This window comes from Hylobates moloch, unplaced genomic scaffold, assembly GCF_009828535.3.
Source record: "Hylobates moloch isolate HMO894 unplaced genomic scaffold, HMol_V3 SCAFFOLD_5, whole genome shotgun sequence".
In the NCBI taxonomy this organism is placed as follows: Eukaryota; Metazoa; Chordata; class Mammalia; order Primates; family Hylobatidae; genus Hylobates; species Hylobates moloch.
Window position 1 is genome coordinate 111,832,501 of NW_026652280.1, and position 64,669 is coordinate 111,897,169.

The 64,669-nt window shown below is 39.9% G+C and overlaps 1 pseudogene; it reads left to right on the forward strand.

The window, feature by feature from the left end:
- Positions 1–15,644: 15,644 nt before the first annotated feature.
- On the forward strand, positions 15,645–49,899 carry LOC116467943 (heterogeneous nuclear ribonucleoprotein A1-like; annotated as a pseudogene).
- Positions 49,900–64,669: the final 14,770 nt, after the last annotated feature.

Here is a 64,669-nt window from a genome sequence, read left to right on the forward strand (position 1 = left end):
CACATAACACAAAATTAGAATACGACGTTGTAATGTGCTGGAGACATGCAGAGAGTGCTGGGGGAGAGTATGCAAGTGGCACAAACAGCTGGGTGGCCAACAAGACCAATCTATCTGACAGTTGTACCTCCTGTCCCTTCTGGCATCCCTTGTCAACTCGATCTGTGAATATCTCATTTTCTGGTGGTTGACTGAGGCCTTAACACCAAGAAACAATTCTGGGTCTGCTCTGACTTTTGGCTACTTAAATTTAGGACAGTTCATTTTGGTAAAGGGAGAACCCTTTATTATGGAGAAGGGGAAAGGGGGCACAGTTTAGAACCTTCCCAGTGGCTGTTGAATACTTGTCTATCCTGACAACTTTCCTGGTACTCACCCAACAATTCATCAGTGTTCTGAATATGCCAGGCTTATGAATGAATTTCTCCAGCACCAAATCCTCTCATTGTCTTTTTAAAAAATGTTGTCCAATTTAACATCGAGACACCGTCCATGCAATCTGTTGAAAAATCTGGCTATTTGCAAACAAAGAAAAAATGTATAGCTTCACACACTATATATCAAAATAAACCCAAGTGTATAAAAGAGAAAATTTTAAGTGAAACCAAAACTTGAAAATACTGAGATGAATATTTGTTAGAGCTTTGAGTAGGAAAGGGTTTTTTGAACAGATAACCAACAGAGGAAGTCAGAAAAGAGTAATCATTTCCTTAATGAAAATACTAAACTTAAGTACTTCAAAAAAGTCATTACAATACTTAAAAACCTTACAACAATCATGTGGAAAGCATTTATTACAAATAATTCAGAAAAAGGATGTATATCCCTAATAACTAAAGAAGTGAGGAAGAATGCTAAGATTACATTTTTTAAAAAGCAGCTGAAGGATAATATAAATGACTAACAGACCAAAGGAAAAAAGCTAACCTCACAAGTATTCAACCAAATAAAATAACCTCAAGATACCATTTAAAAACCTATCGAAATAACAAAGTGTTTGGAAAATGACATGACTCAAAATCTGGTAAGAGCAGCATTTTTCCCCATTGTGGACGGAGTGTGTAAATTTGTGTGGTCTTTCTGAAAAGCAGTTAGACAACCTTGTATCAAAAATCTTCAAAGTGTTCTTACTCTTTGATGAAGAATTCCACACGTGTGAATCCTAAAACAATTAGAAGTATGAACAGATTTTTATGCACAAAGATGTTTAACCAAAAGGAAAACGACCTAAATGACTAATGATGTGCAACTGCATGGATAAATTGTTGTATATCAAAATGATGAAATATTTTGCAGCTTTTATTTTTTTTATTTATTTTTATCATACTTTAGGTTTTAGGGTACATGTGCACAATGTGCAGGTTTGTTACATATGTATCCATGTGCCATGTTGATTTCCTGCACCCATTAACTCGTCATTTAGCATTAGGTATATCTCCTAATGCTGTCCCTCCCCCCTCCCCCCAACCCACAACAGTCCCCGGAGTGTGATGTTCCCCTTCCTGTGTCCATGAGTTCTCATTGTTCAATTCCCACCTATGAGTGAGAACATGCGGTGTTTGGTTTTTTGTCCTTGCGATAGTTTACTGAGAATGATGTTTTCCAGTTTCATCCATGTCCCTACAAAGGACACGAACTCATCATTTTTTATGGCTGCATAGTATTCCATGGTGTATATGTGCCACATTTTCTTAATCCAGTCTATTGTTGTTGGACATTTGGGTTGGTTCCAACTCTTTGCTATTGTGAATAGTGCCGCAATAAACATACGTGTGCATGTGTCTTTATAGCAGCATGATTTATAGTCCTTTGGGTAGATACCCAGTAATGGGATGGCTGGGTCAAATGGTATTTCTAGTTCTAGATCCCTGAGGAATCGCCACACTGACTTCCACAACGGTTGAACTAGTTTACAGTCCCACCAACAGTGTAAAAGTGTTCCTATTTCTCCACATCCTCTCCAGCACCTGTTGTTTCCTGATTTTTTAATGATGGCCATTCTAACTGGTGTGAGATGGTATCTCACTGTGGTTTTGATTTGCATTTCTCTGATGGCCAGTGATGATGAGCATTTCTTCATGTGTTTTTTGGCTGCATAAATGTCTTCTTTTGAGAAGTGTCTGTTCATGTCCTTTGCCCACTTTTTGATGGGGTTGTTTGTTTTTTTCTTGTAAATTTGTTTGAGTTCATTGTAGATACTGGATATTAGCCCTTTGTCAGATGAGTAGGTTGCAAAAATTTTCTCCCATTCTGTAGGTTGCCTGTTCACTCTGATGGTAGTTTCTTTTGCTGTGCAGAAGCTCTTTAGTTTAATTAGATCCCATTTGTCAATTTTGGCTTTTGTTGCTATTGCTTTCGGTGTTTTAGACATGAAGTCCTTGCCCACGCCTATGTCCTGAATGGTATTGCCTAGGTTTTCTTGTAGGATTTTAATGGTTTTAGGTCTAACATTTAAGTCTTTAATCCATCTTGAATTAATTTTTGTATAAGGTGTAAGGAAGGGATCCAGTTTCAGCTTTCTACATATGGCTAGCCAGTTTTCCCAGCACCATTTATTAAATAGGGAATCCTTTCCCCATTTCTTGTTGTTGTCAGGTTTGTCAAAGATCAGATAGTTGTAGATATGCGGCATCATTTCTGAGGGCTCTGTTCTGTTCCATTGATCTATGTCTCTGTTGTGGTACCAGTACCATGCTGTTTTGGTTACTGTAGCCTTGTAGTATAGTTTAAAGTTAGGTAGCGTGATGCCTCCAGCTTTGTTCTTTTGGCTTAGGGAGCCAAGATGGCCGAATAGGAACAGCTCCGGTCTCCAGCTCCCAGCCCCAGTGACACAGAAGACGGGTGATTTCTGCATTTCTGCGTCAGGTACCAGTTTCATCTCACTAGGGAGTGCCAAACAGTGGGTGCAGGACAGTCGGTGAAGTGCACTGTGTGCGAGCCGAAGCAGGGTGAGGCATTGCCTCACTCGGGAAGCACAAGGGGTCAGGGAGTTCCCTTTCCCAGTCAAAGAAAGGGGAAACAGACGGCACCTGGAATATCGGGTCAGTCCCATCCTAATACTGCGCTTTTCCAACGGGCCTGGAAAACGGCCCACTAGGAGATTGTGTCCCGCACCTGGCTCAGAGGGTCCTATGCCCACGGAGTCTCGCTGATTGCTAGCACAGCAGTCTGAGATCAAGCTGCAAGGTGGCAGCCAGGCTGGGGGAGGGGCGCCCGCCATTGCCCAGACTTGCTTAGGTAAACAAAGCAGCCAGGAAGCTCGAACTGGGTGGAGCCCACCACAGCTCAAGGAGGCCTGCCTGCCTCTGTAGGCTCCACCTCTGGGGGCAGGGCACAGACAAACAAAAACTCAGCAGGAACCTCCACAGACTTAAATGTCCCTGTCTGACTGACAGCTTTGAAGAGAGTAGTGGTTCTCCCAGCATGTAGCTGGAGATCTGAGAACGGACAGACTGCCTCCTAAAGTGGGTCCCTCACCCCTGAGCAGCCTAACTGGGAGGCATCCCCCCAGTAGGGACAGACTGACACCTCATTCAGCCGGGTACTCCTCTGAGACAAGACTTTCAGAGGAACTATCAGACAGCTGAATTTGTGGTCTCAGGAAAATTCGCTGTTCTGCAGCCACCGCTGCTGACACCCAGCCAAACAGGGTCTGGAGTGGACCTCTAGTAAACTCCAACAGACCTGCAGCTGAGGGTCCTGTCTGGTAGAAGGAAAACTAACAAACAGAAAGGACATCCACACCAAAAACCCATCTGTACATCACCATCATCAAAGACAAAAAGTAGATAAAACCACAAAGATGGGGAAAAAACAGAGCAGAAAAACTGGAAACTCTAAAAAGCAGAGCACCTCTCCTCCTCCAAAGGAACGCAGTTCCTCACCAGCAATGGAACAAAGCTGGATGGAGGATGACTTTGACGAGTTGAGAGAAGAAGTCTTTAGACGATCAAACTACTCTGAGCTACGAGAGGAAATTCAAAACAATAGCAAAGAAGTTAAAAACTTTGAAAAAAAATTAGAAGAATGGATAACTAGAATAACCAATGGAGAGAAGGGCTTAAAGGAGCTGATGGAGCTGAAAGCCAAGTTTCGAGAACTACGCGAAGATTGCAGAAGCCTCAGTAGCAGATGCGATCAACTGGAAGAAAGGGTATCGCTGATGGAAGATGAAATGAATGAAATGAAGAGAGAAGGGAAGTTTAGAGAAAAAAAGAATAAAAAGAAATGAACAAAGCCTCCAAGAAATTTGGGACTATGTGAAAAGACCAAACCTACATCTGATTGGTGTACCTAAAAATGATGGGGAGAATGGAACCAAGTTGGAAAACACTCTGCAAGATATTATCCAGGAGAACTTCCCCAATCTAGAAAGGCAGGCCAACATTCAGATTCAGGAAATGCAGAGAACGCCACAAAGATACTCCTCGAGAAGAGCAACTCCAAGACACATAATTGTCAGATTCACCAAAGTTGAAATGAAGGAAAAAATGTTAAGGGCAGCCAGAGAGAAAGGTCGGGTTACCCACAAAGGGAAGCCTATCAGACTAACAGCTGATCTCTCGGCAGAAACTCTACAAGCCAGAAGAGAGTGGGGGCCGATATTCAACATTCTTAAAGAAAAGAATTATTTTGCAGCTTTTAAAAGGCAGTTTTGAAAAAACTTTAAAGACCTCAAAAATGCCCAAAGTATATTAATTGAAAAGGATACAAAACTTTATTATTTCACTAGGTAATGAAACAGAATACAGTTGATCCTTGAACAATGCTGGTTTGAACTGCGCTGGTCCACTTACATTCAGATTTTTTTCTTTTTTCTTTTTTTTCTTTGAGACGAAGTCTCACTCTGTTGCCCAGGCTGGAGGGCAGTGGCACCATTCTGGCTCACTACAACCTGGTATACCAGGTTCAAGCAATTCTCCTGCCTCAGCCTCCCAAGTAGCTGGAATTACAGGCGCCTGTCACCACGTCCAGCTAATTTTTGTATTTTTAGTAGAGATGGAGTTTCACCATGTTGACCAGGCTGGTCTCGAACTCCTGGCCTCAAGTGATCCACCTGCCTTGGCCTCCCAAAGTGCTGGGATTACAGGCATCAGACGGATGCAGTGGCTTATGCCTGCAATCCCATCCCGGCTAACACGGTGAAACCCCGTCTCTACTAAAAATACAAAAAAGTAGCTGAGTGTGGTGGCACATGCCTATAGTTCCAGCTACTCGGGAGGCTGAGGCACGAGAATTGCTTGAACCTGGGAGGCAGATGTTGCAGTGACCCGAGATCACACCACTGTACTCCAGCCTAAGCAACAGAGCAAGATTCCATCTCAAAAAAAAAAAAAAAGTATGTTATGAATGCAGAAAATATATGTTGATACTAGTCTATTGTGTAATTTACCACCATAAAATATACACAGGTCTATTATAGAAGTTAAAATGTATCAAAATGTATATGCAAACACTTAGAGATAGTACATGGTATCATTCCCAGTTGAGAAAAATGTAAACAAACATGAAGATGCAGTATTAAATCATAACTGTATAAAATTAACTTAGTAATACTGTACTACCATAATAATTTAATAGCCACTTTCTGTTCCTATTGCTGTGAGCTCAAGGGTTGTATCCACTAAAAATGAAGTGTGACCCTAAAAATCTCCATGTGAGCAGTTGGTCTTTCTGGTAAATTGCATATTGCAGTAAAAAGTGATCTCTTGTGGTTTGGTTCTTACATATTTTTCATCATGTATAGTCAATATTATAAACCTTGAATAACACCATGGGACCCATAAGAAGTGCCACTAGTGATGCTGGAAGTGCTCCCAAGAAGCAGAGAAAAGTCATAACATTACAAGAGAAAGTTGAATTGCTTGATAATATACTGTAGATTGAGGTATGCAGCTGCGATTGCCACCCTTTCAGAGAGATGATTCAGCTTGTAAACAGATGACTTAAACTTAATGATATCGACAAATAAGTACTGTAAATGTATTTTCCTTATGAGTTTCCTAATAACATTTTCTTTTCTTTAGCTTGCTTTATTATAACAATACAGTAGATAATATGCATAACATGCAAAATGTGTATTAATCACTGTTCTTGTGTTTGGTAAGGCTTCTGGTAAACAGTAGGCTATAGTAGTTATGTTTTTGGAGAATCAAAAGTTATAGCAGGCCGGGTATGGTGGCTCACGCCTGTAATCCCAGCACTTTGGAAGGCCAAGGCAGGACGATCACCTGAGGTCAGGAGTTCAAGACCAGTCTGGCCAACATGGTGAAACCCCATCTCTACTAAAAATACAAATATTAGCCAGGCATGTGGCATGCACCTGTAGTCCCAGCTACCAGGGAGGCTGAGGCAGGAGGATGGCTTGAAGGCTTGAAGCCGGGAGGTGGAGGTTGTAGGGAGCAGAGATCATACCACTGCACTCCAGCCTGGGTGATAGAGTGAGACTCTGCCTACAAAAAAAAAAAAAAAAAAGTAATAGCATATTTTTGACTGTGTGGGAGGTTGGCACCCCTAACTCCCTCATTGTCCAGGAGTCAAATGCACATATATACACACATAGAAAAATACTGAAATAAAATATACATGTTTACTGAATCCTGCCTCAAGAGAGAGCTAGAAGTCCTGGATTAGGACACTATCCCATCTGGGAAGCTGATTCCACACGGCCGTGGGTTGACATAGAAGGGAAGGCTGTTTATCACTATAGGGTGCAGAAGGTCTTGTGATGGAGCAAGGGGGAGCATCTCACTCACAAATCCAGAAGGCACTTAGGACCACTCAGGGACAAGTGCACTGCCAGGTTTTTTCCCAGGGCCAGAGGATGCTAAAGGTATTCCTATGTGACACTCTTCTTCCAAAGTACAGTGGAAAGAACCCTGGTCTTAGAGAAGACCAGGTGGAATTCTGCCACTTTAGAGCTGTTGGATTCAAATAATGCTTGTAAAGTAGAAATCTGAATTTAAACTGAGCAAGAAAATGTTACAGCCAATGGTTATCAGGATTCTGATGGTGGGGGCTATCTCACCTGTTCAGTTGCTTCTCTGCTTTAATAGGAAATTAACCCTCTTTTGGAGCAGCAAATCTGAGGAGTCAGGGAACGCCTTTCCCTGGGTGCCTTGGAATGTCAAAGCTTCAGGGTAGGAAACAAGAAGAGGTGAAGGCAGCTCTGGACTGAAAATCCGTCTCCATGGACCTAGTTGTAGCTCTTATTTGTCAGCTGCACTGTGACCTTGGACAAGTCACTTTCTCTGCATTTCATCTTCATTTATAAAATGGGCATAGTGGGCCGGGCGCGGTGGCTCACGCTTGTAATCCCAGCACTTTGGGAGGCCGAGGCGGGCAGATCACGAGGTCAGGAGATCGAGACCACGGTGAAACCCTGTCTCTACTAAAAATACAAAAAATTAGCCGGGCGTGGTGGCGGGCACCTGTAGTCCCAGCTACTCGGAGAGGCTGAGGCAGGAGAATGGCGGGAACCCGGGAGGCGGAGCTTGCAGTGAGCCGAGATTGCGCCACTGCACTCCAGCCTGGGTGACAGAGCAAGACTCTGTCTCAAAAAATAAAAAAATAAAAATAAAAATAAAAATAAAATGGGCATAGTAGCACCTACTCCGTTTGCTTCCCAAGGTTTAGGGAAGATTAAATTAGCTAGTTAGGCACTGCGAAATTGTTTTGCAATGCAAGTCTCAGGGATGATTATGTGTCTACTATTCTGGCTTGTTATTACGGGAGGCTTTAAATCTTGTGTGACCTTGTGTTTCCTCTGCTATGTAGTTTTGGGGTGGAGGGCATATCACACTCACAAATAAAAGCATTCCCTTGCTAATCACGAAGCTGGCTGAATTGTGTGTGCCACATTTAACATATGATCAGTAAAACCACATAAAAATAAACAAAGCAGAACAACTCTCTCTCAGAAGAAATCAGATTCTGGGAGTCACAGCCCTCTCCTTAACCCCTCTTAAATCATGGGATCTTGATTGTAACAGGGACAGACTGAAATATGTGGAGGCTGTAGCCAGTGAAGAATGCAAGGACTGATCTATTAAACAGACATTGGAGACTGTACTCTTAGAGAACCAGTTTTTCACACCTTGTATAGATGTTCAATGTAAACCACATTTGAGATATCATATGTATATGGAAGCTCTAATTGGGAGAATAGAAAATGCTGAGAAATGATGGAGTGGTCGATGTTTGTTTTGCTATTATTGTTTCTCCTGAAAGCTAAGGACACTGTCATAATCTACATAAATTAAGAGCGAACACTTTAAAGTCAGAATAGTTTAAGATTGAATCCTAGTTACTAAACAGTCTAATTGTATGATGTTAGATAAGCACTTCATTTCTCTGTACCTTGGTTTTCTAATCTGCTAGTTATTTTCAAACTCACAGGCCTGTGTTAAGAATAAAGGAGGCAAATGTACATAAGCACTTAGCATCATGGCCAACAGAGAATGTGTACTCAGTAAATGATAGCTGAAATACTGAATAGATAGTTGCTATCATGATCATTATTTTCACCAGAATTGTTTTAATACAAAGTCAACTGCATTCTTATACAGTAGCAAGTAATACCTAGAAAATGTAATCCAAAAGAGGGTTTAAAAAGTTATGTGGAAGAATAAAGGGATCAAAATTAGCCAAGAAATTTAAAGGAGTAAGAATGAGAAAGATGGACTTATACTACCAGATATCAAGACTTATAAGCAGCTATATTAAGATAGGGTGTTACTAGTGTAGAGACAAACTGGTCAACGGAATAGAATAGAGATCCCACAAAGAGACCCTTGAATATATAGAACTTTGATATTTGAGAGAGCTGGTATGGAAGGTCAGTAGGGAAAAAAGACAATTTAATAAATTAACCTGGGGGAGGGGGGCAAAGAATAGCTACAGGAAAAAAGTGAAATTAGTTCTTATGTTCACACCACACACAAAAATAATTACAGATTACTCAGGGATAAATAACAAAAGCTAAGCTTCTATCTTTTTTTAAGGAGAGAAGATAAGTAAATATCCTTCTAATCTTGAGATAAGAAAAAATTTAGCAGCAAAAATGCTAACCGTAAAATTAACAATTGATAAATGTTATTCTATTAAAAACTTCTGTTCATCAACAGAAACCTTATGAATGTGAAAGACAACTTACAAATTGGATTAGAAAAAGATATTTTCAATACATGTAACTGATGATGAATTTATATCAGGATCATATTAAAAACTCCTTCAAAGCCGTCAGAAACAACGGACATTCCAAAAGAAAAATAGCAAAAACCATACATAGGCATTTTACAGAAGAGGAAATAAACATAAAAAGATGTTCAGTCAGAGGGAATTACCAGTCAAGTCCACAGTGAGATATATTTTATACCCATTTAATTAGCAAAAATAAAAAAGCACAACTATATTAAGCATTGGAAAGGATGTGGAACCACAAAATCTTCTGTACTTTGCTGGTAGAAATACAAACGTGTACAAGCTCTTTAAAAAGCAGTAGCTTCATGGCCGGGTGCAGTGGCTCACACCTGTAATCCCAGCACTTTGGGAGGCCAAGGTGGGCAGATCACAAGGTCAGGAGTTCGAAACCAGCCTGGCCACCATGGTGAAACCCCATCTCTACTAAAAAATACAAAAATTAGCTGGGTGTGGTGGTGCACACCTGTAATCCCAGCTACTTGGGAGGCTGAAGCAGGAGAATTGCTTGAACCCAGGAGGTGGAGATTACAGTGAGCTGAGATCATGCCATTGCACTCCAGCTTGGGCCCCAGAACAACAGCAACAAAAAAAGCAGTAGTTTCCAGATATATATATCTGGATATTTGTCTTACATATATATTTAGATATATGTAAGATATATAAATATATAGATATAATCTTAGATATATATCTGGATATATAAGCATATCATATATATAAGATATATACCTGGAAATATATTTATATTTTAAATGTATGTAATATTATGTATCATATATTTATCTAATATATAAAAGATATGTATCTGGAAATATGTACATATATTTAATAGATAATATATGCGTAAATTTCCAGATATATATCTAAGACAACTTGTTGAACATGTACAAGGATGTTAAAAGCAGCACTCTTCAAAATCGTAAAATCTGGAAACAAGCTAAATGTTCAATTACAGTCATGCATTTCTTCACGACAGGGATATTTTCTGAAAAATGCATAGTTAGGCAATTTGTTCATTGTGTGAACATCATAGAGTGTACTTACACAAAGCTAAATGCTATAGCCTGCTACACATCTAGCTACATGGAATAGCCTATTGCTCCTAGGTTACAAACTATATGCATGTTACTGTGTTGAATCCTGTAGACAACTGTAACACAATGGTAAGTATTAATATTTGTGTATCTAAACATAAAAAGCTACAGTGAAAATATGGTCTAATAAAAAATGGTACACCCACACAGGACACTTTCCGTGAATGGAGCTTGCAGGAAGGAATAGAAGTTGCCCTGGGTGAGTGAGTGAGTGAGTGAATGGTGAGTGAATGTGAAGGCCTAGGACATTACTGTACACTACTCTAGACTTTATAAACACTGTACTCTTAGGCTACACTAAATTGATAAAAAGTACATTTCTTTCTTCAACAATAAATTAACCTTAGCTTACAGTAATTTTTTTTTACTTTATAAACTTTTAAATTTTTAAAAAACTTTTGGACTCTTATAATAACACTTAGCTTGAAACACAAACACATTATACTGCTGTACAAAAAATATTTTCTTTCTTTATATCATTATACTATAATTTTTTCTATTTTTATTTTTATTTTTTACTTCTTAAATGTTTTGTTTTTTTTTAAAAATTGAAAGTTTTTTTTTAAACTAAAACAGAAACACACACATTAGTGTAGGACCATGCAGAGTCAGGATCATCAATATCACAGTCTTCCGCCTGCATATCTCATCTCACTGGCAGGTCTTCAGGGGCAATAACATGCATGGAGCTGTCATCTCTTATGGTAACAATCCCTTCTTTTGGAATACCTCCTGAAGGACTTGCCTGAGGCTATTTTACAGCTAACATTTGTTTTAATAAGTAGAAAGAGTATATTATAAAATACAGATTAAAAATATAGTAAATACATAAACCAGTTACAGTCATTTATTATTAAGTAATACATACCATACATAATTGTATGTGTTACACTTTTATATTTTTATTTTTATTAAAAAATTTTTTTGAGACAGGGTCTCACTCTGTCACCCAGGCTGGAGTGCAGTGGCATGATCTCAGCTCACTGTAGCCTCTACCTCCCAGGCTCAAGTGATCCTCCCACATCAGCCTCCTGAGCAACTGGGACTATAGGCACACATGACCATGCCCAGCTAATTTTTGCATTTTTGATAGAGATGAGGTTTCACTCTGTTGCCCAGGCTGATCTCAAGCTCCTGAGCTCAAGCTATCCGCCTGCCTTGACCACCCAAAGTGCTGGGATTCCAGGAATGAGCCAGGGTGCCCGGCCTGTGCAACACTTTTACATGACTGGCAGCACAGTAGGTTTGTTTACACCAGCATCACCAGAAACACAAGTAATGTGTTGTGCTATAGCGCTACCATGGCTACCACAAATCACTATGCAATAGGAATTTTTGAGCTCCATTATAACCTTATGGGACCACTGTTGTATATGAGGTTTATTGTTGACCAAAATGTCGTTATGCAGTACATGACTATATATAAGTATACCATGATGTATTTATCCATTTTCTTGGTATATTCACATAATTAAATATTATGCAGCAGTCAAAACAATGAATTTCAGTTATATGCAACATGTGAATGTTGCTTTTGTCCAGGTTTCTGAGAAGAAGATGACAAGGTGAGATTAAACATAGAAAAATTTTTAAGGGCAATGACTACGAGAGAAAATGGAGAAGGAGCCTGGGAAGGGTGGGGGAGCCATCAGACTACCATGCAAGTCTGACCTAGATTTAGGCAAGAGGAAAAGAAGGTGGGATGGAAGTGAACTACATTGCTGTTAGGTCTAAGAAAGACTTGGCCACGCCACCTAGGTGTCCTTAAGCCATCAGGTGTCAGGGAGCCCCATCTCTCCCAGGAATGGGGCTGCCCTACGCCTCTGCCACACTCAGTCATTGGCTGGGAGCAGGGCCCCAGGAGCAGTGGGGAATGCTGCCTTAGGACAACTCAGCAAGGGTTGTCCTATGCTGTGAGGGACACAGCATAGAAGTGGGGCTCTTGTCAATTACACTCCCAGTAGTTAGAGATCTGTGAGGAATTCCAGCGGCCACAACAGATGTCTTAGCAACAGAACATTGAGTGGGAAAAAATAAGAAGAATGCATTTGGGATAACATTTTTTGTATAAGTTTAAAAATAGCTAAGCACAAAAAGCCTAAAACATCTTTCAGGAATATAGATGGTGAAACTACATGTTGAAAAGTGAATAAATGATATACACTTGAATCAGGAGAGTGGGTGGGATTCACTAAAGGACAGGATGCAGAAGGCGCACATAAGCACATGTAAGCTACTGCCAATATTTTATATTATTTAAGAAAGTTAAGTCAATAAATTAAAAATGACAGTATTTTATGAGAAAAAAGGATTATGATTAATGAAATTCTGTGACTACAAGTCCAAAAATGCATTTATCTTCTCTCCTATGCTCCTGTATGTTTATCTCTAATTGTTAGTGACTGAGCTATTGATGGACAAGAAATTGCTTCCGTGTCACCGATTAAATAATAAGTTGGTTAGGGTTTGTCTCAATCTGGTAACCTGGAATTTGGATGTCCTGTTATAGAATCTTAGATGGAGTATTCAAACTCCAAGTGCTCAAATAGGAGAAAGAGAGGACAGTTGATGTACATGAACCTTCTCCAAGGAGTATTCGGTTATCTCCTTCTCAGACAAGCTAGGAGCCTAGAGTTCAGAGCTCTAGGAATGAAGATAGGTCATTTGCGGCATCAAGTCCAAGGGAGCAGGAAGACAGCAGAAGATAGTAGGCCAGAGGGTTATCAAGAGGAACGGGAGCATCATGGTCATGACTATAGGCTCTGAAGCCAAACTCTCTAGGTTTGAATCCTAGCTCTACTACATTTTAGATTTTTCATCTAATCTCTTTATGCCTCGGTTTGTTTTTTTGTTTGTTTGTTTGTTTTGTTTTTTGTGTTTTTGAGACAGGGTCTCACTCTGTCACCCAGGCTGAAGTGCAGTGGCACAATCATGGCTCACTGCAGCCTCAGCCTCCCGGGCCCAAGCTATCCTCCCACCTCAAGCTCCTGAATAGCTGGGACCACAGGCATGCACCATTATGCCAAGCTAATTTTTAATTTTTTGTACAGATGAGGTCTCACTGTGTTGCCCAGGCTGGTCTCAAACTCCTAAGCTCAAATAATCCTCCCGCCTTGGCCTCCCAATGTGCTGAAGTTATAGGTGTGAGCCACTTTTCCAAGCCTGTGCCTTGGTTTTCACATGCATAGAATGGAGATAATAGTACCTTCTCTGCAGTGTGTTTGTAAAAAGTAAATGACTCCATATACCTAAGATGCTTAAATCAGACCCTGAGACATAGTGTATCAATCAAGATGGGCTCGGATATGTTTCAAAAACAGGCAACGCCCAAATACTTGTGTCTCCTAAGGAAAAGTTTTATTCTCCATGCATACAAGGTCAAGTAGCACAAGGCTAATGATCATGAGCTCTTGCACTGAGATCCATAAAGCCAGGGGGAAGAAACTGATGATACTCGCTAACAGCTTTGTCCACCCAACACTAAGAACTCTGCCGTGTGTTTTTTTGCTGCTCAGCTATAAAGCATCAGCACAGGGCTCTGTCCCATATCTCCTCACTGCAGGATTTACGTGGATGGAACTTCTACTGTTTGGATAATTGTCTATTACAGTGGCAATGAAGGAGACAAGACAAAATGTACACTGGTCTTAAAGGTTTCTTCTCAGATGTTCTAGCATTTTGTTGGCTGAAGCAAGTCTCATGATTACACTTTACCTTAAGTGGGCAAGGAATTGCAAGTTTTCCCCTTCCTGGAGGTAGGAGAAGTGGAATATCTGTAAACAATCCAATTAACTTCTGGGAAATGTCCCTAAAGTGACTCTGCCTGGGCCACTTCCAAGATTACTAGTTGAGGCCCCCACATGGGTTTTCAGGGCATCGCTCAACTATGTACTTTCTGATGTCAGAGTCCCAAAAGGAAGAACCACCTCAGTCACCATTCCTGCTATGTGAATCAGTTGCCTTGGGCTCTTTGCTGCTGCTAACAATAACATAGCCAAATGAAATAGCCCCAGTGGTGTAACAGAAGTACCAACGAAGGAGATAAAAGAATAGACTCCAGGCCAGGCGCGGTGGCTCACGCTTGTAATCCCAGCACTTTGGGAGGCCGAGGCGGGCGGATCACGAGGTCAGGAGATCGAGACCATGGTGAAACCCCGTCTCTACTAAAAATACAAAAAATTAGCCGGGCATAGTGGAGGGCGCCTGTAATCCCAGCTACTCGGAGAGGCTGAGGCAGGAGAATGGTGTGAACCCGGGAGGCGGAGCTTGCAGTGAGCTGAGACTGCGCCACTGCACTCCAGCCTGGGTGACAGAGCAAGACTCCGTCTCAAAAAAAAAAGAATAGACTCCTTTGGATCAACAGCAAATCTACAAGATCAATGGCATAAGCACAACACATGGCTCCAGCCCATTATTCCATTGGCCTGTGGCTACTGAGCTGAGTTCCTGGACTGCTTCAAGCCTACAAGGTTCTTTCTATTGACTGTGAATTAATCATTCAGAAGCCAACAGACACCATTTGTTCACATTTAGCAAACATTGCTAATGGTGACAATGTATAATGGGGTGACTGACTAGTAACATGTTTCCTGCTCTCACGGAGCTTTCAAACGAGTGCAGGGGTGGGGAGAGGACTAATATTAAACAAACACATAAATAAGCCTATAATTAAAATCAAGATGTGTGCTTTGAAGGGAGGGGATGTACCAGGGATCCAGGGGAGGCTTTCTGGAATTAATATTGGAGCTGATACCTAGAGAATAACTAGGCATCGATCAAATCAAGTTTGAGGAAAGGAGGAGAGTATTTTCAGGCAAAAAGAAATATGGGGGTAAAGAATGGATCTGGAGCGAGAGGGTGTATAATGAATACAAAATTTTTTAAAAAAGAAAATTTTGACTGTAGTATAGAGATACAGCAGGGAGAGTGGTCAAGAGAAAGCTATGCTTCAGGTCATGTTAAGAATATTCGTTTTATGGCTGGGTGCAGTGGCTAACACCTGTAATCCCAGCACTTTGGGAGGCCGAGGCAGGTGGATCACCTGAGGTCAGGAGTTCGAGACCAGCCTGACCAACATGGAGAAACCCCACCTCTACTAAAAATACAAAATTAGCCAGGTGTGGTGGTGCATACCTGTAATTCCAGCTACTCAGGAGGCTGAGGCAGGAGAATCTCTTGAACCCAGGAATTGAAGGTTGTTGTGAGCCGAGATAGTGCCACTGCATTCCAGCCTGGGCAACAAGAGTGAAACTCTGTCTCAAAAAAAAAAAAAGAATATTAGTTTTATTTCAAGAGTAATAAGAAGCCATTGACGAAAGAAGCCTTTCCTAATATTGTGTGAATCACTGGATGGGGTCCAAGAAGGGAGAGCGTGTATATGAAAGGACAGCAATGACCTTCAGTAACTCAACTCTGGAGGACACAGTTCCTGATGTACTCTGCTAATGGGAAGGAGAAACAGTTGAGACCACGTTTCCTAAAGAGAGTTCCTCTAAACACAAGTCCCTCAAGACGTCCCTTTCAAAAAGCATTGTGTTCAAAAAAATTTATGCAGCAGTTGTACAATGTCTAGAACCCTTGGGGAGCCACAGTACATGGGCTATATTCAAGGTTAAGTTCTAAAGGAAAGAGGAAAATTGCTTAGCTTAATATTTCTAAAACTGTCTGTGATTGTGGAGGCATTTTATTTTCAAATAAACCCTATTTCCAACCTGTGGTGCTAATGTCCAGTGAAATACTTTCAGACTTGTGTAGACAAACTGGACTCATACATAGTCATACACAACAGTTTAAAAAATGAAAAGAAAACATTTTGTATACACAAGATTTTAAATCTGGATAGTAACTGGTAACCAGCCAGAAAAACCAAAATTGGCTCCAGAACACCAATGTGTCGAAATTCCACATTTGAGAACCACTGAATCTAAGGCCCATAAAAATGACAGTGCTGAAAGATTCTGGCTAGGGAACAGCTTAGAAATTCAGGGAACCTATGGGGATGTTCTCTGATGATTCCAGGCTGTTATCTGACAAGTGTGTCAGGAGAAATCGCCCAAAGTGGTAAAGTTCCACAAAGTGTAAAGCTTCAAGAGAATGGACTTTGACAGTCAACCTCATGATGGCCTGTATCCCTGAATTGTGGGTGTGACTGCACAGTTTGCTTAGACTAAACCTCCTTTGCCATTACTAAGTTCATGAAGAAAATGAAAGTCAAGATTCTTAACAGAAGAAGAGCTAAAGCTTGTAGTTCAAAGAAGAGAGATTCAAGAATTGCATAATGGACCCATGTTGATGGGTACAGAGAGCTGGAGCAGGGGGCAAATCTCGTAGATCTTGGGGCAAACAATATAGAAGAGGAAAGGAGCAGAGTGTGTCCCAGTCTGGAGAGAGGAGGTGATGGTAACATCAGGCTTACCAAGGGTTAGAGGGGTAGAATGGGAAGACTGCAGGAAAACTTAGGGAATATCTAGTCCTAGTCATTTTTGCTGTGGACAGAGCTCTGAGTTATTAAAGAATTTTTCCAAAGTCACACAGCCAGAGAGTTGCTGAGCCAGAACTATAATGCCATGCTCTTACCCTCATTCCAGGCTATCTGTGCCAAGTGGAAAGAGCAGTGGTAACTCTGGCAGTGCAATATTAGTCATTTAAATAAAATATAAAATTAATATCCCTGGAGCCTATATTATAAATAGATTTTTTATCTATAAGAGACAAGAAGAAAGGCTGAAGTTTTTAGATATACACAGGCCTGGGAATTAAAAATGGGCAGCTCTCCAAAAAACTAGATATTAGATATTAAGCATTTTCCTTTTGCCCATTTATTCTTTTTTTTTTTTTTTTTTTTGAGACAGAGTCTCACTCTGTCACCCAGGCTGGAGTGTAGTGGTATGATCTTGGCTCACTGCAACCTCTGCCTCCCAGGTTCAAGTGATTCTCCTGCCTCAGCCTCTCAAGTAGTTGGGATTACAGACATGCACCACCATGCCAGGCTCATTTTTTTGTATTTTTAGTAGAGACAGGGTTTCACCATGTTGGCCAGGCTGGTCTCGAACTCCTGACCTCAAGTGATCAGCTCGCCTCGGCTTCCCAAATTGCTGGGATTACAGGCATCGGCCACCATGCCTAGCCTCATTCATAGAAATTTATATGAACTTTTGGTTCGAGGCAAGAACAAGTAAGCACACTCAGCCATATCTCTCCTGGTAACTACAATTAAAAACTCTAGATCAACACACATAATCCAACTATCAAAAGGCTCTGAAAAGTGGATGAAAGCAGTCAGAGTGCGTAAGGATAACTGGACTCCAGGCATGATTTGGTGGTGATTTCTCTAAAGACATTTTTCTTGTGTCCCTGTGTCTTTTTTTTTTTTTGGCCTCTCATAGATTTTGTTCTGGGTACTGAAGCAGCCTGAAACCTGGACACAGACAGAAATAAGCCCTTAGGAAAGCCAGAGTCTCTGGAAAGGGAGGACCCTATCGGTCTAAATCCTTTTGACTTTATTGGCCCTATTCCAGGCAAACACCAGCAAAGAATTGGTCCCCCTGCTCCTCTCACTGGTAGCTGACGTGGTCCCTGCGGGGCAGAGTCCTGTTGAGTCTCTCTGCCCTACACCAGGCAAATGCCAGCAAGAGGCAGAGCTTCTTCCCTTCCTCACCAGTACAGCAGACCCTATAGGTAGGATAATGCCTCAGCTTTCTAGCCAGACATCAGGAAGGGGAAAACCTAAAGGCCAGAGACTGCAGGATAGAGTGGGGGATTATGAAGAAGGTGCTGGAGAAAAGGATCCTTTAAAGCTGTGTATAAGGAAGTGTTGAGCTTACTCCTGAACTGAGCATGTGTGAAGCTGAGCGGAATTAGCACAGTAAGGACTTCAAGCACTGAACTATGGAGTAGACCATTGCCCAGGTTTCAGACTGGCAGCTGGGTGATGTATAGGCAGAGTGGACCAGAACATCACTGTAAATGCTTTAGAAAGTTGGCCAGGTTGTGAGTCTAAACCTGAGTTGCCTGACTGATTTTAAAAACAAGTCAATGCTTTTCAGAAGATTTAAATAGGACTCAGGGTTTTATCACATTACATTCAAAATGTCCTAGATACAACCCCAAATTATTTGATATGCAAAGGACTATGAAAACTTAAACAAGTGTCAAGAGAAAGGGCAATCAACAGAAGCCAGCATGGAGCTACTTAAACATTGAAATAGTCAGATAAAGACTTTAAAGTAGCTATTATAATTATGCATTAATAAGCAAAGGTAAATATTTTTTAAATAAATGGAAAGACAGAAGTTCTCAGCAAAGAAATAAAAGCTATATAAAAAAACAAAATGGAAATTTCAGAATTGAAAAATTCACTGAAGAGACTCAATAGCAAATTAGAGATATCTTCAAATTATACCTCACACCATATACAAAACTTGACTCAAAATGGATCATAGAATTAAATGTAAAACTATAAAACTCATCAAAGGAAATATTTTAAAAATTTTGTGATTGGGTTAAGCAAAGAGTCTTTAGATATAAGAAAATAAAGACAATCTATAAAAGAAAATATGGCAAAATTTGACTTCATAGGAATGAAAAAGGCCTTATTACTCTACAAAATATACTTTTTTTTTTTTTGAGACAGAGTCTCGCTCTCGCGCAGGCTGGAGTGCAGTGGCACTATCTCCGCTCACTGCAAGCTCCACTTCCCGAGTTCATGCCATTCTCCTGCCTCAGCCTCCAGACTAGCTGGGACTACAGGCGCCCACCACCACTTTTTTGTATTTTAGTAGAGACAGGGTTTCACCGTGTTAGCAAGGATGGTCTCGATCTCCTGACCTCGTGATTCACCCGCCTCAGCCTCCCAAAGTGCTGGGATTACAGGCGTGAGCCACAGCGTCTCGCCTCAAAATATACTGTTAAAGCAATAAAAAGGTTATAAGCAAGGAGAAAATATTTATAATCACATATCAAATGAAGGACTTGTATCCAGAATATATAACGAACTCAAAATTCAGTGATTAGAAACAACCTATTTATTTTATTTTATTTTATTTTATTTTATTTTATTTTATTATTTTTTTTTGAGACGGAGTCTTGCTCTGTCACCCAGGCTGGAGTGCAGTGGCGTGATCTCGGCTCACTGCAAGCTCCGCCTCCCGGGTTCAAGCCATTCTCCTGCCTCAGCCTCTCAAAGTAGCTGGGACTACAGGCGCCCGCCACCACGCCCGGCTAATTTTTTTGTATTTTTAGTAGAGACGGGGTTTCACCGTGGTCTCGATCTCCTGACCTCGTGATCCGCCCTCCTCGGCCTCCCAAAGTGCTGGGATTACAAGCGTGAGCCACCGCGCCCGGCCAGAAACAACCTATTTTAAAATAGCCAAAAGATTTTGACACTTCACCAAAGAAGATATATGGATAGCAAATATAATGCTTAAGATTAATAAAATTAATAAGATGAATGAAAAGATGCTTAAATATAATCAATTAGTGAAATGCAAATTAAATGACAATTTTGAGTGCTGGTGAGAATGTAAATCAACAAGAACTCTTCTATATTGCTGACAGGAATGTGAAATGGTACAGCCACTCTGGAAAATTGCTTGGGAGTTTTTTATAAAGTTTGATGTACACTTACCAGATGACCCAGCAATCCCACTTTTAGGTATTTATCCTAGAGAAATAAAAACATGTTTACACAAAAATCTGTGCACAAATGTTTATAGCAGCATTATTCATAATCACCAAAACACAGGAAACAACCAAATTAGCATTAATGTCTGAATGGATAAACAAACCGTGTTGCATTTATGCAAGGGAATACAACTTAGCAATAAAAATGATTAATTATAAATACAGACAATAACATAGGTGAATCTCAAATGCATTATGCTGAGTGAAATCTCAGTATCTAAGGGTTACAGATTTATTCCATTTAGGAATCATTCTGAAAAAGGCAAAAGCAGACAGATCTGTGGTTTCCAGGAGTTAGGAATACAGAAAGGGTTTAACTAAAAAAAGGCAGCTGAAGGGAAATCTTTGGGATATTCAAATTGTTCTCTATCCTGACTGTGATGCTGGCTATAGGAATCTATGCATGTGTGAAAATTTATAGACGTGTACGTAAAAAAGTGAATCTCACTCTTTGTAATTTTTATAACTAAAGAAATGTTTAGGCCGGGCATACTGGCTCACACCTGTATTCCTAGCACTTTGGGAGGCCAAGGCGGCTGGATCATCTGAGATCAGGAGTTCGAGATCAGCCTGGCCAAAATGGTGAAACCCCGACTGTACTAAAAATACAAAAATTAGCTGTGTGTGGTGGTGGGTGCCTGTAATCCCAGCTACTCGAGAGGCTGAGGCAGAAGAATCCCTTGAACCTGGGAAGTGGAAGTTGCAGTGAACTGAAATCATGCCACTGCCCTCCAGCCTAGGAAATGGAGTGAGACTCTGTCTCAAGAGAAAAAATAAAAAATAAAAATGTTTACAGCGCTCCTATTATATGCCATAAACTCTAAAAATAAAAAGGTGATTTAATGCTTGAAAGAGGATTTAAACTGTGTAATGTAAAAATGTAACTTTGAAGATTTCCTTGAGTCTAGTTTTCATTTCCAAATGGCCTCTCTTTCTAACAGAATTATTCTAAGACTTTCTATATCTGTTGGCAAGGGAAAAGAAGGATGTTACTTGTGATGCTAATGGGAGTAAGAAGTAGGTGAGGACTCTAGAAAAGGTGTTTGATTAGAACATTTAAAAAGACCTCTTTCACCCAAGGTTGGTGCTGAGAACTAACTTGACACCACTGAGCAGATGCTGTGACTGAGAACAGCTGGGGTGCACACACCGTCCTGCCCCAGAGCAATAGGGGCAGAGTTTCCTAATCCTGCAGTTGCTGACCTCCCTGCATGTTAAGTAAAAATGAAAAAGATTTTCTTTTTTTTTTTTTGAGACAGAGTCTCACTCTGTCACCCAGGCTGGAGTGCAGTGGCACCATCTCAGCTCACTGCAGCCTCTGCCTCCCAGGTTCAAGCGATTCTCATGCCTCAGCCTCCATGGTAGCTGGTATTACAGGCACCCGCCACCACACCTGACTAATTTTTGTATTTTTAGTAGAGATGGGGTTTCACCATGTTGGCCAGGCTGGTCTTGAGCTCCTGACCTCAGGTGATCAGCTCGCCTCGGCCTCCCAAAGTGCTGGGATTACAGGCATGAGCCACTGCACCTGGCCAAGATTCTTTATGTCTAGAATGACCAAAAGGGGACAGATTGGTGGTACTGACCAGCTGTAAGAGAATAGATGGTTATAAAATAACTGAGTAATAACTAATTTATGGAACTTAATATCCTAGTATACATTCCTTTCTATCAAAGGTGCTCAGACTGCAGCGCAGAACTCCATGAAGAAAAGTTTCCTATGTGGAAACCCAGGTGGGGCCAGGTGGGCTGAAAACAGAAAGTCTTGCTTTCACTTAGAGTCAGACCAACTCATTCACCAAGAAAAATTCGCTTGGAAAGTACAGGTGTGCTGTCCAAACAATGCACAAACAGTCCCCTCCCTCCCACAACAAGGCGAAGCAAAGTCCCAAATGACCAAAGAGATTAACACTGCTGTGATTATTTTCATTTCAAAAAGGGCCCACTTAAAATATTTACTTTGGCAGTTCCTTCAAGTGTGGACCACCTCTGGGGCATTAAGATTTCCTTCATAAATCATTAATCACTGAGTCAGGGCGTGCAGGGAGGGAGAGTTTGGAGTTCTCGCCAATTGAAGATCAATAGAAGTAAAGGTAAATCATCTCGGAAATGATGATGTGAGCCAATGGGGGAGATGTGATTGCGATTTACGCCCAGTGCTCCAGGAGATGTGTCTTTAGAAAGAAGGGAGCCGTCCCTAGAGTGTGGAGGTGGGAGACTGCTCTTCCCAAAGCCAACTGCGGGTGCCGCAGAGAATTGGGAATGTGCCCATGTGTCCTCTCTCCACTGGAAAGGCCTGAGACTGGACAGGGCAGGTACCATGGAAGCTCAATCCGTCCTGCCTTCTGGGCCACGTTCGCTCATTACAGAAGGCTGCATTTTCATTTCAGATAGGCAGTGTAAAACCTGTTGTCATATTTTATGAGATGATGTTAACTCTGCTATGAAATTATACCCTGAGAATACCCCAGAGCCAGCTCAGTACATATAAATAGCCATTTATCAGATGCAACCCATAATCTTCCTGCTGCTGTGACCCATTCTGTAATTTTCCCTCGGCTGACAAGCTACAAATGAAGAGTGTACTTAGATTTCAGTTATGAGGTTTAAAATATGGATGTGGATATAAAAAGCTAAGTCCTTCAAGAAGAAACCAGGGAATTTTCCCATTAAATTCTAAGAACTTTCGTCCATCTGCTTTATAATCACGTAAGAATCCCTTGAACCCTGCACCGACCTCCCACACAATCTTTTACCCACTGATTCCCTGTCATGCCTCTGTCACGTGCTTTCCTAACTGGCCCGTTGCCCCTTTATGTGCCATCCCTCTCCCGTCACCAACACAGGCACTTCTTTTCTACATGCTTATAAAACGTGTGTAAGCTGAGAAACACATTATGTTTGTGGACATGATGATGTGAGCTTTAACCACTGAAACTTTTTTTTCACAAAAAACATGTCATGAACTATTACTATGTGCTGAACACTACATAGTAGACATCTTACACACATACTTTCATTTTATATACATTTGGCCCTCTGTATCTGCAGTATGCAAGTCCGAGGATTCAACCAACCTCAAAAAGAAAATATTCAGAAAAATATATAAAAAATACAATATCACAATAAAAAATAATACAAATTTTAAAATCTAGTATAACAACTATTTACATAGCATTCACATTCTATTAGATATTATAAGTAGTCTAGAGATGATTTAAAGCACACAGAAGGATTCATGTAGGTTACACGCAAATACTACCATCTTTGATATCAGGGACTTGAGCGTTCTCAGATTTTAGTATCCACAGGTGATCCTGGAACCTATCCCCCCCGCAAATACTGAGGGACAACTGTATGAAGAAACTGTGGTTCAGAACAAATTAAGATCATGAGCAGTTAAGAGTTGGAACCAGGATTTGAACCTAGACTATTAGTTTCCTGTGGCTGCTGTAACAAATAATCAAAAACTGGGTGGCTTATAAAAACAGAGATGTATTCTCTCACAGCTCTGGAGGCCAGAGGTGCAAAATCAAGGTGTTGGCAGGGCTGCACTCCTTTCAGAGTCTCCAGGGGAGAATCCATTCCTTGCCTCTCCCAGCTTCTGGTGATTGTTAACATCCTTCAGCCTGTGGCCACGTCTCTCTCTGCTCTGTCTTCTCTGTGTGTGTGTTTCTCTCTCAAAACTCCATTTACCTCAGTCCCATGAGGACACATGCTACACTGTATTTAGGGTCCATCTGGATAATCCAAGGTAAGTGCCTTCTCTCGAGATTTTTTACTTAATCACATTTATTTGCCATGTAAGGTAGCATTCACAAGTTCCAGGGATTTGAAGTGGATATCTTTTGGGGAGCTGTTTTTCAGCCTACTACAGACTCTAAAGCCATCAAAGTCCCAGTGGGTCCCCATCCCCAATCATGCATAAGAAATCTTTAGACTATGGGGAACTAGAGGTAGGGGCTGCCTAGTTCGTGAAATGCAAGTTGCACCTTTGCCAATCTCCACTTACATGAAGTTTCCAGGGACCAAAAATTCACAAATTCATTTTGTTTAAATCACAAAAAAACCAAGATACTTGAATATAATAATAATCACCTTAATACAGGTCAGTTTATCAGATTGACCCTAGTCACTCACAGCCCTGCAGAAGCAAGACAAAAACAAGTCAAGTCTGATGGACAAGATGAGCTATTCACACTTTTTTCAGGTACGTTATGCTGACATAAACAATGGCTTTGAAATGCCCCTTGAGCTATTTTTTTTTTTTTTTTTTTTTTTTTTTTGAGGCTTTATCTGCTAGGCACTGAAACATCTGGATGAAAAAATGCAGTACTTAGTTATATGTAAGTTTTACTGATGTAACAACTTTGATATGCTTGATTATTCACAGAAGTTATGTAGTGATCTCTTTATATGTTGAAATTGTTTGCCAAATTGGGACTTCTTGACCCATTTGTTTGTTGTCTCCATGACCCCATGGCTGGGAACTCTCCAAAATATTCTGTTTCTTCCTGGAAAGACCCTTTCATAACCTTTTAAAAATCTTTACTTATTTTATTTTTTTATTTTTTTAATTTTTTTGGAGACAGAGTCTCACTGTCTTCCAGGCTGGAGTGCAGTGGCGTGATCTCTGCTCACTGCAAGCTCCGCCTCTCCAGTTCACGCCATTCTCCTGCCTCAGCCTCCCGAGTAGCTGGGACTACAGGCGCCCGCCAACACGCCCGGCTAATTTTTTGTATTTTTAGTAGAGACGGGGTTTCACTGTGTTAGCCAGGATGGTCTCCATCTCCTGACCTCGTGATCCATCCGCCTCAGCCTCCCAAAGTGCTAGGATTACAGGCGTGAGCCACCGTGCCTGGCCAAAATCTTTATTTTAAAAGGAATTTTATGTCAAGATTAAAAAAAAAATTTGAAAGAATAACAAAAACCACTCATAATCCCACCTGCCTAGCAAACAAGAGTTTTCATGAGTAGCATGTTCTAACCTTAATGAACATCACAGTGCTACTCCATCAACACTTGAGACTGTATGCAAAAGAAAAACAGGAACTATTTGGTTTTCAGTTGTGAGGCATAGAACTATTACATGATTTGATTAAAGCATGTAGGCACCCCCACAACAGTCTTATGAATAAACAGACACTCATCATGCCCCAGTACCTGAACATGTTAACGGATGTTATGAAATCAGTAGGCAATAGCCTGGCAAATTCAAAATTACTAGAAATTTTCATTGTGATTCATTGGTGGACCAGTGCTAGAACTTTATCATAAGCAATCAGACTAGGTCCTTGTGGAGATTTTGGATTTTCCCATGCAAAATGCTTGTTTTTGGTTTCTCATCAATTTTCCAGCCATCTCTTTCTACCATCTGTTGAGCCCAAGGAATGCATGCTTTCTTTTAGAACTACTAGTAAATACTAGGGAAACACTAACATGGAATATAGCTCAAATCCAAATGATTGTTTTATTTTGTTTGTGTGTGTGTGTTTTTTTTTTGTTTTTTTTTGAGATGGAGTCTCGCTCTGTTGCCCAGGCTGGAGCGCAGTGGCACGATCTCAGCTCACAGCAACCTCTGCTTGCTGGGTTCAGGCAATTCTCCTCCCTCAGCCTCCTGAGTAGCTGGGACTGCAGGTGTATGCCACCATGCCTGGCTACTTTTTTGTATTTTTGGTAGAGGCAGGGTTTCACCATGCTGGCCAGGCTGGTTTCGAAATTCTGACCTCATGATCCGCCTGCCTCAGCCTCCCAAAGTGCTGGGATTATAGGCGTGAGCCACTGTGCCCGGCCCCAAATGATTGTTTAATAATTTATTAAGGATTGTCTTGAGAACATGAATGAAGATAATGATGAGTTAACTGCAGGGAAAAAAAATGCAAGGTTGGTGAAATCTGCTTAGTTGACCCTAATATTTCATCCTTTCTACTTCCTGAAATACAGCCCCCACCACACACTCCTGTGGTACTCTCATGGTACACTTGGCTGTCACAAAGAACACTGGCAGCTCACAACTTAAATTAGTTATGAAGACTTCAAAGAGGAACTCCCCCCAGGACTCTCTGGGGAGGCAGGAGGGGGCACTCAAGGGATGATTCATGAATGGTAGCGTTGGATCCTATGACAAATGAAGTGGTTTTATAAGATTGGGATAGGGGTAGCTGCTTTCCTTGGACACCTCAACCCTCAAATCACACTATAGAGGTGGCTCCTTCCTTTGTTTAAGTAAAAACTAGATCTCCTTGTTGGAATCACTGTTCTCGTGTGTGTGTGTGTGTGCATGTAAGCGCATGTGTATGCAGGCCGAAAAAAAGAGGCTGAGGCCGGGTGCGGTGGCTCATGCCTGTAATCCCAGCACTTTGGGAGGCCAAGATGGGAGGTGTGCTGAGCCCAGGAGTTTGAGACCAGCCTGGGCAACATAACGGGACCCCCATCTCAAAAAACAAAAATAAAAGAGACTGAAAAGCAGAATATAAGTAAATCCATAAATAATTGTACTGAAGGAAATTACCATCAAATGAGTCTTGTAGTAAATACAATTAACAGAAAGTTGTTTTATTTCTCTGTTTTTGTTTCGTGAAGCTGAGCAAGACAGAATGTTTAATGGAAAATAGACTGGACTAAACAGGCAACAATTTCCCTGTAGGTCCGAGAAGCCTGTGCAACTGCAAACAAGGCAGTGAGCCCCTCTCCACTGCACTTTCCTCACCTGTAAAATGGGCGCCATAGCCAACCAGCTAAAAGGTGGTTTGTAGCTCTAAAAATCTGATTTAACTCTTGTAGAAGTTCAGAATTCCTTAAAACTGGGCTCTGCTTTATAACTCCATGAAGTAAAAATCCTAAAAATAGGATTCTATCACCAAATATCACCTGAGCACCACCTTTGTATTAGACGCTATGCTGGCTAACATGCCGCTGTTAACACATAGGAAGACTGGATTGTGTTTTCATGAACATTTTGATTCTGAGAGTTTATTTTCAGAGTAAGAGACTCATGCAGTTTGGAAGAGGTCTTGGAGATTTGGTCAGCCCTTCCACCCAGAGCAGGCATGTCCTGACACAGGCCTCCCAGTCTCTGTCTGAACATGTGGGATGCTCAGTTTCTCATCCAGCCATCTAGTCCATTGGTACACAGTTCTTATTTAGAAATGTTTTATGTATAAACCAATTCTGTTTCTCCTTAAGTCTCCTAACACCTCTTATACCTCTCTCTACTTCTTTCAGATATTTGAAGTTCTTTGTACTACAAATATCTGTTAAAAAAGGAAAGAAAACATAATGATTATGATTTATTTGTGTCTCTATTACAGCAACTGTTGATTTACCTCCTGTATTAGTTGTCTCTGGGTCAGACAATCCCTCTCTATTAATAAACTTCTTGAGGTCAGATAGCATTCTTTCTCATTTTTCAGTCTCTCACAGCACACAGTGCTCCTCCTTTCACGTGGCAGGTACTCAGTAAATGTTTCTTGATTTATGAATAGCATCCCTTTAAATACTTGAAGGCTGCTATCAGTTTTCCCCAAGCCTCTTCAGGCTAAAGATTCCAAATTCTCCACTGCTCGGTGTACAATAAACACCCTTCTTTTAACACCTACTGCATGTCAGAGGACTGCCCCCAACTCTGGCACTTTGGTTCCCTAGACAGAGTGAAATGATCAGTGTGAAGTTGTTTAATCCAGCCCCGTATTCCTTGACCTCCACAATCACCTCACCACCTGGGGACTCAAGCAAGCTGGTGGAGACCGAAAATCCTGTGCTTTCACAAGAACTTTGGTTAATCAGGTCTCTCTCACCCTATCCTTGTGGAGACTAAATGTTTAAAACTGAATTCAGAGCTTCACATTTATTTCTGTTAAAATTCATTTTGTGATAGTTTCATCCCCGCTCTCCAAACTGTAATGACCTTTCTGTATTGCAATTATCTCATTAGGTATCAATCCCTTCTATGTGTCATCTGAAAATGGTCCAAAAAGCACTATACACGTCCAGGTAAAAGAATATGAAAAAGTATTAGGCAAGAGAGGATAAAGTATTAGGCTGGAACACATAAAATTAGCATTTTTATAGGTCAAAATTGCTCACATATCACCAGTATTTAATGCTGCAGCCTAAGGCATTGTTCCAGGACTTCCAAAATAGCAGGGAGGCTTCACTCGAACTTCTCTTGCTGTGACTACTTAAACGAATGCTACTGTGCCTCACTACAGCCTGTGCAGCCTGCATTTCCTCCTGTTGTCCTGAAAGGCATGTTGATGCTCATTATCCATTGCTTTGCTGAAAGCCTCTCAGAGTCAAGGGGAAGAGCAAAAGCTCCAGAGCCAGCCTGCCCGTTGAGCTCTGGCTCTGTTACACTGGCTGTGTGACCTCTGGCAAGTTCATTGACTCCCCTGTGCCTCTGTTTCCTCATCTGGAAATAGAGATAATGGTAGTACTGTTGCTGAATTTTACTCCTTAGTTCAGCTAAAACCTGGCTTCTTGTCACACAACCAGGAAAATTTAGGCACGTGGACACATCAAAGGGTGTGTAGAGCAGGATTTTATTGGGTGAAAGGTGAAAAATGAAAAAAGAGGCCAGGCGCAGTGGCTCACGACTGTAAGCCCAACACTTTGGGAGGCCGAGACGGGCGGATCACTTGAGGTAAGGAATTCGAGACTAGCCTGCCCAACATGGCGAAACCCCGTCTCTACTAAAAATACAAAAAATTAGCCGGGCATGGTGGCAGGCGCCTGTAATCCCAGCTACTTGGGAGGCTGAGGGAGGAGATTCGCTTGAACCCAGGAGGCGGAGGTTGCGGTGAGCTGAGATCACGCCACTGCACTCCAGCCCAGGTGACAAGAGCGAAATTCCATCTCAAAAAAAAAAAAAAAAGAAAAAGAAAAAACATCTCAGCAATGATGGACCCTCTACCTCACTGATTCCCAGGTCACCACAGGAGCTGAAGAGAGCAGGCTCTTCCCCTGCATAATGTGTGAATATCCTGTGGCTCCACCCACTTCCCCCAGTGCACGCACCAGGGGTCTAGTCAGCTGTGGGCATGCACAGACAAGCCCTTGGCATCTAGCCCTCATCTGCACAAAAGCATCTGATGTAAACACTTGAAGCGGGTCAGAGATTCTCTGGGGACTTCTTTTTATCTGCCTAGGATTTGACTGAGGACCTGCCTCACAGGATTCTTTGAGGCCCGAAGAAATGGAGTGCTTGGAGACATGCTGGCAGGTAGTGCTCAGTAATGTTGACGATTATTAGTATAACATCTTTCCCTGGAAAATCAGGCTGAGTGCAGGGCTTTTCACTCCTTTATTCCACCAAGTACTCATAAACTACCTAATTTAATTAAATCAACCCAGAATTTTCCCAGGGATCAGCATCAAGCCCACAGGGTGGCAGATTCTGAAATATGTATTTCCCCACTTTAAAAATAAGCACACTGGTCCTTCTCTCAGCTTTCAGGCAGGTTCTTGTGCCCTTTCACCCAAGGTTGAGGTAAGGGTTTCCCAATCACATCTGCACATTTTTCATCCAGCAGCAGATTTGAGCCCATGAAAAACAAGGAAGGGGCTCTTACTATTTATTCAACTAGTTAGTGCTCAAATTCTTTCCTAGCCGATATCATGGTATCCATTATCATTAGAAGATCATTTTCCTTGATAGAGAAAATTTAAAAAAATTATGAAATGAATTGTTCCGTCTTCTTTGTGCTGCTGTTAACACTAAATTGAGAAATGGCCGTATGCTTCCTTGTCCTTCTTCCAGCTCCAAGCATAGCTAAAAAGCTTTTTCAGTTGTCGTTGGCATGCTTCACAAACCTTGCCTAGTTCTGACCTTTACCATGCAGGAATAATACCTGCTTGTGTCATTCTGTGTTAGCCCTCAGCTCAGTGTTCTTCATTCACCTACGCAGATCCTTTAAATACCTGAGATCATTTTGGAGCTCCCTCTATGGCCACACTGTTTCCCGTTTCTCTCCCTTATCACGATAATTTATGACTAAAGAGTTAGAATTTCTGTTTAGAACCTGCCATTCCTCTTAAGTCACTCGGTCTTTTTGAAATCAGACTACATTGTCACAGTTATTTTTTCTCCAAACTTTTTGAAATTCTATTTTCTTAAAACCTAAATTAGATGTTGGCACTTCGACAAACATTTTCTTCCTATACTATAATATGATGGTCCCTTGTATATGATGTTGCTGTCAATTTCTCGTCTTTCTTCCCAGTTCCTCAGTTTTGGTCAGTGGAGAGCAAACTGGTCAGTGTAGAGTAACTGTCCTTCATTGCATCTTTCAACTTCTGAGAGATTGAATCACTGGCAAGGAAAGTCAAGAATTTATTAGATGTTGTGGGGCTTTTTGAGGGCAGGCAGAATGAGACTCCTATTGATTATTTTAAGTAAGCTTTTTAAAAATTATAATATATGTACAGAAAATGTCCGAAATCATAAGTGTAGAGCTAGAGCTCAATCTATTTATTTACTTATGTATTTTTGCAACAAGGTCTCACTGTCATCCAGGCTGGAGTGCAGTGACACCATCTTGACTCACTTCAGCTTCAACCTCCCGAGTTCAAGTGATCCTCCCATCTCAACCTCCTGAGTAGCTGAGACTACAGGTGCGTGCCACCTTGCCTGTCAAATTTTTGTATATTTTTTGTAGAGATGGAGTTTCACCCTGTTGTCCAGGCTGATCTCCAACTCCTGGCCTCAAGCAATCCACCCCTCTTGACCTCCCAGAGTGCTGGAGTTACAAGCATTAGCCACTGCATCCTGCGAGCTTAGTGAATTTCTACAAAGTGAACACACCCATCTAACTACCTAATTACAAAACCTATCAGCTCCATTGAAACTTTCCTCTTGCCTCATAAATTCGTTTTAATGGAATTATAATCTGTACTGGGAAGGTGACAATTACCATAATAGGAGTAACCATTTCTTGAGAACTTAACTATGTGCCAAGCACTGTGCTAAACAATTTATATGTATATAAGCTCCACATCTCTGTGAGGTGGGTCTCATTATTTTCCCCATTTTAAAGAAACTGAAGCTGGGAGGAAATAGGGAGATGCTGGTTAACATCAGAGACCAAAAGTCTGTGAGATCTATTGCAGAGCAGGGTGACTACAGCTAACAATATATTGTTTATTTCAAACTTGCTAAGAGAATAAATTTCAAATGTCTCACCATGAAAAATAATGTCAGGTAATAGATATGTTAATTAGATTGATTTAATCATCCCACATTGTATATCAAAACATCACATTATACCCCATAAACATATACAATTATCTTTCAATTAGAATAATATTAATTTTAAAATAATAAATTAAAAAACACAAAGAAATCACTCTCACAAAAAGGCTCTGGCTGTTGAATGGTCAGCCAATAGTGGCTGCCTCAGCTACTGGGAATGTGAAAATTGTTTCCCAGGATCCAGTAAATTTTATAAAAGCCATAATAAGTAACAATAACAGAATAGGAGCAAGAGAGTTGTTTCTACATATATTATGAGACAGGAATGAACACTAGTTTTCAACCGGAAATGTCCATGACTCAGAATGACCTGTTTCCTGGGAGTTCTAGCTAACTTAAATGTTATTGTGATCATTTGTACTTGCTGACCACATAGTGTGATGTGGCATAAGGGGGTGTTCAATAGATCTTGCTTGAAAGCTGAAAAGAACAGAAACTGAAGCCTAGAGAGGTTAGATTACTTGCCCAACATCACTAGCTGGAATTCAAACTCAGGTCTAGCTAATTCCGGAGACTGCATTCTTAACCATTATAATAGACACATGGTCCACAGCTTCCACTTGGCTAGCCAGGCTGTAGATCAGGGCTTCTCAACTTCCACACTATTGACATTTGGGGCTGAAAGTTTCTTTGGGGCTGTCTTCTGCATTTTAGGACGTTTATCAGCCTTCCTAGCGTCAACCCACTAGATGCCAGAAGCATCTTCATCTCCAACCAGTCATGATGTCAGTGGTGCTTGAGCCAGAGTGACTCCATCTTGAATAGGGGCTGGGTGAAATAAGGCTGAGACCTGCTGGGGTGCATTCCCAGTAGGTTAGGCATTCTCAGTCATAGCATGAGATAGGAGGTTGGCACAAAATACAGGTCATAAGGACCTTGCTGATAAAATAGCAAGAAAGAAGCTGGCAAAAACTCACCAAAACCAAGAAGGCAAAGAAAGTGACTTCTGGTCATTCTCATTGCTAATACATTAGCATGTTAAAAGACACTCTCATCAGCACCATGACAGTTTACAAACGTCATGGCAACATCCAGAGTTACCCTATATGGTCTAAAAAGGGGAAGAACCCCCAGTTCTGGGAATTGCCCACTGCTTTCTTGAAAAACTCATGAATAATCCACCCCTTGCTTAGCATACAATGAAGAAGAAACTGTAAGTACACTCAGTTGAGCAGCCCATGCCGCTGTTCTGCCTACAGAGTAGCTATTTTTTTTTTTTAAATGGAGTCTCACTCTGTTGCCCAGGCTGGAGTGCAGTGGTGTGATCTCGGCTCACCGCAACCTCTGTTTCCTGGGTTAAAGCGATTCTCCTGCCTCAGCCTCCCAAGTAGCTGGGATTACAGGCATGCACCACTGCGGCCAGCTAATTTTTGTATTTTTAGTAGAGACAGGGTTTCACCATGTTGGCCAGGCTGGTCTCGAACTCCTGACGTCAGGTGGTCCACCTGCCTCGGCCTCCCAAAGTGCTGGGATTACAGGCGTGAGCCATAGCGCCTGGCCTGCCATTCTTTTATTCTTTTACTTTCCTAATAAACCTTGCTTTCACTTTACTCTGTGGACTCGCCCTGAATTCTTTCTTGTGCAAGGTCCAGTAACCCTCTCTTGGGGTCTGGATCAGGACCCCTTTCTGGTAACAATGATAACCAAAACCATCTGCAGACATTGCCACGTTTCATGAGGGGTACAACTGCCCCTAGTTGAGAAGCACTAGTATAGATAGTCCCATACTTTCATGCCTCCCTTCTCCCTCCTCATTCATTAGCTAAGTCCATCCTCAGTCAAATGGATACTAAGATAGGTGTGCACCTTTCTGACAGCCGGTGCTATTCCAAAACCCTACGATTCATCAGTTTCTTTTGACCTCCTGCCCTTCAGTGACAAGCTTTACTGCTTGGGTTGTATTTAACAGCTGAATTAAAAGTTCTGCTTCATTTCATCATCCAGATACATTCATGGCTGTGCAGTCTTCTGTAGCCACAGATATCAGTGCTCCTGCCAACAACTGGCACAACTCCTGTCTTGTTTCCTTTTCACATTGTTATAGAAAATCACCAGAAACTTCCTCCCATACACTTCCTTCTTTTCCCTTGCACTCACCATCCTCCATATAGATAACTATATGTTAGAGTCATGGAAGAAACAGCTGGTATACTTAAGGGCAATTTGAGAAGCAGTTTTTAAAGATCTTACTTACAAAGTGTAGAGATGATTAGGGCAAACTGAGGCTGGATAATGTAGCAGTTTTAGTGGCAACCACATGGAGTTGTTATGACTCCTTGGTCTGAAGGGGAAAGAGGAAGGTGTGGTTACTTGAACTCAGAGTTTCTCCACGGTGGCTCTCACTGGTACAAGCCAAAGAAAAGGGATGGGAGCCCCATGACACAGTCTGTACTGTGAACTTCCCAGGCATGGAGCAGGGGGAGAAGGGCAGAGAGCAGACCTGAATGTGAATGGCAATATCTTCAGAGCATTATATAAGCACATTTCTCTGCTCCTTGCCCGAAATTTCATTTTGAAGTCCTCTTTGTCAGATCATACAGCTTCTTGCCAAACATGTTTATCCTGGTTTTTGAGAGACGCCTTCTTCTTGCCAGGAGCCTATCATTCTAATATCATCAGCCCTGTTTAGAAAACCAAATCCCGTTTTTGGATACCATCTATGTAGCCAGCTGCTCATTTCTTCTCTCCTCTCATCTGTTCCAAAATTACAAACCTCAAGTGGAAGCAGAAATGAGAAACCCTGATTTGCCTTGGGAGATCTGGGTGGGTTCCTTCATCCAATTCAGTAAGGAGGAAACCATTTTCCAGTCATTGCTCTCCCTGCTGTCCAGGTCAGGATTTCTTACACCTGTCAATACCTGGATATTCTCTTGATTATTCTTGAGGGCAGTGATGCTGTTTTTTCCTCAGAAGATCTGGATTCATCCTAAGCGGGAGGGTCATCAGGGCTGGGGGAGCCAGCTTCAAGGCTGAAAAGCTTCTTCCTTTACTTTTGATTCTAAGCTGTACAAGAGGTTACCCTGCCTTCGTAAAATCTTCCCCCGACTTTTGCTACATTCTAGGTTATTTTTCCTGGAATCTTTTTGTCCTCTCTGCTAAAGGCAGCAATAAGTTTTTCCTCAAGCCCTTTGTCTTCTCCAGGGAGACCAGTGGCATTTATGGCACATCTGAGAGAAAGAGAGACCAAGTGAACACACTCCAGAATGCTTCCCTGATGCTCCTACCACCTGAGACTCAAGTTCAAAACAACCTTCTGTAGTTACTCTCCATTTCCACTCCTGTTTGCTTCTGAGTTTCTGGTCTCTTGGGGACTCTTGTTAAGAGTGCCATTAAGTTGACATGGCTGTTTTCCACCCCGTCTTACCTAACTTCTGCTAATCTGCAAGGTATTGGTAATTAACAGTAAATTGCACTAGCTGTGAACCAGGTACAGTCTCTTTTGGTTAACACGGTAAGGCAGGAACAGCTGTCTGTCCACACACTCACAATGGCAATGCTTCATCCTTGTCTTTCTACCATGCCTTGCATGGTATTTTGTTGCTGGGCTCCTAGTCATAATTGTAGATTATATTATGCCTATGTTAAGACTTTTATTCTTGGTGTAGTAGTAAATTTAATTAGTGGAGATACATATATATACATATATATGCACACACACATATATGTATGTTTTTAAAATTAAAGTAGCCTAACACTTTAAAACAGTGCTTAAAATAATTATATTTAAGAGCAATCACCTTCTTACACATCAACAGTAAAATTGATAGAAAATGATTATGACAATATTTAATTTATGCAACATTTTTGTTTTCCAAAGTACTTTCAGCATTTCCTTAATGTTCATAGCACTTTTGTTGAGTATGTAAAGCAGGTGTTAGTTTCTTTCTTTTTTTTTTTTTTTTTTTTTGAGACAGAGTCTCTGCTCTGTTGCCCAGGCTGGAGTGCAGTGGCGTGATCTCTGCTCACTGCAACCTCCGCCTCCTGGGCTCAAGCAATTCTCCTGCCTCAGCCTCCCTAGTGGCTGGGATTACGGGCATGCACCACTACGCCCAGCTAACTTTCGTATTCTTAGTAGAGACGGGGTTTCACCATGTTGGCCAGGCTGGTCTCAAACTCTTGACTTCATGATCCACCCACCTTGGCCTTCCCAAAGTGCTAGGATTACAGGCATGAGCCATCGCACCCAGCCCAGCAGGTGTTAGTTTCTATATCACAGATGAGACAATTCAGGTAAATATATTGGATTTATTCTTAGTTTTTTACTTCAGTTTTACATTTATTATCCGATCAGATTAAGTCAAGATCTTTAAATTCTGCTGTCAAAATCAACATTAACTCCTCTGATTTGATAACTGTACTATGGCTATGTCCTTGTTCTTAGGAAATATACACGGAAATATTTAGGAATAAAGGAAAACAATCTGCTACACATTCTCAATGGTTAAAAAAGATTACATGCATATGTGTATACATGTGTATGTTTGTATGGATACATGCACATAGAAAGAGGGAGAAAGCAGATAAAATCTCATTGGTCACCTTTAGAGGCAGATAGAACACAAACCTATTACTCTGAAAATCAGGAAATGAAAGGAAATAATTTTTAAAAGTCTGCTAGCCAGGTATTAATGGTGAAAAGGTCATTTGCAAAATATAATCTTTAGAAGGTGTTTTTCAGACATCTTGGTCACATACCACAATCAGTTAAAAATTGAACACACTCCCTCAGCCTATGCTTATTTATTTATAATTTACACATAAGTAGTAATATACTGATACGTTATATGTATTATAAGGCATCCATATTCCTGAAAAGGGAATATGTAAATAGTAAATAAATCATGTTTTAAAATAATATTCATTTTGTTTAATAATTGTTTAAAATATCTTTTTATTTATTTTTATTTTTGAGACAATCTCACTTTGTCACCCAGGCGGAGTGTAGTGGCACGATCTCAGCTCACTACAACCTCTGCCTCCCGAGTTCAAGCAATTCTCCTGCCTTAGCTTCCCAACTAACTGGGACTACAGGTGCATGCCACCACCACACCTGGCTACTTTTTGTATTTTTAGTAGAGATGGGGTTTCACTGCGTTAGCCAGGCTGGTCTTGAACCCCCGACCTCAAGTGATCCACCCGCCTTGGTCTCCCAAGTGCTGGGATTAGAGTCTTCAGACACTGCTCCCATCCTTAAAATCCCTTTTTAATCTTACTAAAATTAATGTTAACAAATGACAGAGTAATGTGATTGAATATGCCTAGTTAAATTTTTTAAATCTTGGCTTAATACCTTGTGATTTTACAATCCAAAGTTCTGGTTCCCAGCTTAGTCTATCCAGATTCTTGGTTTTAAAGAGTGCTATAAATGAGAAGATATCTTGCAATATGTCTAATCCAAATGGAAAAGGTGTATCCTTGCCTGCATGTGCCGGTTTTCACTGAAATTTCGCCAATAAAGTTCTATTTTCCCCAGCTCTGACCACTTTTCCTTGCAAACGAATCAGAAAACACTGACTTTTAACTTTAAAACATCTGGGTTTAAAACTCATTAAAAGCCTTTGTTTTGGAAAAATTTTAAGAGACTAAAAAATTATTTCTAAATTATTTTAAGGGCACAGATATAAGGGTATTTTTAAAAATAGATGAGACACATTTTTTTTTCTGATGACCAAATCGTGTTTCTGTCCTTCTAAATGATTTCTCAAAGCATTAATTTCTTTTGAAATATTGTTACCTTCTCATTCTTTGTTACTTTGAAGAAGCAGGTTGTGGGGTTTTTTGAAAATATAACATAGATGCTTGATTATGAACAACTTAATGTCATATGTTATTAGAGAAAGGTTGGTAACTTCGGAGCACTTCCTTTTTTGTAACAGAAGAATGTGAAATTCCATCTCTAAGTTAACAGCTCTTTAAAGTAATTTTTTATGCGTTCATCAGTAAATTTCTCTGAGATACAAAAGATGTTCATAGTCACTCCTTATGTCATTAAAAACGCATTGTAAAGATTCTTCCATGTTTTAAGTCTTGCTTTAATAAATCCAGCCATACCAGTGACATCCTATAGCACTTAGACTATGGTACATTGCAATCTGCTGAAAGCAAAATGCCACATGAGGTTTTCACTGCCAGCCCATCCTTGCTGCAGAGTATACATGTGGCTTGTGACCAACAGACACTGGTACGGTGAGGTCATCACTGTCAGTCTGTGTATTAAATAACAGTAACACATCTCATTTTTAGCTAAAACTTAAATATAAAATAAAGTTTGAATATTTTCTTTTTTTTGAGACAGAGTTTCACTCTTGTCACCCAGGCTGGAGTGTAATTGTGCGATCTTGGCTCACTGCAACCTCTGCCTGCCAGGTTCAAGCGATTCTCCTGCCTCAAGGTCCCAAGTAGCTAGGATTACAGGCACATGTCACCATGCATGGCTAATTCTTGTATTTTTAGTAGAGACAAGGTTTCACCAGGTTGGCCAGGCTGGTCTCAAACTCCCCACCTGGGCCTCCAAAGTGCTGGGATTACAGGCGTGAGCCACTGCGCCTGGCCTGAATATTTTCTTTCTGTACCCTAAAGGATTAACTTGTACTTCCCTTGGAGTACATATTCTCCTGATGGACCACTGACTAAAAGAATATATTCCAGTTCATCTGCCTTTCCTTTCATTGCTGTACCCACTGTAATGCAGGGCAATTTTCCCCAAAGCGTGGCTTTTCCATCGCTAAGTTTGAATTGCACACTGCTGCCCATTCCCCAATGTCTTCTATGCCTTTCAACATTTTCCCTCTCTGGACATCAAGATTTATAAACCAACTCAGAAAACTATGAAATGAGAGCACCATTTTATTTTTTTAACTTGACATGGCTTAAGTTATTGCTTATAATTGCAAGATACTGGAAACAACCTAAATACCCCTTCACTGGAGTCTGATTGAGTAAACTATGGGACATCCACATAATGGAGTACTATGAGACTATAGAAAAGAATGAAGAGGGGCTTATGAGCTGGAGTAGAGTGATTTCCAGGATATACTGTTAAGAAAAAGGTATCTATATTATGCTCTTTTATGTAAGAAGGGAACATAAGAAATATACATATATCTGCTCATTTGTGTCAAATGAAAGAAATAGAGAAAGTGTATACCAGAAACTATTGGGACTGATTACTTACAGAAAGTGGATGGAAATAGAGTAGATAGAATAAGGGAATGGGAATGAAGCAGAAGGGATGAAGGATGAGTGACTTTTCTGGGTATACATTTTTGTCTAGTTCAGATCTTTAAACCCATGTTTCTAATATACTCAAAAATTAGATAAATAATTAAAATCAGCCACGATATAGGGGAAGCCAAAACGGAACCCAAACACTAACAAATGAACCTAACTGAATTACAAATGAGTAATATATTTACACTGAAGGGACTGGGTGAAAACTAAGTGATTTTGGAAAGCAGAAAACATTATTTTGTTTGGCTAATACATCAGTCAGGATTCACCCAGAGAAGCAGGTCAAAAGGACATGTATACTAAGGGATTTGCTGTAAGGAATGGGCTGCAATGTTGTAGGGGCTGTCTAGGCAAGTTAGAAATTCACAGGGCAGGCTATCAGAGAGCAGGCTGGAACTCTAGGGTGTGAGCTGAAGCTGCTATTCACAGGCAGAATTTCTTCTTCTTTAGGGAAGCCTCAGTTTCACTCTTAAGGCCTTTTGATTGATTGAATCAGGTCTACCCAGATTATCTGGGATAATCTCCCTTACTTAAAATCAACTGATTATAGACTTTAAATCCATCTACAAAATCCCTTTACAGGTTTGATTTCTCGAATAAATGAGGACTGTAACTTAGCCAAGTTGCCACGTAAAACTGACCATCACAAATACTATCAGGCTAAAGAAAAAAAAAACAACTCTACACAGATACTGTAGTCTAATTAGTAAGTTTTGTTTTTTTTTTTTTCCACAAGGGTGTGACAATATTTATGTGTATTCTAGGACTCAGCAAATTAACAAGTTTATAGTGACTAATGTGAGTCAGGTTTCTTGCTGTCAGAGAAAGGAATTACAAATAAGGAAAGAAAGAAGGTTGGAATGAACCAGTTTTTAATACAGAGAGAGAGAGAGATGATTATTATGTGTGTATATTCATACTTATATTTTTAAATTCTGTCCACCAAGAAAACCAAGAAACAGTGAACATACCCAGAGCCCAGATCTTGGTTTCTGAAATTCATTCTCCAAGAACACAACCAGGGATCCTTGGAGAAATGACTGCTTTCACGGCTGGGGCTGGGAAAGTACAAGATAAGCCTGGAACACTTAAGGTTGAAGAAGGTAAGATAATGCTCAAAAAATCATAAGAACATGTTGAAAAGACATAAGAACCAACTTGAGGTGGTCTCCAATGGCCAAATCTGGAAAATCTAAGCAACAAAACCAATAATGATAGAATGGATATAACTCATAGAATAAAACAAATATCCATGAATCTGTACTTATATAAATACATACTTGAATAAATAAATAAGGAGAAAACACTTTCTTACCATAGAATTCCAACTAGTAATGTTGTAATTACAACTAGGCCAAGTTATAAAACAGAAAATCTCCACTAGACATTTTGGAAATATATTTCATGATTCTTTATACATTTGGCACTCAGTCTAAATTAACCCCTACTGTGACCACTCAATCTAAATCAACCCCTACCCCCACAACATATACACTATGGTAATAATTGCTGTAGGCAAGAATCATCAATGTATACACAAATTGGAAGGAAAAGGCTTGAGGAGAAACAGGATATTTGCATAGTCTCAGAGTATCTCCCCGTAAGACACTTAATAATTACAAAAGAAAATATAAATAACTTTACAATGGAGAAAACCGGCAGGTACCATTTTAACCAAGTGACTAAGTTAACATCATCAGTGATATGACAAGTAGTCATCATGGGCCTCCTGATATGATGCAGTAAAAAGAGCCTAGTATCATTCTTGTGTAACTTGAATATAATCATTGGGAACAGCAGACGAACACAAATTGCGGGGTGGTGAACAAAACAGCTGGTCAGTATTCTTCCAATTGTCAAGACTGAAAAACAAAGAAAGTGAAGAACCATTGTGGATTAGAGAGCTAAGATGACATGACAGTGTGTAATCCTGGATCAGATCCTATACAACAAAAAAGAAAATTGGCAGTTTATGAATAAGCACGGTAGCTCAGTTAATACTACTGTATCAATGTTAAATTCCTGGGTTTCATAATTGTGGTTGTGGAAGATGTTAATATATGGGGCTGCTGTGTAAAGGGTATAAAGAAATTCTTTGTGCTATTTTTATATTTTTGGTAAGTCTGAAATTGATTCACAATAAAAAGTTAAACAATTAAAAAGAAGTTAAAAAGAGACATGAGTGATGCCTGCTTGTTGATGCATAACACTTCCATAGTCCACCATCATCTCTCACTTGGAGTATTGCAACACCCATTATCTGACCTCTTTACCTCCACTTCCCTTTTTCCAATCTATTCCCTACATAGTAGTTGAAATGATCTTGTAAACAAAACCAAATCATGTCACTTTCAAGCTCACATACCTTCAGTGACTTCCAACTAAAAGAATTAAATCCAAACTCTGAATAGTCCATGCCATGGCGTCCACCACCCAGCATCGCCTGGCCTGTCTTCCTGTCACTTACTTACAGTATCTCTTTTCTTCTCACACACCATGTTCTAGCCAGGCTGGTTTCCTTTCAGTCCCTCATAGGCCCTAAGGTCCTTCCTTCCTCCGGGCCATGCATTTACAATCTTCTCTCTGGGGTCACTCTTGCTCCAACTCTGCCTGGCAGGCTCCCTTCATCCTTCAGGGCTTATCCTAAATATAACTTCTGAAAGAGGCCTTCTATGGCCACTCAGTCTAAATTAACCCCTCCTTCCACCACACACCACCCAAAGAAAGACTGATATTCTCTATTTTGTCATTCTGTTTGCTTCTTTCATTTATTTTTTCTCAACTTATAATTTTTGTTTGTTGGTTTATTGTCTGTTTCTGTTTCTGCCTCTAAACTATAAGCTTCATGATGGCCAAGATTGTGTTTTCCTCTATGCCCCCAGTTCTTCACTCAGAATCTGGCAGGTAAGTAGTCAATTTTTTTTTAAGTAAATAAATAAAATCCGGCAACATGGGCCAAGCTTCCAATTCTGGAAGAAAGCACAAAGTTCTCTGAACAGCAAACAGCAGTCACAAAGTCTAAGTGGGTGATCCCATTAGAGAGGCAGAGTTGCCTTCAGAACTTTACCTAAACAATGCTGTGAAGAATGAGGCAACCATTAGAAGAAGCAGGGAATTAATGAGTGCGGTCAAGGAAGCAACAGAACAATGATGACAACAACAAAGTGGTCCAAGAGCCAGTTTTTAGGGACTGCTTAGTAACCACAGCGTAGAGGCTGCTACTAGTCTGTCTCAAAAGACCCTGAGCATCAACATATTATAACAGGACATGTAATTGATGTCAATAATGATGACCATAGTCACCATCATTCACTTATTTATGTGCTACCACTTTTCAAAACAGACACGAGGCCCCTTAATCATTACCAAAAAAAAAAAAAACCAACTTATTTAAAATTGTCCTTTCACAAACAATGCCCATTAAAAAATTTTTTGTCAGAATTGGCGATTTTAAAAAATTTTCCTTCCTTCCTTTCTTTTCTTTCTCTTTCTTTCTTTCTTTCTTTCTTTCTTTCTTTCTTTCTTTCTTTCTTTCTTTCTTTTTCTCTTTCTTTCTTTCTTTCTTTTTCCTTCCTTCCTTCTTTCTTTTCTTTCTCTCTCTCTCCTTCCTTCCTTCCTTTCTTTTTCTTTCTCTTTCTCTCTTTTTTGAGACAGAGTCTCACTCTGTTACCCAGCCTGGAGTGCAGTGGCATGATCTTGGCTCACTTTAACCTCTGCCTCTCAAGTTCAAGCAATCCTCCCACCTAAGCCTCCCAAGTAGTTGGGACTACAGGCATGTACCACCACACCCGGCTAATTTTGTTATTTTAGTAGAGACAGAGTTTCACCATGTTGGCCAGGCTGGTCTCGAACTCCTCACCTCAAATTGATCCCCCCATCTCAGCCTCCCAAAGTGCTGGGATTACAGGCGTAAGACACTGTGCCTGACCAACTTGGCCAATTTCTATCAAAACATTTTAAAATATGAAATTTATTCTCAAAAGACTGAGTTTCTATCATCTGGAAAATGGGCTTACATAGACACTCTTTTTTCCCTTGATAGTGCCAGTGTTACAAAGTGCCATGTCCCCAGGCTGGGGATATGCCGAGGGTTGGGGAACAGGTAAAAAGAAAAATCAGTGTGGCACCGTGGAGGCTGAGAAGGCTTGGGGGCTAGGATAGCAACATGCAGTCATCTGCCTCTTCTCTTTCAATAGCCTCAGTTCCTATGACCCTGGGGCTGCAGCTGAAGACTATGCTCCAGACATGTGGAGCTTCCCCAGCCATAGACTCCCACTCCCTGGCTTGGTGAGGCCTCTGGTCCCACCTTAGGGACCTCGGATCACTTCCTCACTCACAAAAGCAGCTCCTTGTCCAGCCGAGCCCCTTGGACCACTGACCCCAGCATCCTGCCCCCAGCTTCAGCTCCTAGCCGTCTTCCTGTTGCAGCCTCTCCCACACTCTTCCCAAAGTGCTCTGTGCTTTCTCTTCTTAGATTTGACCTCCACTGCCCCTCTTCTCAGACCTTTTCACTGAGTAAGTGTCCTGAGAAACTCTTGCTCGTGGTAGGCATATGCAAGTTCATGTCCCAGTTTTCGTGGCCTTAAGGAAAATCTGTCTCTTCCTTGAGGATACTGAGGTCTTCCCCTGGGGCCCTCCCTCAGGGAGACTGCTTATTCTCCACATCCCCAAACCTTTACCTGTCCTCATTTCCCAAGGCTGCTCCAGACTACTTTCTTCTACTCTCAGGTAAATATCCTGGCTTCTCTCAGGTGGGTGTCACAGTGCTCTGTCATCTTCCATCCCTCTCATCTCCATCACTTACTGACTTCCTCTCCTTCCCCAAACACATTGAAAACTGACCAGCCTCCCAGTCTCCCTGCTCATTTTCTAGTGACTTCAGTTTCCATGTGGACGGCCAGTCCAGCTCCCAGCCTGACTGCTCCCTGATGTCCTCAGTGTCACCACAGTTCTCTCTGGTCGCCCTTCCCATGGGGCAGGGAGAGCTCACTGGAGCAGCCCCGCTCTCTGGACACAGCCCTGCCTCTCCTTCCCACTCTCCTGCCAAACCTTCTCCTGAGTCTCAGAGCAGATACGATGCCTGAGAGTTGTTGGGATCCTTCTTCCTTTCCTCAGCCCGGACCTGAGAGAGTCCAGATCCTGCTTCCACCACTGAGATTGCTGGTCATCTTGACATTGCTAAACTCAAGGAACATCCTTCTCTTTCTGAAAGTCTCTGCTACACTTGACACCAGGATCACTCTCTCCTCCTTTTTGTTTTTTGGTTTTTTTCAGAGGCGCAGTCTCCCTCTGTCACCCAAGCTGGAGTGCAGTGGTGCAATCTTGGCTCACTGAAGCCTTGAACTCCTGGGCTCAAAAGATCCTCCCACCTTGGCCTCCTGAGTAGGATTACAGGTGCAAGCCACCATGCCTGGCCTACTCAGTCCTTCTTACAATGTTTCACCATCTTGGCTTCTGTGATCCCACCCTCTCATGTTCTTTATTTTTCTCGAAACTTCCTTTGCTGATTTTTTGTGGACTTTTGTCCTCTGAGCCTATATTAAATGTTGTGGGTCCTTCAGGGATATGTCCTTGGGTCTTGGCAGGATTCCTGGGTCACTCACTGGAATATGGCTCATTTATCCAGTTGTACTTGCCCTACTGCTTCTAACCGTGCATAGGGTTCTGGGGATGATCTCATCCACATCTCATGGTTTCAGCTATTACACATGTATTGAGGATTATTTCCAGCCCAGCCTACTCACCTAATATTCAGGCTTTGTGGTCCGACTGCCTGATGGAAACTTTCGCCTGGGTGTCCCACTGGTCCCTTAAACTTATTATCTTCAAAACCAAACACATTATCTACCTGTAAATCCTTTCTTCTTTTGATTATTTCCAACTTGTTTCAAGGTAGAAATTTCAGATTCATGTGGTTTCATATCCAAGTAGTCATGTGCTGCTGTCACCATTGCTATGTTTTTGTATCTGTCTCCTGTTCTCTACCCTAACTCAAGTCACTGTCATCTCTCAGCTAAATCACTACAGTTGTTTTAACATGTTGTTAAAAGATACTTCAATGCACAGGTTCCTGCTTAACTCTCTAGACTAATTTTTCTCTACTACCTGCCTTTTATTAATACTTCTTAATCTAGTAGCATTTATTTTTCTTCTGCTTCAAGTAGCTCTCTTATTCCCTCATTACCTAAATAACTCTTACTCAACCCTGAAGACTCAGCTTTCTTGTTCCTTTCTCTAAGAAATTATCTCCATTGCACAATTTCTCTTCATCCCACCTCCCTTTCCCCCAGAACTGGATTACCTATCCCCCCTCTGATCTCCTGTAATGTGTTGTGTAAACTCTATGTTGGTACTTAGTGCATGACATTTTAAATATTCACTTTATGTCAATGTCTCTCTCATAAGACTAAGTTCCTTAAAGGCAAGAATTACATCTTATTCTTCATTAACTTTGATGCCTTGTATAGTACTTGCCTCATTTTAATCACTAAGCAAATATTTGTTTTTTAAGGTAAGCAAGCTAAGCAAGGACAAGCTAAGCAAGCTAAGCAGCAGGGAGTGATATGGAGGGAGAAGAGGCCATGGTGATATCCATTTCTGCTTAGGCTTCTGTGGTTCTGTGGCTGCCCCAGTGCATTGGCTTCTGTTGAACCAGCTAGAAGGCACTGAAGACCAGAAGTGACAATCACAGTTAGGGCCAGCGAGTGTGTCTCTGCCTTAATAAATTCCTCAGCCCTCCCAACTCCCATGCTGCTGGTGTGCTCAAATTGTGGGGATGGCTGCTCCCACTCCTTATGATCTGAACTCTCCAGACCCTGCTTATGCTCTACTTTGCTTGTGTTGTTCTCTTTGATGGAAAAGGACATTTTTATCTCTGACTACTGCAATGCTCCCCAGTGTTAAGGCTCAGCCCAAGTGGACTTTTTGTATGTACTTTTCTCCAAGACATCAATTTGTATTTAACTGCCTTTTTAAAAATCAAATGGATGTCATCAGTATGGTACAATTTAGTTGTAATATATTATTTTAGATAGGTTTCTATTTTTTTCACACGTTCGTCATAATTGACCCGATCCATTTGGTGAATGACAAGGCTTCCTGATGTCAGGGACTTTGTGTTCATTTATGCATCAAGTAAGTATGCATTGGCATCGTATAAAGTATCAGGCCTATACAAGGCATTGGGAGGAACAAACAGCGATTGAGACAGAAGTTCTACTCTATAGAAACATATACATGAGTGCAGCAATGCTTAAGTCGGGGATATGCAAGCCAGGAAGTACCTAAGAAGATCTATTAAAGTGAGAAAATATTAGAATTCCTAATATTTCTAATTTTTGTTTCTAATAGTCTAATGTTTTTAATATTCTAGCAAACTTTTTATCTAAGGAAAGAAATTAAGCTTTATAAATATTTAATACATGGATTGATCCTTATTCCCTCAGTTGGTATCTATGTCATATAGTCATATATCATGTATGATACAAAAGGATCTTCGAGGGAGAGTGGGAGTTCTCAAACTCATAGGGGTTGACGGTACAAACCTCTGCCATTTAATCACTTTCAGTGTAATGTGAAGTATTGCAGTTTGAGTGTGCTTGGTTAAGAGGTTTGCTATTATCTAGCTTTAAGAAAATTAGCCCTCACAAAGAGACTAGTGGCCTAAAAAAAAATTCATTTAAAGACACCATCACTTAAAGGTAATACTAATAATGCAAGCACAAGCAAACAAGAAAGTGTCAGCTGACATTCTCTCCACTCTTAATAATGAACATTTCAGCCATATTTCAATAAAAAACAATGTTTATCTAAACAGATCTAACAAGAACTTGTCCAAAATTTTAACTGATTTAGAATATTAATTAATTAGGAAACTCAACCTAAGAACATTTTTTACCTTGAGATACACTTACTAATAGTTCGATGTCATCATCATCATAAAAAATTTTAAAAATTAGGCATGAATTTTCACTTCTGCTTTGTATGTAAAAAGCTGCAAAGACTATTGTTCTCATCACAACAATGAGAAAAGTCCAGAAAAAAGCAAAATCTTAACTTTATTGAACCAATCAGAAAGCTGAGGAAAATAGAGTTATCTGAGTTTGAAAGAGAGATAAACCCTTCTAAGGAGAGATAAAAGACACAAACTCTCTCACCTATAGAAAACTATATGAGAAATAGCTGTAGGCCACAATACAAGTGGGAAAGAAGAAATCAGTCACATTTTAAAGGAGCTTCCAAAGGCTAAGTGTGGGTTAGTGTGCCAGTCTAGAATAGTGAGGGCACCAAAAGGGAGTTAATACTCATTCACAGACTCCTATCTGTGGACTCTACTGAGTGCTCATGAAAAAGACAGTGAGTGGGCCTGCACCCACTGTGCAGGGGTTTGGGTATAGGCCCACCCCGTGTGCTGCCACCAGTGTATGTGAGTGCTATCTAGCAGTATAAGGACAGGACCACCCCACATGCTGCTTGTGCCTATAGGCACCTCCTAAAAGCAGGGGGACTTGCCTGTCTACACTAACATTGCTGCCACCAGCCCCTGCCCACATGTACACCCAGGAGACTGTGATCCAGCACACCCAGCCTGCCACCACCACTGCTGGTGCCTGTGTGCACTGCTTGGTGCTCTGAGGGTTGGCCTGCCACTGCCACTGCCACCACCAACATCACACATGCTGTCTGGGGACCAGAGGACCTGCCCTTCAGGACCTGCCACTGCCAGCACCACACACAACATCTGGGGGCCCAAGGTTCTGCCCTCCTGAACTTGTCACTGCTGGTGCCCACATATACTACCTTGGCACCTGAGGTCTGGCATGCTCAGCACACCACCACCACCATCACCACTGTTGCCCGAGGACTGGCCCATCTGGCATTTGCATCATCAGCAAAGTGTCACCACAGCCTCCACTAACAACAGCAGCCTAAGCCACTGAGGAACTCATAGATGCCACTGATGAGCTGATTACAGCTGAAGAAATCATACAAAGGCTACACTACTACACCCACCAGGAATGAGTGCCAAAATGCCTTTTCCAACCAACACTATAGAGACATCTACAGGAAAAAGTATTTCACTGCAAAAGCCAACTGATAAAACTGGAAGAAGCAACTGTTACAATAGATGTGTAGATATTAAGGTAAGGACATAAAAACATGAAAAAGCAAGAAAACACGACACCTCCAAAGGAACATTATAATTACCAGTAACAGAGCCCAAAGAAAAGGAAATCTATGAAATGCCTGGAAAAAACTTCAAAATAATGACATTAGAAAAAGTCAGTGAGATAGGACAACCCAAATGAACGGTACAAAGAAATCAAGGAAAGAATTCATGATCTGAATGACAAACTCAACAAAATAAATGATGAGGAGCTTAAGGAAGTCCTACATCTGGAAGCAAAAGAACTACATCCACATATATATGAAAACACACAAAAAATAAAACATTGATAAAGCAGACACACAAATGAGAAAAAAGGAGTCAACTGTTATTATTACAAAACAGACCAAATTGTAGAAGTGAACAATAAAACAAAAAATACAAAACAATCAGAAAACAATGAATGAGATGACAATAACATGCTGTCACCTACCAAAAACAACCTTCAATGTAAACAGCTTAAATTCCTCAATTAAAAGCTATAGACTGGCTGCATAGATCAAAAAAAAAAAGGACACAATTATATTCTGCCTAAAAAACTTACTTCACATGTAAAGACACACATAGATTGAAAGAAAAGGAATAGACAAAAATATTCCACACAAACAGAAGCCAAAAATATGCTTCTGTAGCTATACTTATATCAGACAAAATAGACTTAAAGTCAAAAAACATAAAAGGGGACAAAAAAGGTCATTATAAAATGATAAAGGGATCAATTAAGCAAGAGGATATAGCAATTGTAAATATATATGTACCTAACACTGGAGTACCCAGGTATATAAAACCAATATTGTTAGAGCTAAAGAGGGAGACTCCAGTGTACTAATAGTTGAGGACTTCAACATCTCACTTTCATCATTTCACAGATCGAGACAGAAAACCAGCAAGGAAACATCATACACAATCTGCACTAGAGACTAATCGAAACTCACAGGCATCTACAAGACATGTCATCCAACAGCTGCAGAATGCACATCCTACTCATCAGCACATGGAACATTCTCCAGGATAGACCATATATTAGACCACAAGACAAGTCTTAACAAACTTTTAAAAATCAAAATCATAACAAGTATCTTTTCAGCCCACAATGGAATAAAACTGAAAATCAATAACAAGAGGAACTTTGGAAACTGTACAAATACATGGAAATTAAACAACATGCTCCTAACAATTGGGTCAATAAAGATATTCAGAAGGAAATAAAAAAATTTCGTGAAGCAAATGAAAATGGAAACATGTCCTTTCTGCCCATGGATGCCGCCGAGGAAGCACTGTTAAAGTCTCTCATCCCCCTGCCGTCACGTCTAAGTCAGAGTCTCCTAAAGAGCCCTAATAGCTGAGGAAGCTCTTCATTGGAGGGTTGAGTTTTCAAACAACCAACAAGAGCCTGAGGAACCATTTTGAGCAATGGGGAATTCACGGGCTGAGTGTTAATGAGAGATTCAAACACCAAGCTCTCCAGGGGCTTTGGGTTTGTCATATATACCACTGTGGAGGAGGTGGATGCAGCCATGAATGCGAGGCCACACAAGGTCGACGGAAGAGTTGTGGAACCAAAGAGAGCTGTCTGAAGAGAAGATTCTCAAAGACTGGGTGCCCACTTAACTGTGAAAAACGTATTTGTTGGTGGCATTAAAGAAGACAATGAAGAACATCACCTAAGAGATTATTTTGAACAGTGTGGAAAAATGGAAGTGATCGAAATAATGACTGACTGAGGCAGTGGCAAGAAGAGGGGCTTTGCCTTTGTAACTTTTGACGACCATGACTCCGTGGATAAGACTGTCATTCAGAAATACTATACTGTGAACGGCCACAACTGTGAAGTTAGGAAAGCCCTGTCAAAGCAAGAGATGGCTAGTGCTTCATTCAGCCAAAGAGGTCGAAGTGGTTCTGGAAACTTTGGTGGTGGTCACAGAGGTGGTTTTTGGAATGACAACTTTGGTCATGGAGGAAACTTCAATGGTTGTGGTGGTGGCAGTGGAGATGGCTATAATGGATTTGGTAACGACAGAAGCAATTTTGGAAGTGGTGGAAGTTGTAATGATTTTGGCAGTTACAACAATCGGTCTTTAAATTTTGGACCCACGAAGGCAGGAGACTTTGGAGGCAGAAACTCTGGCCCCTATGGTGGTGGAGGCCAATACTTTGCCAAACCATGAAACCAAGGTGGCTATGGTGGTTCTAGTAGCAGCAGCAGCTATGGCAGTGGCAGAGATTTTAATTACTGCCAGGAAACAAATTTTAGCAGGAGAGGAGAGCTACGGAAGTGACAGGGAAGCTACAGGTTACAACAGATTTGTGAACTCAGCCAAGCACAGTGGTGGCAGGGCCTAACTACTATAAAGAAGACATGTTTGAGACAAATACTCGTGTATGGGCAAAAAACTTGAGGAGGACTGTATTTGTGACTAATTGTATAACAGGTTATTTTAGTTTCTGTTCTGTGGAAAGTGTAAAGCATTCCAACAAAGGGTTTCAATGTAGTTTTTTTTTTTAATTTTTTTTTGAGGCAGAGTCTCGCTGTGTGACCCAGGCTGGAGTGCAGTGACTTGATCTCGGCTCACTGCAACCTCCGCCTCCCAGGTTCGTGCCATTCTCCTGCCTCAGCCTCCTGAGTAGCTGGGACTACAGGCGCCAGCCACTACGCCAGGCTAATTTTTTGTATTTTTAGTAGAGACAGGGTTTCACCGTGTTAGTCAGGATGGTTTCGATCTCCTGACCTCGTGATCCACCTGCCTCAGCCTCCCAAAGTGCTGGGATTACAGGCGTGAGCCACCGTGCCTGGCCAGTTTTTTTCTTTTTTTTTTTTTCACTCATGCTGTTGATTGCTAAATGTAATGGTCTGATTGTGATGCTGAATATATGTGTCTTTTTAAAAAATGTGCTAAGTTAGTCTACTCTGAAGCCAACTTGGTAAATTTCTCCAACAGTGTGAAGTTAGAATTCCTTCAGGGTGATACCAGGTTCTATTTGGAATTTATATACAACCTGCTTGGGTGGAGAAGCCATTGTCTTCAGAAACCTTGGTGTAGTTGAACTGACAGTTACTGTTGTGATCTGAAGTTAACCATTAAAACGGATTGCCCAAGCAAAATCATGGAATTATTGGCTATAAAAATGATTGTTGGGGGCTGGGTGCGGTGGCTCATGCCTGTAATCCCAGCACTTTGGGAGGCCAAGGCGGGTGGATCACGAGGTCACGAGATAGAGACTACTCTGGCCAACATGGTGAAACACCATCTCTACTGAAAATACAAAAAATTAGCCAGGCATGGTGGTGGGTGCCTGTAATCCCAGCTACTTGGGAGGCTGAGGCAGGAGAATGGTGTGAACCCAGGAGGCGGAGGTTGCAGTGAGCCAAGATTGTGCCACTGCACTCCAGCCTGGGTGACAGAGCGAGACTCCGTCTCAAAAAAAAAAAAAAAAAGAAAGTTTGTTGGCACATCCTATGCAATTTATCTAAATTGAATAATGGTACCAGACAAAATTATAGATGGGAATAAAGCTTGTTTATCATCCATTGTCATGTGTAATCAATAACACATTTAATTCTCTTGAAAAAAAAAAAAAAGAAAACCCAACTTACCAAAACCAATGGGATACTGCAAAGCATTGCCGAAAGGGAAGTTTATAGCAATAAATGCCTACACCAAAAAAGTAGAAAGATTTCAAATAAACAGCCAATTATGCACCTCAATAAACTAGAAAAGCAAGAGCAAACCAGACTCAAAATTAGTAAAAGTAATGAAAAGATAAAGATCAGAGCAGAACGAAATGAATAGGGACAAAAAAAAGAAAAAAAAGAATCAACTGAACAAAAAGTTGGCCTTTGAAAAGATAAACAAAATTCATAAACTGCTAGTTAGACTAAGAAAAAAAGAGAGAAGACCCACACAAACACAATCAGAAACCAGAAGACCTTACAACTGTTACCACAAAAATACAAAGATCATTGACAACTATTACAAACAATGACCAATGATGTGGCTAACAAACTGCAAAACCTAAAGAATATGAATAAATTCTTGGGCAAAAACAACATACCAAGATTGAACAAGGAAGAAATAAAAAACCTGAAAAGAACAATAATGGATAATGAGATTGAATCAGTAATAAAAGATTTTTCAGTAAAGGGAAGACCAGGACTGGATGGCTTTACTACCAAACCTGTAAAGAACTAACACCAATTCTTCTCAAATTGTTGCAAAAATAGAGGAGGGAATTCTTTCTAAATCATTCTACAAGGACAGCATTACCCTGATACCAAAATCAGAAAAGGATACAACAATAGCAACAACAACAAAAACCAGTGGTATGAAACACACTGGTTTTGGTAAATTGTGTTTCCACTTTCATTTGCTTCAAGAAATTTTTTTATTTCCTTCTGAATATCTTTATGGACCCAATTGTCATTTAGGAGCATGTTGTTTAATTTCTATGTATGTGTGCAGTTAAAAAAAAAAAGGAAACAGATGGATATCCCATAGATGCAAAACTCCTTAATAAAATACTAGCAAAACAAACAACACATCAAAAAGATATGACACCATAATCTAGTGGGATTTATCTCAGGGATGCAAAGATGTTTTAATATAGGCAAATCAATGAATGTGATATATCACATCAACAGAATAAAAGACAAAAACCATATGATAATCACAATAGATGCAAAAAAATCATTTTATAAAATTCAACATGTCTTCATGATTAAAAACTCTCAACAAATTAGGCACTGATGGAACATACTTCAACATAGTAAGGCCATATATGACAAACCTACACCTAACATTACATTAAATGAGGAAAAGCTAAAAGCCTATTCTCTAGGAACTGGAACAAAACAAGGATGTCCACCTTTCACCACTCTTATTCAACATAGTACTGGAAGTCCTAGCTAGACCAGCCAAAAAACAGAAAAATAAAAGGCATCTAAGTTAGAAAAGAGGAAGTCAAATTATCTTCCTTTGCAACTAACATAATCTTATATCACGAAAAACCTGAAGAATCCACCAAAAAACTCTTAGAACTGATAAACAGATTCAGTAAAGTTGTAGGATACAAAATCAACATACAAAAATCAGTAGTGTTTCTATACACCAATAACAAACTAGCCAAAAAGGAAATCAAAAAAGCAATCCCACTTACAATAGCTACAAAAAATAAAATACCTAGGAATGAATTTAATGAAGGATATGAAAGACCTCTACAACAAAAACCACTGATGAAAGAGATTGAAGAGGACACAAACAAATGGAAAGACATCCCACGCTCATGGATCAGAAGAATTACTATTGCTAAAATGGCCATAATACACAAAACAATCTATGTATTTAATGCATTCCCTATCAAAATACCAGTGACATTCTTCACATAAATAGAAAAGAATTCTAAAATTTGTGTGGAACCACAAAAGACCTCAAATAGCCAAAGCAATCCTAAGCAAAAAGAACAAAGCTGGAAGCATCATACTACCTTACTTCAACATATACTACAAAGCTATAGTAACCCAAACAGCATAGTATTAGTATAAAAATCAGTACATAGGCCAAAGGAACAGAACAGAGAACCCAGAAATAAATCCGCATATTTACAGCCAATTGATTTTTGACTAAAGTGCCACAAACATACACTGGGGAAAGAACACCTTCTTCAATAAATGGTGCTGGGGAAACTGAATATCCACATGCAGAAGGATGAAACTAGACCCTTGTCTCTCACCATATACAAAAGTCAACTTAAAATGGATTAAAGACTTAAAGATAAGATCCAAAAGAAAACATAGGGGAAATTCTATAGGACATTGGACTAGGTGAAGATTTTATGGATGAGCCTTTATTTTTTAATTTTTAAAATTTTTTAGACCTGGGGTCTCCTCTGTTGTCCAGGCTGGAGTGCAGTGTCATGATCATGGCTCACTGCAGCCTTAAGCTCCTGGGTTTGGGTGATCCTTCCACCTCAGACTCCTGAGTAGATGAGACTACAGGCACACAACACCATGCTCAGCTAATTTTTTTTTTTTTTTTTTGTAGAGATAGGGTCTCACTATGTTGCACAGGCTGGTCTCAAACTCCTGTCCTCAAGTGATCTTCCCACCTCAGCCTCCTGAGGCACTAGAATTACAGACATGAGCCACCATGCCCTGCTGTAACTAAGACTTTAAAAGCACCGGCAATAAAAACAAAAACAGACAAATAAGACTATATTAAGCTAAAAAGGTTCTGCACTGCAAAGGAAACAATTGATAAAGAGACAACTCGTACAATGGGAGAAAATATTTGCAAACTATTCATCTGACAAGGAACTGATATCTAGAATATACAAGGAACTCAACTCAACAGCAACAAAACAAAACAAAACAAAACAAAAGCCAGTAATCCCATTAAAAAGTGGGCAACAGATGTGAATAGACATTTCTCATAAGAAGACATACAAATGGCCTGCAGACATGTGAAAAAATGTTCAACATTGCTAATCATTAGGGAAATGCAAATCAAAACAACAATCAGATATCATCTCACCCCAGTTAGAATGGTTATTGTCAAAAAGACAAAAAATAACAAGCACTGATGATGATGTGGAAAAAAGGGAATCATACGCTGTTGGTGAAAATGTCAATTAGTATAGCCATTATGGAAAACAGCATGGCAGTTTCTCAAAAAATTAAAAATTGAACTACCATATGATCCAGTAATCCCACTACTGGGAATGTATTCAAAGAAAAATAAATCAGTATATCAAAGGAATACCTGCACCTCCATGTTTATTTCGGCACTAGTCAGAATAGCCAAGATACGGAATCAACCTAAGTGTCCATGAATAAATAAAGAAAATGCAGTGTATATACAATGGAATACTATTCAGCCATAAAAAGAATAAAAACCTGTAATTTGCAGTAACATGGATGGAACTGGAGGATATTATGTTAAGAGAAATAAACTAGGCACAGAAAGACAGTTATTGCATGTTCTTACTGCATATGCGGGAACTAAGAGTTGATCTCATGGAGGTAGAGATTAGAATGATGGTTACCAGAGGCTGGGAAAAGGTAGAGGTATGAAAAGAGGTTGGTTAATGGATAAAAACATACAGTTAGAGAGAAGGAATAAGTTCTAGCATTTGATAGCACAGTGGGGTGACTATAGTTACTAATAACTTATTGTCTATTTCAAAACATCTACCAGAGAAGATTTGAACTGTTCCCAACACAAAAAAATGATAAATATTTGAAGTGATGGATATTCTAAACACCCTGACTTGATCATTACACATTATATGCATGTATCAAAATATCACATGTACCCTATGAATATGTACAGTTATTGTGTATCAATTAAATCAGGAAGAAAAGACTATGGGTGTAGCAGGTATACAGAAAGTAACTGGTAGGTCTGTGTGGCCAGACACAAAACACCATACACTTCCCTCCCCAGACTCTTTTCTCATGTGAAGCAAAAGCTTTAAAATTCTGGAAGAGTGGCAGCAAAGACTGTTGCCCAAAGCCCAGGAAAAGATGCATTATGGAGAGGGGTTAGGGGTATAAGAAAAGGCTATCTCTGGGGAGATGCACAAAATCATCTTAGACCTAACATCTCAAACTGATATAAGGCAGAGGTTTTCTACCACTAGGAAAGGTGAAGAAAACTCTTGTTCAAGATCAACTATTATTAATACAAAGCAGAATTTGGCTGCCACAAGATGGAGTGACAGAAATGCAGAGAGAGGCCCAATTTCAGAGGCCCTCCCTAAGACATAGACTGGAGTAGAAGATAAATCCATTTACCCTGAGCATAAAACCTGGCAAAAAGTAACAAGCAACAGTAGTCTAAGACTGGGGATGGGGAAAATCCATGGTGAGAGATCTTCCCTGTGGTACAGGCATTCAGGAAAGCTGAAAGCTGATGGTAGAGCAATAAACCTGAGAGAAGACTCTGGCATACCAGCGTCCACTCTAAGCAGCCCACCAATGGACGAATTAGAAGCCTGTGGTGCACTGATGGTAAACATAGCAACAACAAAACCTAAACCTAGCTCAACTCCTGACAGATTGAGTCAATTCTCCACATTAATGGCCTTACACAAGAAGAGTCATTCTCATTTTCCACTGTTAACAATATTTACCCCAGTCTCTACTGTTCATGCAAAGTCTGGCATTCGCTCAAAAATCACATTACACACACACACACACACACACACACACACTACCTACTATCAAGAAACAATTAAGTCAGCATCCAATACCCAGATGTTGAAACTAGCATACAGGAAATTTACAATAACTATGATTAATATGTGAAAGGATATAGTAGAAAAGGTAGCATGTATAAAAGATGGGGAATTTCTCTCATCTTTTTGAGAAGAAGAAACATGTATAAAAGATAAGGAATTTCTCCCATCTTTTTCAGAAGAAAAAGCACGTATAAAAGATACGGAATTTCTCCCATCTTTTTCAGAAGAAGACATCTTTCTTCTGAAATTCCTCATCTTTTATACATGCTACCTTTTCTACTGTATCCTTTCACATATTAATCATAGTTATTGTAAAGTTCCTGCATGCTAGTTTCAACATCTGGGTATTGCTAGAAATTAAAACCTAATATTGGCCAGGCGCAGTGGCTCGTGCTGTAATCCCAGCACTTTGGGAGGCTGAGGCAGGTGGAGCGTCTGAGGTCAGCAGTTCGAGACCAGCCTGGCCAACATGGTGAAAACCCTTCTCTACTAAAAATACAAAAATTAGCCAGGTGTGGTGGTGGGTGACTGTAATCCTAGCTACCTGGGAGGCTGAGGCACGGGTGCTTGAACCTGGGAGGTGGAGGTTGCAGTGAGCTGAATCACGCCATTGCACTGCCTCCTGGGCAACAAGAGCAAAACTCCATCTCAAAAACAAAAACCAACCAAACAAAAAAAACCAAAACCAAAACTAATAGTGGAGATAAAAAATATTTTCAACATACTCCTTAGCAGAAGTATGAACCCAGCTGGAAAGAATCAATTAACTGGAAGATTTGTCAACAGAAATTACCCAAACAAAAATACAGAAAGAAAGAAGAAGAGTGGGAGAATAAAATCAGGACAGGGCTTTCAAGAGATGTAGAATCATATCAAACATAATAACGTACATATAGTTGAAGTCCCAAAAGGATAAGAGAAAGAAAATGGGGAAGAAGAGATATTTGGAGACATAATGAATGGCCAAGAATTTTCCCAAAATAGTGAATGACAGTAATCACAGATCCAAGCTCAAACAAGCCAAAAAGGATATACACGAAACAAACAAACAAAGAAAACCTTACACATACCTAGACACATCATAATCGACCTGCTAAAAATCTAAACTAAAGAGAAAATTTTGAAGGCAGCTGGGGAAAAAGGGTGAGGAACACATTATATACGGCAAAACAAAGAGAATACTTAGCGTAGACTTTTCATCAAAAACTATACAAGCCAAAAAAGAAATGAAGCAACATTTTTAAAGTACTGAAGGAAAAAATAAAAACAACTGTCGACTTAGAGTTCTATACACAAAGAAAATTTTTTGAAAATGAAAGCAAAGACATTTTCATAAAAGCAATAGGTGAGAAAATTCAGTGACAGCTTACTTGCTTTGTAATAATCGTCAAAGTTCTTCAGGCAGAAGGATTACGTTACCAGATAGAAATTTGGATCTACACAATCAACTGAAGAGCTCTGGGAAGGATAAATGAATACTACTTAGCAATAAAAAGGAACAGCTAACTAATACATAACAACATGGATGAAACTCAACATAACGACTGACTAAAAAAAGGCAGACAAAGCCAAAACATATTTTATTTTCAATATATAAAATTCAAAAAACACAAAATAATGTCTAGCAACAGAAAGTAGATCAGTGGTTTCCTGTGGGCTGAGGAAACATACACTCACCATACAATCCAACAGTTTTATTCTTGGTTATTTACCCAGGAGAACTGAATGCACGTGCCCTCATAATACCTGTATATGCATGATTATACCAAATTTATTAGCTATATTCTTAATATCCAAAAACTAAAAACCACCCAAATGTCTATTAGTTTGTGAATGAATAAACAAATTGTGCTACATCTATGCAATGGAATACTACTCAGTAATAAAAAAGAATAAAGTATTGATACATGCAAAAACATGGATGAATAATAAAAAAAAACTTTGTACTAAGTAAAAGAAACCAGACTTGAAAGTCTGTACTTTCTATACTAAGCAATTATATTTTTATGACATTCTGGAAAAGGCAAAACTATAGGAACGGAAATCAGATCTGTGTTTGCCTGAGGTTGGATGCCGATAAAAGGATTGGCTACTAAAAGGTACAGGGAAATTGCCAGGGTAATGGAAATGTTCTATATTTTGAGTGTGTTGTTTACATGAGTGTATACGTTTGTGGAATTTGTAAAACGGGACATCTCTGAAGGATGAGTTTTACTGTACATAAATTATACTTCAGGAAACTGATTTTAAAAATTAGGCATCCAAAATAGGAAAGAAATCTCTCAAATGTTTCAGTGATATTTAAGATTATACCACACTCAATCCAGTACTTTAAAACATTTCACTAAATATAAAGATAAATGTTTAGCAACCTCTTCTAAAGTTTCTTATTTTATAGCAAAAGCCAAACTGCTGGGGAAATACCTGAAATAATACTCAGAAACCAGTAAAGTGATAAAATAAATCCTTTCTGGATATTGACAGATTCCATTGATAGACACCTGGGAAACACTCCTGAACATTCCTGAAAATTTGAAGAAACAAGTATTAGATCAATTTATGCAGTGTTGTAATTATGTAAGTTTGCTGTTTATGTGGATTAAAAAACAGCAGCTATTTCTAACATGTTTGAGCTTGTGGTACTTTATAGATTTCTGTCTCAGAATCTTTTGAAATATATGAAGAGCTCTTTTTAAGGGGGTATAAATGGAAAAATCTATGGGAGCAGATATATTCACAACTAAAATGATCTTTAATAGAAAGAATAATTTATGGAAAAATTATGGAAGTGTAACCACTGAGGAAAAGGCTGCTTTAACTCAAATAAATATAAACAGCCTGGAGTCAGAGAGACCATCACAAACAAAACTTATTCACCAAGTAATTACTATGTAAGAAATGTGCATAATTTGAAGCCAAAGTACACAAGATGTACCCATGTAGTTAGTTTTAGAAATATGAGTCTTAAAATATGATAGAATCTTTGCAATAAATGAAACGGGAAAATACCATAAAATTCTACTGTTCCACAATGAAAAATGCTGTTTGGCAAGTGGTAAAATATGTAAAGAGTACTTAAAGAGTTGCTCAACTTGAAGATAAGTGTTCCAAAGTTATTTTTTGTGACAATGTCAATGGTATGCTACCAGCAGATAAAGAAAATGAATGTACACGCAACGTGTCTCTTTAAGTACATATTTTTAAATGAATTAAATGGTAACTTTTAAAAACATTGTGCAATGCAGAAGGCATTTTGAAGAGATCTAATTTAGAAATTTTTCCATTGTTATGTGATTTTTGCTACCCCAAATAATGAAAATGTGACTTATGTTAAAATCTATTATATCTGAACACTTGAAACACTTGGAAGCATAAGTATCTAATCTGTTAAAAATTTTTCCAAATCAAGAGTTTTATGGATTTTAAACCCATTGTTAATAGAAAAACTAATTCACATTAGAAAGAGACTTACTGTCCAAATTTCAATAAAACTTTGGAATATTTCATAGATAAGAAAGAAAAATGAGAATAACAATTTAGTTAACACAATCAGTGATTCACTTCTGTTAGACTTTAAATTTTTTTTCTTATAGCACATATTTTATTGTTTCATAAGAAAATAAATGATCTCCCACAACAATGTGTATATGTCTGAATGGGCTGAGGGATTGGAAACATTCTTTTATTAATATATGTTTAGTGAAAATAAATAGCTCTCAAATTATGTCCTATCACTTATGGTGTTTATATAGATGCTAAAATATTTTTGTCACAAAAGAGTTTCTATTTTTTCCCCTGTAATTATTACTAATGGGATAATATTGGCTTTTATAAAATAAATTGAAATTTTACTTTAATTTTAAAAAATTGGGAATGGTTATCCACCATAGATATCAGCTCACCAGCACAAGTGGACCATAGATAAGTACAGAGCAAACTAGGGGATACCATTGTCTATCTTTAACCTCTGATTGTGTTCATGCCTACCACAGTTCAGGTCACATAGATGGTAAGTTTTCAAAAGTCCTACTACAACTGATGGTAGTCTCTTCTATTCCTTTAAAGAAGGCAAACAAATAAAAAATGATAAAAACCCTCACCATTTAAGATATAATCAATAACAATAAAGAAAAATATATACTAGATAAAATAATAAATAGAGAAGTACAGTGAAAATAGGAATTGTTGGGACTCAGAAAATGATAACTCAAAGTATGGCACTTTGGCATGCTGAGTACTTTGAACAAAAGGTGATTGAAAATCCCTTAAAAGCAAAGTCTCTCTCTGAACTCCTCATGCCCTCCTTTCTCCTTGCTCTCTTTTCTCCCTCAAGGGCAAGCCATAGAAACTAGAATTTCTCTTCCCCAAGGTGGATCATAGAAACTAGAACTCCTCTCTCCAAAGCCAGCCATAAAACCTAGAAATAGTATTCTAACATTCTCCCATTTTTCTGTGTAAGAGCTGGCCATAAATAAATTCTCTGACCTACTCTGTCTGAAAGTAGATTATAAGACCTTCATTCTAGAAGGGGTCTTGCCCTATCCCTGGAAAAAGGAGTGCCACACAGAGAGACCAAGTAGAATCTTAACAGGCAGGCTGTCCTGGGTTTCCTCAATCTGTTGCTGTAAGATCATTCCCTTTTTGTCCAGTCACATTTCTGCATGGCTATCCACTCTGCATCAAATCTAGGCATAAAAATGGACAGTTTTCCTTTGGGTCTTTGGGTCTTCGTTCTGAAGATTCCTGTGTCATGTAAAACTCTGATTAGATAAATATATTATGCTTTTCATGTTAACCTGTCTTTTGTTAAAGGAGTGTCAGCTGTGACCCTTATGATGGGTGAGAAAAGACATCACGCCCTTTACCCACTACAGTGACATAAATATCACACGTTATGTCTTCTGAATTTTCTTTTTTTTTTTTGAGACAGGGTCTCGCTCTGTCGCCCAGGCTGGAGTGCAGTGGCTCAATCTCGGCTCACTGCAAGCTCCACCTCCTGGGTTCACACCATTCTCCTGCCTCAGCCTCTCCAAGTAGCTGGGACTACAGGCGCCCGCCACCACGCCCGGCTAATTTTTTGTATTTTTAGTAGAGACGGGGTTTCACTGTGGTCTCGATCTCCTGACCTCGTGATCCGCCCGCCTCGGCCTCCCAAAGTGCTGGGATTACAAGCGTGAGCCACCGCGCCCGGCCCTGAATTTTCTAACAGCTTTATTGAGATACACTTAACATACCATAGTTAAGGTACACAGCTCAATGTTTTTTAGTATATTTACAGAGTCGTGAAATCATCACCAAAATCTAATTTTAGAATATTTCCATCATCCCAAGATGAAACTCTGTGCTGATTAGCAGTCACTCCCGGGTACCTTTCTTTACCCGATCTTATCCCTGTACAGCCATTAATCTACTCTCTGTTTCTATAGATTTGCTTATTCTGTACCTTTCCATATGAATGGAGTCATGCAATATGTGGCCTTTGTGTCTGGCTTCTTTCACTCAGCATAATGTTTTTGAGGTTCATCCATGTTGTCACATGTATTAGTACTTTGTTTCTTTTTCTTGCTGAATAGTAGTCTATTGTATGGTTATATCACATTCTGTTTATCCATCCATCGGTTGATGGACCTTTGGGTTGTTTCCACTTTTTCTTATTTTTTTTAAATTGACAAATAAAAATTGCATACATTTATGATGTACAATGTGATGTGTTGATATATGTTTACCTTGTGGAATGATTAAATCAAGCTAATTCACATATCCATCACTTCACATGCTTATCATATTTTGTGATAACATCTGAATTTTTGTTTTACATCTCTTTCTGCTATATCAGCCAAACAACAGATTCCAAATAAATTGATCTTAAAACCAGATGATCAAATCATTATCTCAAAGGGTTAAACAATGAGTTTAACAAAATTAAGCTTATTGCTCTCAGAAGTTATACATGATCAATAAAACTTTATGCCATTAATTGGTTTTTGTGCTGTTAATAAATAAAATTAATTATTTTATTAATATTATTTTTAAGTTTATCATATACTTAATAATAAATATGAATATTTAAATTTACAAATATATTGATACTTATAAATTTTAAAATAAATATTTTTATCATATCTTTGCATATCATATCTTTTTGTGTATAATTATATACTAATACAGTAGTACATGTACAAAGCTTATACATGTACTACTGTACTAGTATATTATATAGTTATAATTGGGTATATACATATAAATATACATATACTCAATATGTATGCCCCAAATTTTTATCTATGGGGTACAAAATTTTAAAAAATAGATTGGAAACAGCTGTCTAATGAAAGTAACAAATAATTACAAAGCCTTTGTAGTCCAACAGTATCTGGCAAAGTACTAGATGTGCAGTAAGTATTTAAACTACACTGACACTGTATTAGTCCATTCTCATGCTGATATAAGAACATACCTGAGACTGGGTAATTTATAAAGGAAAAATGTTTAATTGAATCACAGTTCCTCAGGGCTAAGGAGGCCTCAGGAAACTTATAATCATGATGGAAGGGGAAGCAAACATGTCCTTCTTTACAAGGCAGCAGGAGAGAGAAGAATGAGAGCTCAGCAAAGGGGGAAGCTCTCTATAAAACCAACAGATCTTGTGATAACTTACTCTTTATCATGACAATAGCATTGAATTACCTCCTACCTGGGAATTATGGGAAGTACAATTCCAGCTGAGATTTGGGTGGGGACACAGCCAAACCATATCACTCACTAACCACCCCTGAATGCAAAGGTAGCAATTTATCTAAGTTTTGTGTGTATGTGTATTTCTCCCTTGCCATATGCATTTTGGTGAATAGTTCTGTGTGAGTATATCTGTGTAGGATACAATGACAGAAACAGTAGTACTTTGTGTTTGAGAGTGCAGTTTCTGAATTTAGACCACCTGAATCTCTATCTTAGCTCCATAATTTATTAGCTATGTGACCCTGAGTAGATTACCATCTTTTCCATGTCCTAGTTTTCTTATACACAAAATTGGGACAACAGTACCTACCTACCTCACAGGTTTGTGGTGAAGGTTAAATAAGTTAATATGAGCAAAGTCACTATACCTAGGTCTGACACATGGAAAATGCTCGTTGTAGTTTGGCCACCAGAGCTATGTACACACACACACACACACACACACACACACACACACACACACACACACGTGAGTGAGTATATCTGGATATGTTTATTTTTCTATGTCAATATATATCTGTTCCTCAATATGTATTTATACTGAATAATAACAGTAATAATGATAGCCAACACTTACTGAACATGAGTTCTTGGCATTAGTTTAAGATTATCTTGTTTACCTTCAGAAAAAAACATGACATAACAACATTACATAACATACTTTGATTATTCCCATTTTACAGATTAGAAAACTAATGTCCAAAAAGGTTAAGTAACTTACAACTAAATTTACACAGCTAGCATATGACAGAGCCACAAAGCTTGACTTTTTAAGTCGCTACTTATCACCTCCCCATTCATTTAATAATATTATTTAATTTTACTCTTATAGTCTATAATATCATAATTTGTATGGTGCTTAGTATTTTATCAAATATTTTCAAATACATTGGGTCTCACAGCAAGCCTGTGAAATGAGAAGTGCAATATTATTATTCTCATTTTTATAGGAAAGAAAACTGATAGATCTGAACCATGGGTGTCCTTTAGTAGAAGCGTTTCTATGTTACAAATATCTGGGGTACCTCTGTACATGGAGTCACAGCACAAATGAACTGAGTACCTATAATGTGTCAAGCTCAGACATTAGTGCCAGGGATATAAACTACAGACCTCCCCTGGAAGCATCATAGCCTAGGGAGAGAGACCAGTGTGGTAACCAAGAACCAGGAATCACGGTACACAATATGTAGTCTCTAAGGGAGACATGAAAGGAGTGCTTATGGAGCACAGAAGGAGGGGCCATCTGTGCCAGGGAGGTCTTAGAAAAGGCAAAGGGTGGGGGAGGGGGAGGCTTTCCTGGAAGAACGAATGCATGTGTATGAAAGTGAATCCATGTCTGTGTCTATGACAGTGTGGCTAGGCATCACTAAGTATGGATCTGAGTGTGTACCTGTTTGTATAGGCTTACTTCTGTAAGCATTAATTTTTGTGTATGCTGGCTGCTGGTATAGAATGAGTAAGCCTGAACATAAAAGAAAATTTGTCTGGTATCACACACACCATAGCAGAATTGGACCTGCCCTGATACGCACACCCCATCATGACCCCCCAACACCAGGGGAACTAGAGATGCTGGTCCTTTCCCACTGTAGCAGCTGCCCACTCTAGAGCTATGGTGATTAGACCCACCAGTTTTTTTCAATCCATCAGTCTGGATGTGTGGTGGTCTAATAGAGCCAGCCAGCTTGTATGAGTAAGGGTCGGGGGAAGGGGGAGGAGGTACAGGTATCTGCGGGTGTGCATCTGTGTGCACACTTCTGGTTGTGTGTGAATGCTTAGCATTGACTGTTCCTAACTAGAGTGAGGAAACCTCCCTTCTCCCTTCACCGTCACCACCGTGGGGTGTTTATCCACTCACCCATTTCCATTGCCACCTGTATGGGACTGGCTTCTGTCTTCACTTTAACGTTCTGGGGATATCTAAAATATACCTCTGTGCTGGAGTTAGGCAGAAGCAAGGCTGGGGAGTGTTGGTGCCCTTATTTGTTGGAGGCACTCTCTCCTCTCCCCCACCCCTGCCCCATTCTGGTCCAGGAATCTCTCAAAGGAGCAGAAGTGTGGGCAAAGGCAAAT